The sequence below is a fragment of the Henckelia pumila genome, chromosome 2, assembly GCF_033568475.1.
Source record: "Henckelia pumila isolate YLH828 chromosome 2, ASM3356847v2, whole genome shotgun sequence".
NCBI lineage: Eukaryota > Viridiplantae > Streptophyta > Magnoliopsida > Lamiales > Gesneriaceae > Henckelia > Henckelia pumila.
This window is the reverse complement of record NC_133121.1, coordinates 31,896,160-31,962,869: the sequence shown is the minus strand read 5'-3', so window position 1 is coordinate 31,962,869 and position 66,710 is coordinate 31,896,160. Positions and strand designations below refer to the sequence as shown.

The 66,710-nt window shown below is 38.6% G+C and overlaps 2 protein-coding genes and 1 pseudogene across 2 annotated transcripts; all 3 read right to left on the bottom strand.

Annotated features, from left to right (window-relative positions):
• Positions 1 to 19,409: 19,409 nt before the first annotated feature.
• Positions 19,410 to 22,816, bottom strand: LOC140883624 (pectinesterase 3-like). Its single transcript, XM_073290170.1, has 2 exons — positions 21,649 to 22,816; positions 19,410 to 20,102 (listed from the first exon to the last, which is right to left on the bottom strand). The coding sequence occupies exons 1-2, from the start codon at positions 22,682 to 22,684 to the stop codon at positions 19,426 to 19,428; spliced, it is 1,713 nt and encodes a 570-aa protein (XP_073146271.1). The 5' UTR covers positions 22,685 to 22,816; the 3' UTR covers positions 19,410 to 19,425.
• Positions 22,817 to 26,894: 4,078 nt separating this feature from the next.
• LOC140877468 (uncharacterized) lies at positions 26,895 to 45,223 on the bottom strand (annotated as a pseudogene).
• Positions 45,224 to 56,893: 11,670 nt separating this feature from the next.
• On the bottom strand, positions 56,894 to 59,414 carry LOC140881216 (pectinesterase 3). The gene is made up of 2 exons (XM_073286351.1): positions 58,208 to 59,414; positions 56,894 to 57,809 (listed from the first exon to the last, which is right to left on the bottom strand). The coding sequence occupies exons 1-2, from the start codon at positions 59,244 to 59,246 to the stop codon at positions 57,133 to 57,135; spliced, it is 1,716 nt and encodes a 571-aa protein (XP_073142452.1). The 5' UTR covers positions 59,247 to 59,414; the 3' UTR covers positions 56,894 to 57,132.
• Between the last annotated feature and the right edge of the window lie 7,296 nt (positions 59,415 to 66,710).

Genomic DNA, 66,710 nt, shown 5'->3' with positions numbered 1-66,710 from the left:
TTCTTCATTTTCAGATTGGATTGGATGTCTTGGAATTGGATTGAACTTGGAAGTTGAGTCGTGTCGAGAATTGAAGACGGTATATTGATTGAATTTCCTTGTTATGAAGTTTTTTGATTCGATTGATTATTTATTTGAGTTCGTTATTATTTTCAGATTTGAATCTTCGACGGACTCAAAAGGTAAAAGATGACTTTGAATTGAATGGGGTTGAATACTCGAGTTCGATTGATTCTCGAGCCCCGGAAACATACTACACGTTCATTTGCTTGTGTGAACTTGTTTGAGTATCTTGTAACACTTGCATTCATATTGAGCCGATTATTCAATTCGTTTGAATTTAGACGATTTAGAGAGCTATATTGAAGTGGGCTTAGATTTCGAGTTTTTCTAAGTACCAGAATACTTCTTATAGTTGCTCTGAAGTCTAGGGGTTGAGTTGAGCGACATCCACCCCAAATGGGTGTGTCGGTGAGTTGTTGTGAATACTTAGCTCCGGGTTCCCAACCGAGTATCGATTGACATTTTGATTATCTGATTTGATAGTCCCGAGTTTTAAAGTCATGCATACATCCCTTTTCTTTGAAGTTGTTGATGTTTGTGGATTTTGATACGAAGTGTTTATTTGATATTGCATGCCTGTCTCTTTTACTTAGAAATTATATTTCTAACTGGATTATTCCGGCTGTTGTCTTTGTTTTGTATGTGTAACTTGGCAACAGGAGGATCAGGAGCTGGACCGAGTCGTCTTGGTTAGCTTGGGGTGAGATGGATAGAAGTGAGACTCCGCGTCGTAGGGTCGAGTCTTTTGAACTTGTATTAGTTTTGTTGAGTCGTTGGAACTCTGATTTTAGAACTCGACTTGTTTTGTATTGCGGGAAGGATTTAGAATTTGTGGTATGTTCTGTTTTCGTGTTGTATTGTTGGTTGGAGCTTGGATTTGATTTGATTCGTGTTTGGCTTGATTTTCTCCAGGTTCCCCTGTTTTCTGTCCGTTTGGCCTTCGCGCGGGCGAGGCCTGTCCTCGCGCGCGCGCGAGCTGCCTGGAGTGGCTCGGGTATTTTTGCCCGCGCGCGCGCGAGCCCCTTCCTCGCGCGCGCGAGTGCCACTGGCCCTTTTTCCTGCGCACGCGCGAGACGATAGCTCGCGCGGGCGCGAGGCTTGTCTTTTAAAAAAAAAAAAAATATTTCTGATTTGTTCTCGCGACTTACCGTGTTCGATTATGTTTAATTATTTCGAGTTTAGAATCGGGGTCTCACATTAAGTGGTATCAAAGCCGTAAGATTCTTGGAGTCGAACTAGAGTGAGCGGGGTAGATCGAGTCCGCATGAATTGAATTATTGCATGTGTTTGATTTATTTAAATGATTATTTTAAATACGTGCGAGCATGCTTTATCGATTCTTGAATTAATTAAAATTACATGAGTTGAGATTTAAGTTATAAAGCATGAATTTCGTGAGATATATTTGTCCTTGTGCTATTATCCGTTTCCGAATATTGTTGAGATTCTTGGGTACTCAGAGCAGAGTTTTGGACACCGAGGTTATGTGTTTGAGATTGTGTTTGAGATTTTGTGTCCTAACCCTTTGGTATCAGATGGCACCTCGACGATCTTTGAGAAGGAACCAACCACCTTTGACTCCTCCTTCGACTGAGAATCCGCCGCCAGTGATAACTCCTCCGAATGATCAGGACAGTACAGGAGTGGATGAGTTTGATGCTACTGCAACCCCGATGGAGACTCTTTTGAAAAGATTCCGATCGTTTCGACCGCCTACCTTGACTGGTACCGAGAACTCCATCGACTGTGAGAGTTGGCTAGATGACATGGATGAACTCTTCGATTCTCTTGACTACAACGATGACCGCAGAATCAGGATAGTCAGTCATCAGTTGCAGGGTGTTGCCAAGAAATGGTGGACTACGACCAAGAGGGCAAACGAGAAACGAGGCACCGTGATTACTTGGGGTGTATTCAAGACTGAGTTCTACAAGAGGTTCTTTCCTGTCTCGTATCGTAAGGAGAAAGGTGCCGAATTTTCGAATCTGAAGTAAGGAAATTTGAGCATCGAGGACTATGTGAGCAAGTTTGACAGCCTTTTGAGGTTCGCACCTCATGTCGCCAATAACGAGGAAGCCAAAGCCGACCATTTCATTAATGGCTTGAACCCGGAGATCTTTACATTAGTCAATACCGGGAGACCCAACAACTTTGCAGATGCCATGGATCAGGCGAAGGGAGCCGAAGCTGGGATTTTGATGCAACGAGGAAATCAGGCAGCTCCTCAGCAGCAGCAGAGATCTTTTCAGAATCCGCCTATTCAGTTTCAGCCTCAACAGTCTCAGTATCAGTACCAACCTCCTCCGCAACCGAATCAGTCTCAGAGGGTTGATGGAGGCAACAGTGGCAGAAACCGGCGAGATCAGTATCGACCGAAGGGGAAGACTTTTAAGGAAAAGTTCCTCGAGTTCCAGTGGTTCTAGACAGTTCAGTTCTGGGCAGAGTTCAAGGTTCTCTGGAGTATCATGCAGCAAGTGTGGAGGATGCCATACATCGGATCAGTGCCGTGGTGTGTTTGGTAGTTGCAACATCTGCCAGCAACCGGGTCATTTTGCTAGAGTCTGTCCTCAGCGGGGATCCGATAGAGCTCAGAGCGGTGGTTCTTCCCGACCGTCCGCTCAGCCCGAGAGGTCATCCTCTGCAGTTCATTCCTTTCAGCCCCAGCAGCAGACTCGTCAGGGAGGTAATCAGAATCAGAACCAACCTCCTCGACAACAGGCGAGAGTGTTTGCATTGACAGAGGATCAAGCCAATGCAGCCCCGAATGACGTGATAGCAGGTAACTGTTCGATTTTTGGTTATCCTGCGTTTGTGTTGATTGATACGGGAGCTTCTCAATGTTTCATTTCTGAAAGGTTTGTCTTGATGCATGATTTATTTGCTGAGCCTTTATGTGATGTTGTTTCTATTACTTCACCCTTGGGTGGAGGAATTGTTTCGGTGAGATTAGTCCGTAACTGCGTCTTAGAATCCGATGGGAATTCGATTGAGATTGACTGCATTGTACTTGGGTTATCTGATTTTGACTGTATCATTGGGATTGACGCATTGACCAAGTACAGGGCAACGGTAGATTGCTTTCAGAAAGTAGTCCGATTCAGACCTGTTATGGCAGACGAGTCGAAGTTTTTTGGTAAGGGTTCTCGATCCCGAATCCCTTTGATTTCTGCTTTGTCCATGACTCGTTTGTTACAGAAAGGAGCAGAGGGAAATTTGATCTATGCAGTGGATGTTATGAGGTCTAGCCCTGAGTTGACAGAGATACCAGTGGTTAGCGAGTTTCCTGATGTCTTTCCAGAAGAGATTCCTGGATTGCCGCCGATTCGAGAGATCGAATTCAGCATTAAGCTTGCATCAGGTACTCAGCCTATTTCCAAGGCGCCTTACCGAATGGCTCCTTTAGAATTGAAAGAGTTGAAGGAACAGTTGGAGGATCTGATTTCCAAGGGATACATCCGACCTAGCGTATCGCCTTGGGGTGCCCCAGTCCTTTTTGTGAGAAAGAAAGACGGTTCTATGCGACTTTGTATCGATTATCGCCAGTTGAATCAGGCTACCGTTAAGAACAGATATCCTCTCCCTCGAATTGATGACCTTTTTGACCAGTTACAGGGTTCTGCAGTGTACTCGAAGATAGATCTGAGAACAGGGTATCATCAGCTGAGAGTTCGCGACGAGGATGTGCCTAAGACAGCTTTCAGAACCAGATATGGGCATTTTGAGTTCTTAGTCATGCCTTTCGGTTTGACGAACGCTCCAGCGGTTTTTATGGATTTGATGAACCGTGTCTTCCAGCGGTATCTAGATGAGTTCTTCATTGTCTTTATCGACGATATTCTGGTCTATTCGAAGAACCGTTCAGATCATGCCGAGCATTTGAGGACTGTGTTGCAGATTTTGAGATCCGAGCAGTTGTATGCGAAGTTATCAAAGTGCGAGTTTTGGTTGGAACGAGTCGTCTTTCTAGGCCACATTGTATCAGGAGATGGAATATCTGTTGACCCCAGCAAGATCGAGACAGCTATGAATTGGCCGAGACCGACATCAGTGCCAGAGATTCGCAGTTTCATGGGTTTAGCAGGGTATTACCGTCGATTTATCGAGGGCTTCTCTTCCATTGCAAAGCCGATTACCCAGTTGACCCAGAAGAATGCACCGTTTGTTTGGTCCGAGCAGTGTGAGGCCAGTTTCATTGAGCTGAAGAAGAGATTGACCAGCGCTCCGATCTTGTCTATTCCATTAGGTACTGGAGGTTTCTCCATGTATTGAGATGCTTCTCACCGTGGTCTTGGATGCATTCTGATGCAGAGGAAGCACGTCATAGCTTATGCATCAAGGCAGCTGAAGCCTCACGAGACTCGTTATCCAATCCACGATCTTGAGCTAGCTGCAATCGTGTTTGCTTTGAAGACTTGGCGCCATTATCTGTATGGCGAGTCGTTTGAGATATTTTCTGACCATAAGAGCCTCAAGTACTTGTTTTCCCAGTCCGAGCTGAACATGAGACAAAGGCGATGGATGGATCTGCTGAAGGATTTTGACTGTGAGATCAAGTATTATCCTGGAAAATCGAATGCAGCTGCAGACGCTCTTAGTAGGAAGCTTTGTTCTTTATCTCTTTCTACGATTGGTGTCTCTCGTTTGATTGAAGATTGTTGTACTTCTGGGTTGGAGTTTGAGACCGATAGGAGATCCATCAGAGTTTTTGCGATTCAGGCCGAGCCAGAGTTGTTTCAGTTGATCAGAGAGGCACAGAGGTAAGATCCGAGTATTCAGAGTTCGATAGAGAGAGTCTGATCAGGCCACCAGTCCGAGTTTCAGGTCAGGGATGATGTTCTGTTTGTGAATAGCCGTATTGTTGTGCCCGATGTTTCTGAGTTGAGACAACGTATTCTTCGAGAGGCGCATTGCAGTCGGTTCAGTGTTCATCCTGGAGGCCGAAAGATGTATAACGACTTGAAGACTCAGTTTTGGTGGAAGCAGTTGAAGGAAGCCATCACGAGGTTTGTGTCCCGTTGTCTGAATTGTCAACAGGTGAAAGCCGAGAGGAAGAAGCCCGGAAGTTTATTGCACAGTTTGCCTGTTCCGGAATGGAAGTGGGATCACATCACTATGGACTTCGTCACGAAGCTACCACGTTCATTCAGAGGTTGTGATGCAGTTTGGGTAGTGGTTGACTGGTTGACTAAGTCTGCTTGTTTCATTCCGTATCGCATGACGTACCGCCACGACCAGATGGCCGAGTTGTATGTTAGAGAGGTGGTGAGATTGCACGGTGTGCCGAAGTCGATCGTATCAGACAGAGATCCGAGGTTCACTTCTCACTTTTGGCACAGTCTTCAGGCGGCTTTGGGTACTCGTTTGCACTTGAGCACAGCGTATCACCCTCAAACTGACGGTCAGTCCGAGCATACGATCCAGACTTTGGAGGATATGCTTCGAGCCGTGGTACTTGATTTTGGCTCAGGATGGCAGGATTCTTTGCCTTTAGTAGAGTTTTCGTACAATAACAGTTTTCAGACGAGTATTGGGATGGAACCGTTTGAAGCTTTGTACGGGAAGAAGTGCAGATCTCCGTTGTTCTGGGATGATATTTCAGAGTCACCTGAGTTTGGTCCCGATATGATTCGTGACATGGCCGATCAAGTGAAGATTATTCAGATGAGGATGAAGACAGCCTAGGATCGGCAGGCCAAGTATGCGAATGTTCGACGCCGACCTCTGAGTTTTGAAATAGGAGACCGAGTTTTCTTGAAGATTTCTCCTTTTTGAGGTACTGTCAGATTCGGGAAGCGAGGAAAGTTGTCGCCTCATTTTATTGGTCCTTATGAGATTCTGGAGAAGTTAGGCGATCTTGCCTACAGATTGGCTCTTCCCCCTTCTTTGTCCGGAATCCACGACGTGTTTCATGTTTCCATGCTTCGTAAATATCATCCGGATCCGTCCCACGTTCTTCAGCCATATGAGGCCGAGTTGGATGAGACTCTGAGTTACTTCGAGAGGCCGATTCAGATCCTTGACAGAAAAGAAAAGCAGCTCAGAAACAAGTCAATTCCATTGGTGAAAATTCAGTGGAGTCGTCACGGAGTTGAAGAAGCAACCTGGGAGACCGAATCCGATATGAGGCAACGTTTTCCCGAGTTGTTCGATTGAGGTGAGTCCGTCTTTAGTTTGTTCTTACTTGTCTCAGTTTTGATCTGTCAGATTTCGAGGACGAAATCGAATCTTAGAGGGGGAGAATTGTAATGCCCCGATTTTATTATAATTGAGTTTAATCGAGATAATCAGGGTTTTCAGTGATTGAGGATTGTTTTGTTATTTAGCAGGGGGTTACTTTGCAAGATTGGAGAAATAAAGGACTGAAATGCAAAAGTTGGATTTATATATTATTAATAGATGCAAGTTGACATACCCATCACCTCAACCCATACCTCTCCTTCCTCCCCACTCTCTCCCTCTCGATTTCTCTCTCCCGGAAGCCATGAGAGGCGACTTCCAAGCTTTTCTTTCCGTTCGATTCGCTCGATCCGACCGTTAGATTTCATTTCCGAGTTGAGATTCACGATCACCACAACGAGGGCTTCGTTTAGACGTAAGTTTTACTTCGATCTCTTGAACTTCGATTTTGTTGAGTTGTCAGAATTTGATAATATTGGAGTATGTCATTCTTGAGCTAGTATAGATCGTGTATTCGAAGTCGGTTTGGAAAAAGAACGAAGTTTGGATTTTATATGATTTTTGGAGTTAAATTCGAAAATGGGGTTGTAAGATTTTGTTGGATTTTGATGGTTTTTGTTTTGTTTTGTTGATTGAGGAGTTGTTTTGGATGATTTGGGATTGTTGGTTGTTATCGGAGATTTTTGGTTTGACCGATTATAGCTGTTATGCCGTCGGAATCGAGTTTAAATTATTGGTTGTTTTGTTTCGTTTTGACTTCCGGGTTTGATTGAATTGGTAGATTGTTACCGAATCCGTATATTCTTCATTTTCAGATTGGATTGGATGTCTTGGAATTGGATTGAACTTGGAAGTTGAGTCGTGTCGAGAATTGAAGACGGTATATTGATTGAATTTCCTTGTTATGAAGTTTTGTGATTCGATTGATTATTTATTTGAGTTTGTTATTATTTTCAGATTTGAATCTTCGACGGACTCGAAAGGTAAAAGATGGCTTTGAATTTAATGGGGTTGAATACTCGAGTTCGATTGATTCTCGAGCCCCGAAAATCACATACTACACGTTCATTTGCTTGTGTGAACTTGTTTGAGTATCTTGTTACACTTGCATTCATATTGAGCCGATTATTCAATTCGTTTGAATTTAGACGATTTAGAGAGCTATATTGAAGTGGGCTTAGATTTCGAGTTTTTCTAAGTACCAGAATACTTCTTATAGTTGCTCTGAAGTCTAGGGGTTGAGTTGAGCGACATCCACCCCGAATGGGTGTGTCGGTGAGTTGTTGTGAATACTTAGCCCCGGGATCCCAACCGAGTATCGATTGAAATTTCGATTATCTGATTTGATAGTCCCGAGTTTTAAAGTCATGCATACATCCCTTTTCTTTGAAGTTGTTGATGTTTGTGGATTTTGATACGAGGTGTTTATTTGATATTGCATGCCTGTCTCTTTTACTTAGAAATTATATTTCTAACCGGATTATTCCGGCTGTTGTCTTTGTTTTGTATGTGTAACTTGGCAACAGGAGGATCAGGAGCTGGACCGAGTCGTCTTGGTTAGCTTGGGGTGAGATGGATAGAAGTGAGACTCCGTGTCGTAGGGTCGAGTCTTTTGAACTTGTATTAGTTTTGTTGAGTCGTTGGAACTCTAATTTTAGAACTCGACTTGTTTTGTATTGCGGGAAGGATTTAGAATTTGTGGTATGTTCTGTTTTCGTGTTGTATTGTTGGTTGGAGCTTGGATTTGATTTGATTTGTGTTTGGCTTGATTTTCTCCAGGTTCCCCTGTTTTCTGTCCGTTTGGCCTGCGCGCGGGCGAGGCCTGTCCTCGCGCGCGCGCGAGCTGCCTGGAGTGGCTCGGGTATTTTTGCCCGCGCGCGCGCGAGCCCCTTCCTCGCGCGGGCGCGAGTTTCCCTCGAGGCCACTGGCCCTTTTTCCTGCGCACGCGCGAGACGATAGCTCGCGCGGGCGCGAGGCTTGTCTTTTTTAAAAAAAAAAAAAAAATTCTGATTTGTTCCCGCGACTTACCGTGTTTGATTATGTTTAATTATTTCGAGTTTAGAATTGGGGTCTCACACCATTCAACCCTGAGAAGCGTCTGATGTTGAAAACGGGATCTTCTCTTCCAGCTACATCCAGCTGGGATCCACATAATACGGACCTCTGTTGTCAACCTTGGCAATGACGATCTTGGAAAAACCTAAATATCCTGCTATTCCAATTCCTGATACTGCTATTGTCATTGAATCCAACTTGTAATCCTACAAAGGATAACCCAAAAATTAATACTATGTCCCAAAGAATCTTATTGCATGCTCTGATACCATAAATGTAGTGACCCGCACCGTGATCACCTTCTAATAAAAAGCTTAAGCATTCAATTAAACAATAAAATAAACTAAATCAGAGATACTTCGGAATTAAAAGGAACTATATACCAGAAAGTAAAACCTGGTGGTCAACCTTGCCATCCAGCCTTGGTCACCACATAAACTCCATGACTTCAGGAATAACAACATGCATCTGTCCCATTGAATGGGGTAACCAGATAACAGAAAAAATAACCGAAAATGAGCCTAACACGCTCAGTACGAGAGTATGAGTATACACTATTATATGCGCATTAATGCAAATGGACTGGGTACCAAGACACTCAGGTCAAGAAACAAGCTCATAGACTGGGCCCATGGTATATAGCACGCTGCGTCGTCGCATCAGGAGGTGGCTCCTATACCCGGTGGATAATGGTGACCTGATACTAGTACAAGTGTCCAACCATAACGGTGACCTAACACAGGACTTACGTATCTAACCATATACAAACTCGTAGGGTGAGCGCTCTACTACAGGATACCTCTAAGGCAAAGACTCGATATGCTCATGTATGCAACATACAGTTGTGACATGATGTATATATATAAAGGCATATAAAACATGCAATCACATAATCCATGCAAATACACAATACATGCATACGCAATTTGGATATCTCGAATAATACTTCCATACCTTACTAAGGCAGATACTAGAAGCTCCCCTCTAGGTCCAAGCCTACCGTGCAGCACTACAATGCATAAATACCATGTATTACTTAACATGCCAAACATCACCTAAAATGCTCTAAGGTCCTTAATTAAACTATATTCTACTCCCTATTTACTATAGAGAACCAAAGTCATACCTTCGTTCGTCGTCAGCCCGCTGATGTCGCATGCCCCAAAGCGTGGGCATAGCCTAGCTACGACCCCTGGATGCCTCGCCAGAGCTCCACCGCCTGGCTACTATTGCGGACACTGTCCGCTATAAAAATACTCATTCGTACTCCAACTCTTAAAGAAAGAGTCCCGAAGCCCTTAAAATAAATCCATTATCGGGAGAGGAGAGGATATTTTGAAATTCAAAATGAGGAATTCGGACCACTATTTATAGACGACGATCGGAAGCTTCGATCGCCTGATCGGAAGCTCCGATCTTTGCATGCATGCAACATGTCCATAGACTTAGATCGGAAGCTCTGATCTGCACTTCGGAGGTTCCGATATCCTGCATGCATCTACGTGTGTAAGTTATCATGCCACGTCGCGTAAAATGCAGATCGGAAGCTCGGATCTTAGGATCGGACTTTCCGATCTCTCACGTTGCTTCCAAAGTACCTGCATTGCTTCCGAGCTGATTGGAGGCTCCGATCTTGAGTTCGGAAGCTCCGAACTTTCCTTAGCCCAAAACTTCATATTTTATCCAATTAATTCCAAATTAAGCCCCTAATCCATGATTAACTATTTTTACTTAATTAATCTTGTAAAATGGAGCCGGGATACTACATCTCTCCTGGTCCAAAGAATCCCAAAGATAAACTTGATGTATTTTTGCAACCACTCGCCGCAGAACTTCAATCACTTTGGTAGTTTGGTACAACAGAGCTATTACGTACGATGTCCATTCTCGTACGAATTTCAATTTAAGAGCAGCTTTGATGTGTATGATCAATGATTTCTCAGCATACACAATTTTATCTGGTTGGAGCACAGCTGATAAACAAACATGCCCACATTGTATGTCGGACTCGGAGGCAATCACACTACCACATATAGGGGTGTTTATCGGTCGATTCAGTTTTAATTTGTCTAATTTCGGTTCGATTTTTCGGTTTTTGGTTTATGAAAACTATAATCCGAAGTCAAATCATTTTTACTTCGGTTCGGTTTTTGTACTATAACGGATCGGTTTTTATACGGTTCGGTTTGGTCGGTTTTATCATTAATAATATATAACACAATAAAAGAAGCATAAATTTCATCCAACATGTAATTTAAATACCCCAAAAGACAACTTAAAGTTATAGTCATATAGTGAAGAAATAAAAAAATAGCAAGCAATACAAGGACAAATATCCAACCACAGTCTTATAATATTTTCAAAAAAAATAAAACAAATTTTTGATACGGTTATTCCGATTTTGATACAATAATTAAAATTAATAATATAAATACATTGATCCGTAAAAAAATAATAATATAAATACATTGTAAAATATAATATGTTTTTTTACATGATTTCTTAGTAAAAACTTTAAAAATAAAGTTTAAATGACTTACATAAACAACAATCAACTAAAAATTACATAAACAACAACAATGAATTAAATAAAAAACAATCAACTAAAAATTATTCAAAATAATTATTCATTCACTAAATATCATCTCATAACATATAGAATATAAATTAAAAAATATAAATAAAATTATTAATTTAATTCAATTTAGATTTTTTCGGTCGGTTCGATTTTGACATATATAATCCAAAATCCAACCAAGTAAACTTCGGTTTTAATATTTATATCCAAATTACAAAATATGGTTTTCGGTTCGGTTCGATCTTTGATTTTTTTTGTTTGGATTTTTGATTTTTTTGGTTTTATCCGAAATATGAACACCCCTAACCACATAGTGGGAAAACATCTTGGTTTGACAACCACAGAAAGTTCCTTCCCCACGATCATCCATTGTGCCGTAGCAGAAACTTGTTCATCTGTGGTCGATCCGTGTTGCATACTGTCCGTCCAACAAGAAACCAAATTTAGTTGTCAATCATAAAAAAGTTGAAGGGCGTGGGTCTTGCTCATACGCAAGGGAGTGAAAGAGGTGAATTGCCAAAGGAGTGCAGGAAGGGACAGTTGCCCCACCTTGGGATTGTTGTTTGAGGTTCGACCACTCTTTGGGCTAGGCCGCTCTCTCTTTGCAATTGTTCGCGAAGCTTGTATCTCCTCCATATTGACATATTTTTCAGCTCGGGAAAGTAATTGCTCATAAGTCTCAGGAGGCCTCTTAATTAAAGATTTGAGAAAATCTTCCGTGTTGAGCCCTTGCATGAAGGCACTAATGACTAGACCGGTTGTAGCCATCGGTACTTCGAGGGCTAAATCACTAAACCTCCGAATATATGCCCGCAAATTTTCTTGATCACGTTGCTTGATTGCAAAAAGGCTGAAAGTGGTGGTAGAGTTATTTTTGCTGCTAGAGAAGTGATGTAGGAAGGACTTTCTAAACTCCTTGAATTCATTTATCTCCCCCGGGCATAATAAATTAAACCACTGCTAAGCTGGTCATATGAGATTAGTGAGGAAGACCCTACACTTGATTGGGTCTGAGTATTTATGTAGCAGCGCAGCATTTTCAAAGCGGGCCAAATGTTCTTCCGGATCTCCTTTACCATTGTATTCCCCAATATGAGGTTGTTTGAAATGGTTCGGGAGTTCTGCCTTCAATATCTCTAAGGTGAAAGGAACTTTCCTAGTTGTGGTATCTAGGTACCCAACCTGCTTTTTTTTTAAGTAGCTCCATCTCTTCTTTCAATCTTTTGATTTCGTCTAATTGAGCATGTTGATCGGGAGGTGGGGGATTGGCCACATCCCTTTCAGCCAAATCTCTCTGGATAGCAACATCGACTAATTGATTGAGAGGTGGGTTTCCTCCATTATTTTCAGCCATCTAAACTCTTTTTCTTCAAATTCCCACAGACGGCGCCAATTGATAATGTCGGAAATTTTCTTTGGGTTCGGTCTGGTAGAGAGGATCTTCAAATCGTTCAAAAATCAGGTCGGGCTCCAAGCAGTTCTGCACAAACAAAAACAAGGTTAAGGGCGCCGAAAGTATTTTCGACGTGACCCCTCCGATGCCTAAGTCAGTGCTCAGAAGATGAATAGCATAACAAAAGTAAAAGAACAAGAGAATATATGTGAGTGATGAGTGAGCAAAAGTGAATGTGTAAAATCATGAATAATACTTGTATTTATAGGGGCGGAAGGGGTAGGTTACCTTATTGAAATAGAACTTGCATTGAAGTAGGACTCCGTATTCATTGGACAAATCCCGAATGTGATATAACTTATCCTTATTTACTATATATTTGCGAATGTACAAATCCATATCATTTATATCAAATTAAACCCATACTAGGAATGAACGAGCTTGGCCCACTGGGTCCAGATCGGGTCGGCCCACTGGGTCCAGCTCGGGTCGGCCCAATGGACCCAGACTAGGTCAGAGCAGTGGGTTCTTTCTTTTTCTTCAAATGAGCCCTTTTATATAGGGCTATCACATGAACCAATATACGTTTAATTGGGCTGGACCTTAATTAAATAATAGTGATTGTTATAAGTGGAATATCCCTTATGGCCCGGGTTTGGGTCGGGTCAAACCCTTAATATTTTCTAGGAGTATCATAATTATTTACGCAGTTTAAATTTTAAATCTTGTTATTTCATATTTTCTTGGATTCAATCTTTTTGGTCTAGCTTAAGTTAAAATTATTGTTATTAAATATTATTATATGTGAATCGATTTAGAACACTCTCATCCCTAATATTTTTGTTTAATCCAAAATTATCATTTATATTTATTAACCGTTCACAATACACAATCAACTCTATCTTTTGCAAGCAATTCAATATTGAGTATTTTTAAAAGTCGTTAGAATAACTTATTTATAAAAAAATCAACCTAAAAATTTTTTGTTTTTAATTTTTATTTTCAGACACTTTTTTAAGTCGATGTAACATGACTACGTACTTTTATAAAATTTATTAAAAAAACATAATATTTTGCTAACATTCTTTTAAAGTCAATTATGTAACATGTATTGGAAATATATCTATATATATTTCTTGATATTGTGTATATCTTTTTGTATCTTTTTATTTATTTTGTTTCCTTTATCTCTATCTCATGAGATTGTATATAAACATACTTTGTATCCTTATTTTGTAATATATGAAATTATATTCTCCCAATCGTTTTTATATGGTATCAGAGCTCACGGCCTACGCCACTAACCCTAGCCCTTCGTTGCTGCCGCCGCCCCCCCTCTTTAGTCAGATTTTTTTTCGGTGATCTCCATGGCTGCTGCAACCAATTCGGCTAGCACCCCGATCTCCTTCAATGTTGCAGCTCATGCGTCTTTGAAGCTGACATCCTAAAATTATCTCTCCTGGCGTCTCCAGTTCATGACCCTCCTCACAAGTCATGATCTCATTGGGTTTATTGATGATTCACACCCTTCTCCGACTCAGACCATCCACCTCGCCGCCACTCCTGCCACGGCCACCACCGCCGCTGTCACTGCCACTAATCCTGCGTACACCGCCTGGATACTTCAGGACCAGTTGATTCTTAATATCCTGATTGATTCTCTATCTCCTTCCATGTTTCCGTTTATTGCCACATCCACCACTTTCGTTGATGCCTGGACCACTCTTGCCAATACCTATGGCACGCCCTCTTGTGATCGCATCACTCAACTCAAAACGGAACTTCGGAATCCGGTCAAGGGATCTCAATCTATCATTGAATTCATGTAGTTCATTATATCAAAGGCTGATGAACTGGCCCTCATGAATGCTCCGCTTGACATCGAAGATCTTACAATCAAAGTTCTTAATGGTCTTGATGATGATTACAAGGAGCTTGCTCATGCCATCCAAGCCCGTGATAGTGCCATATCGTTTGAGGATCTCCATGAAAAGCTTCTCAATCATGAGGATCATTCCTGCCTAGCATTCAGCGCCTCATGGTGGCCAACCACGCGCTGCACCGGGCCCGCTCTCATCCTCGACAGTCATCTATACTGCCACCTTTCCTGGGCCATCTGACTGGCTCTTAGACTCTGAAGCCACTCATCATGTGACAACTGATCTCTCCAATCTCTCTCTACACACTCCATATGTTGGCTTTGATGGTGTTATTGTTGGTGATGGCAATGGTCTCCCCATTACTCATACAAGTTGTCTCCTACCACCCTCCAGTTCCCCTACACTTTTGTTTCCCCATGCCCTATGTGTTCCTTCAATTAACAAAAAATTTTTTTCTCTTCCTCTGATATACAGGTGAAGGATACTCGCACGGGGGCTATTCTCCATCAGGGTCCACTTAAAGGCGGTGTCTACTCATGGTCTGCGTCTCCGTCCTCTCTGCCACTGGCCCTTTCTGCTTCTGTCGTGTCTTTCCCTACCTGGCATAGTCGTTTAGGTCATCCGTCTGCTCGAGTTTTACATTATTTAGTCGTGTCTAAGTCTTTGTCATGTTCGTATTCAATTCGTAATTTTCATTGTAATTCGTGTTTATGCAATAAAAGTCACGAAATTCTGTTTCATGACTCCTCTCTTACTTCGCAATTTCATCTTGATCTAATATTTTCTGATGTTTGGACCTCTCCGGTTATCTCAAACGATGGGTATAAATACTATGTTATATTGTTGATCACTATAGCAAATATATCTGGTTGTATCCCCTAAAACACAAATCAGATGTCTTATCTGTCTTTAAATGTTTCAAATCTCTGGTTGAGAAATGCTTTAATCATCCCATACTCACTCTGTACTGACAATGGTGGGGAATTTCTTGCCCTCAAATATTTTCTTAATCAACATGGAATTTCTCATCTCACCACTCCCCCTCATACTCTTGAACATAATGGTTACTTTGAACGTCGTCATCGCCATATTGTGGAAACCGGGCTTCTCCAACATTCTCCGTCCATACTCATTTTTGGCCCTTTGCCTTTGCCACTACCACTTATCTCATAAATTGCCTACCAAAACACAACCTCTCGTATAAATCCTCCTTTGAGTGTCTCTTTTCCACAACACCTAACCTATCCAAGCTTAGAATTTTTTACTATCTCTCTTATCCTTGGCCGCGTCCCTACTCTTCTCATAAGCTTACACATTGGTCCTCTCCTTGTGTCTTACTTGGATATTCACTTATGCAGAGCGCCTATATCTGCTACGAGCCATCTTCTGGTAGAGTCTTTGTTTATCGTCATGTTGTCTTTGTTGAGTCTACGTTTCCTTTTGCCAGTGGTGGTTCAGACAATGGACGTTGCTCTGGTACGCCGCTTGGATCGCCTGTGGAGGACCCCTGTGTCGCTTATTCTTCACCTGTTGAACCCTTCGACCCACGCTCGGCTCCACCACTCCATCGACCTACGTCCCCAGCTATCCAGCCCGATCCCACACCCACCATGGCTGTAGGCCACACCTTGAGCCACCAACCACCCATACCAATCCACCTTCCAAACCATCATCTCCCCCTCCTGATTCCAACACTCATCCCATGGTCACCCATTCCAAAAACAATATTTTTCGGCCAAATCCCCGCTTCGGTCTCACTGCTATCACTGACAATGCCCCGTTTGAGACTACATCACATAATCTTGCTCTCAAGGTTCCTCACTGGCGTGCTGCCATGTCTGAGGAGTTTGATGCGTGATAAGTGCATTTTGTGTGCATTAGTTCGTGATATTTTTGTGTTTATTTTGTGTTCATCCATATTGTTTTATGTTGCTTTTATGTGTTTTATTGCATGTGTGTGCATTTCACTCTCCGGGTTTTATTTGTAGGAAAAATGGAGATTAAAAGAGTTTGAAGCGCTAAAGAGAAAAGAAAAAAAAGTAGAGCTGCTAACGAACAGCTCTAACGAAGAGCTCTATCCAACAACTCTAATCTAGTTCTATCGCTCTAACGAAGAGCTCTATCCAACAACTCTAATCTAGCGCTATTGCGCTAAAGAAAATCCCAAGAAGAAGAGCTATCGCGCTAAGGAATAAAGCTACTTTAGCGCTATTGCGCAGCTGCGCATTGGCTATGCGAAAAAGAATTAACGAGGCAGAGAAGTTCTCGCTCGAGCGCAACTTTTTGCCGCTCGAGCGAGAAATACGGGCGGAAAAAGGAATCAAGACAGAAGTGTGCTCGCTCGAGCGCACTTTTATGCCGCTCGAGCGAGAGATCGCGAATCCGGAAAAATTTATAATTTTGGAAATTAAAACTTTTATTTTGCGGGCTTTATTTCATGGGCTTTTTAAACCCATATAAAAGGAAATCATCAGACGAGAGAGAGGGGGTAACGCACACATCAGACAGAGAGGCGGCTACAGGCTGTGAGCAGAGAAGATTTCTACACTTTTTCTTCTTCTATTTTTCTTTTTTTATTTTATTTTTGAATTATAGTTTCAATTATTGAGTAATTTGTTTTCAACCAAGACGGCGAGATTGGCCCGAACAATTTTATGTCGAACATGTGGATTTTGATTTGGGATTTTTTATTTCTATCTAGATTATTGATTGTTGTATTTATGTTTTGTCTTGTGAATAACCTGATCAATTATTTGCTTGCTTGTTAATTGATTCTGAGTCGACAGAGGAGGAATTGATTTAGATCGCTCCAATAATTGACATATGGTAAAACCGACTAGAAATAATATTCGATTTCAGTATGCGGTTTTAGGTGAAAACTGAATTATCACAAATATTGAATGCGTTCATATTTGATTAGAATTATGAAAATTAATCCGTCATAACTTGAATAGGTTTAACATGTTCTAGAAATAAACTGTTAAACAAGATAGGATAATTCACCGTGATTTAGATTAAAATTGGATCTTAGATTTTGCCACTTGTTTGCATAAATTGTTCGGTACCTGCGTGTGTCTTGGTTGTCTAATTTTAATTAAATTCACCTTTTAGCTATTTTAATTATTATTTCTTTTTAGTAATTTTATTTTTATTTAAATCATCTAAACTTTTTTATTATTTTGTCTAGATTAAGTAAAATAATTAAATCTTGAAAATTGACTGCAGTCCCTGTGGGATCGATACTTGGACTCATTTTTCACTTACTATTACTTGACCTAGTGCACTTGCTAGTAGACACCGATTTTAGCGGTCAATGAGCTTCTTCGTAATGGTACTTGGGATCTTGTTCCATCCGATATGGCCCAGAATGTTGTTGGTTGCAAATGGGTCTTTCGGCTTAAGCGAAAGTCTGATGGTTCTATTGATCGCTACAAGGCCCGTCTGGTTGCCAAGGGGTTTCACCAACGTCCGGGTCTTGACTTCACTGACACTTTTAGTCCTGTAGCGAAACACTCCACTGTTCGCATTCTCTTGTACCTGGTTGTCTCCAATGGTTGGTATCTTCGTCAAATGGATGTGAATAATGCATTTCTCCAAGGTCAGCTGGACGAATGTGTTTATATGTCTCAGCCACCTGATTTTATTGACTTTGATTTTCCGGCGCATGTCTACAAGTTAAACAAAGCAATTTATGGTCTTAAACAGCTGGTACACGACACTCCATCGATTTCTGATCAGTCTTGGCTTTGTTGCCTCTCTGGCTGATACCTCTTTATTTATTTTTCATTTTGGCAGTGTCATCATGTATCTTCTTGTCTATGTCGATGATTTAATTCTTACAGGAAATGATGTTGCTGCTCTTCAAACTTTCATTGATCAGTTGGATGTTCAGTTCTCCATCAAGGATCTGGGTTCTCTCTCTTATGTTTTGGGTATTGAAGTTGTTTCCACTTCAGGGAGCCTTTTCCTATACCAGCGAAAATATCTCCTTGATATTCTCACCAAGACAAACATGGCTAATTCAAAACCTGTCTCCACGCCTCTTGCCATGAATGCTCCTCTGCATCTCTTGGATGGCTCGCTCCCTGCTGATGCTACACTATATCACCAGGTCATTGGTAGTTTGCAGTACCTCTTCTTTACTCGCACGGATATTTCCTTTGCCGTTAATAAGCTGTCTCAATTCATGCATGCTCCTTCTTCTCTACATTGGGGGCGACCAAGCGACTCCTCCGTTACCTTAATGACACCCATTCATATTGTCTAATGCTTCGCTGCCACAACTCACCATCTCTTCACGCTTTTTGTGATACTGACTGGGGTGGTGATGTTGATGATCACACCTCTACTGATGCGTATATTGTTTTCCTGGGTCCTAATCCCATTTCATGGTGCTCCCGTAAGCAAGGTTCTGTTGCTCGTTCTTCTACTGAGGCTAAATATCACGCCATTGCATCCACTACTGTAGAGCTACAATGGATTCGGTCGCTGCTTGATGAACTCGGCCTCACTACTGTCAACTCTCCAGCTTATATCTACTGTGACAATGTTTGGGGTCACCTATCTCTGTGTCAATCTAGTTTTTCACTCTCGCATGAAGCATATTGCTCTGGATTATCACTTTGTTCGTGAGCTGATTCAAAGTCGTAAAGTTAGTGTCTCTCATGTCTCCTCCTTTGACCAGCTTGCTGATGCGCTGACTAAGCCTATTGCTGGTACGCAGCTACGCCTCCTGCGTTCCAAGATTGGTGTCTCTCCACATCCACAATCTGGAGAGGGCCTATTGAAAATATATCTGTAAATCTTTCTTGATATTGTGTATATCTTTTTATATCTTTTTATTTATTTTGTTTACTTTATCTCTATATCGTAAGATTGTATATAAAATTATTTTGTATCCTTATTTTATAATATATGAAATTATATTCTCTCAATCGTTTATACAACATGTCTAGTTAAGTTCGATCACATTTAATGATTTTATATGTATTGGAATGACGGTATAATTTTAGTTTTTCTAAAATCAATATATTATATTGTATATTTATAAAATTTTGGGTGAATATATATATATATTAGATTTTAAAGAAAAACAGGTTCAAATATTTAATTAATGTGGAAATAATATAAACCAGTGTCAATAGAAAGAAAACACAAATCAAATCTCAATTTTTTTTTTATCAAACAACCATCAACAATTGTGTAAACAATTTAATCAATTTTTTTTAACAAAAAAACCAAAAAAAAAATTAAAAAGGGGAAATGTAAACCCATTTGCTTTAGGTTGAGTCAAAAGTTACAGTGGTAGCAGGCAACCATGAACCACCTTTGATAAAGGACTGCACATTATATTTAGCTGCCTGGGCTGCAGTAAGACTGGGGTTATACCCAGCCCATTTAACCCGGCCTTTTGTGCTCGATCCCGGCCCAGTATTTTGAAACTCAGCATAAAAGATAGTACTCGGTGGAACAACATTTTGGACCCACGGGGACCAGCCCAATGGGCTCAAGAACCCACCTATGTTGGTCTGCATAACAATCGTGGTCGAGTAATCTTTCCAAGGCCTGCCTAAGTAGGCCGAGGCCGTAAGTTTGTCGAATGGGCTCATTGTACAGCGTTGGATGGAAATGCCAGTGTTTTGATTGGGGTCTGTTTTGCCTTGTGCTGTGAGTGTGACGAATTGGTTTGGCATGGGTTGTCTGGGGAAGATGTTGCAGTTCTGGAAAACCACAGCCGAGTTTCCGAAGATGAAGTCTATGGTGCCGATTATGTTGCATTCGCGGTAGAATTGTCGGTTCGAGAGCGTGTAGAGGGTGTCTTGGAATGCGTTGAAGGAACATCGGTAGTACACGGATTGGTCCGAGGCCGACCGGAAGGCCACGGCTTGGTGTTTCGCCGCTCCAGCCGTGTTCATGAAACCGATGTCTCGTGCAATGAATCCACTTCCGGCCACACCTGGAGAAAGATGCATATAATTGATTGAATGAACCAAAGTATGAATTATTAATATATTATATTTGGTATCAAACTCCGCTTGCCAATAGGTCCTTTTTTTTTTTAAGGGAACAAAAAGGTTGGTGACAAATAATAGCTGCTCTTTATTTGTCGTTATTTAATATTTAAATCACATCACAGCAGGCAACGGGAACTTGGGGCTACCCTGTTTTTTAAATAATACAAATACATTGTATGAAAACACGATGCCATGTCTATTTATATGCCTACAATTATATTCCATCTTTATTTACATAATCCTTAATTCCTTATATTAACAAGGGAAAATTGCATGTTAAAAAATCAAACAGTTGATTGTTGAAATCTAGGCTCAAATATCAGAAATATAATTTTAAATAGGAAAAAAAGTCATTTTGATCTTCTAACTTTGCTTGCAAATTAGAGAGGTCAAAATGCATTTAATTACCTTGCAAAAACGCATTTAATTACCTTGCAAATTACTTCAGTCTTATTATCACAAAGAAAGGTAGACATATATATAATTTAAAATAAATGCAAATAAAAAGAAGAAGGTAAGGTAATATGATTGTACGTACTTGCATTCACAAGCTAGAATTAAGTCAATTTGTTATCAGATTTCATGAAAATTGATTAATTCATGCATTGGCAAAATTAAAATCCTTTTATCCAAGAAATTTTGAAAAGATCTTGGTAAAAATATTATAGCCACATGCAATTAAACAAAAATATTATTCCATTGACTTGTTGAAATTATTTGACAACATCTTAATAGGATTTACAAGACTAAAACTGATCATGATTAGAAAAGATTGATGAAATGAAAACAAATTTGGGATTTTCTCATGTTGGAGGAAAATCTTCTTATTTGGAATGTCACATGCATATATATATATTTCACTACATCAAACCAAAATTATAAATAAATAAAATATTTTAAAAAATGTCAGTTCAAAGAATTAAAGAAATTAAAGGAAACACGTAATATAATTGCATCATCTCAGCTTTTAGAAGATTAAACATTATTATTCCCAAATCAATGAGTTTAATTTAATCTTCTAAATCAATAAGACACATGATAAAAAAAAAAAACACACACACACAAACACAAAAATTATGTTTTGTTCGTCATTTATTATATAATATCGAGAATTTCAAACAATCAAATAAATGAGTAATGCTACATGTACACGGAGTCTTACATATTGAGTTACACATGACACCTAAAATTACATGATTATCCCTCCACTTGATTTGGATAAAAATATTTCAAAAATGCATGTAGGATAATCATGTAATTTTAGGTGACATGTGTAACCCAACGTGTAAGACTCTGTGTACATGTAGCATTACCCCAAATAATATATATGCTAATCTTACATTTTCGTTATAGTATTTTTTTTAAAAATAAAAAAAAAATTAATTTGCAATGCCTACATTATAATAACTTGTTATTATGATTTTTAATTAATGAATGACAGTCTAAAATTAATGGAAAGTAAAAAAGTAGTTGAAAGTTGAAACTCACCAACAGTAGCCGTGGAGAAGGTGGGAGTTCCGTCTACGAAATTCATGCTTCCGGAGATAATGGAAAGATTCATGCCGTCGCCATATATCATCACATTGGTGTAAGTATTTGCCAACTCCACCTTCTCCACATAAATCCCAGCCTTCACATATATCACGAATCTCGTTTTGCTCTTCTTCGGTATTTTAGCCACCGCAGCTTTCAGGCTTGTCACATCGCCGCTCCCATCCTTGGCCACCGTCACATCCGGCTTCGGATTGGTCTGTTGCAACAGCCGCCTGTCTCCGGCGGAAACCCACTCCGGGAAGCCCAGCAGCCTCCTCCTGTGGATTGGGAACTTGAAATCCCCCAGCAATGACACCAGTTTGGAGACAATGGCTAAACTGTTGCTGGCATACTCGGTGGAATTCTTCATCAGAAACTTGACGTCTTCCACGAAAGTCGCGTTCGTCTCGTACAGAGCGTCGAAGCACGTTTCTTGGTATGTTATCACAGTGCTCAGCCACGTTTTCAAGTCCTCGATGATGGAATTTTCGGGGATTAGCTTCCCCTCGACGTTCTGCATGGAGGATATGGAGTCGTTGAGCGATGCAACGGCGTCGTCTAGCACCGTCGCGCATACGTTCAACGCCTCTTTCACCACCGGATCATCCGTCTTGTTCACGTACTCATCAGTAAAATTGGACACCCTCTGCAGAGATTCCTGGACCACTGTCAAAGAAAACAAGAAAATCCTTTCCGGGTCGGTGGAGTTGGAAGAATCCAAGCTGGAGTAACAAGAATCTGGGTACTGAGTGACACTGCAGACGGATTTAATCGCCGCGGCCGGAGAATTTGATGTCGCTGGAACATCGTCGGAACCACTTTTGTTTTTTCTATGAATCACAGTTCCGGCAACAACTCCGACGATCAGAGCGATTAATAGAACAGCTGAAATAGATATAATTATCAAACGCTTGCGGGTCTTTTTCTTGAATGCTTGTTGTTCAAGCTCATCCACTTTTCCATAGCCCTTGAATGAATTGATTGTGTCCATTGGTGATGGATGGATCAAGGAACACAATAAATTCTTACTACTTGTGGGCCTTTACCCTTTACCTTTACCTTTGTTTTGTGTGGATCGAATGTGAATCTTTTGGGTGCGGAATGTAGAATATAGAGAGTGTGCCTTTTGAGCCGTGTTTTTTGTAGTATGTTTTGGTGACATTTACAGGGTATATAAATATAGAGAGATCACGCGCTTTCTTTGATTTACTTGGTGTGCATATACAACACATACACACATATACATATACAATATATATATATTCATTCGTTGAATAATATATGATACAATAATAGATGGACTTGAACTTAACCAAGTCCAATTAAATAACGGTGATTTCTGTTCTTCACCAAATCTTGTTCCCAGTAGTCTTTAAGCTGATGGCCCGCGGGCAAATGGCACATGCATGCCTACTTGCATACCTTATTTGTATATATGAAAAAACACTCCTGTCAAGTTATTCACTGGTTTGTTTTTTTTTAGTTATGTTCGGGGGTGTTTTTTCGATATATCATATTAGAAATATTGGTATAAAAAAAATTCAGATCGATACCAATACAAAAATTCTGAAATTTTGGTACTTGATATCGTATAGATACTGAAAAAAAATGTGGTATACCGAAAAAATGTTTGTATATCGAAAAAATTTCGGTACAGTATACCGAAAACTCGGTGATCTGGTATGCCAGCCCTAGTTATGTTATAAAAAAAATATTATAGTATATATGTTGATTTAAATTAAAATTAATATTTTTTATGTTCAAAATATTATTTATCATTGCAAAAATATTATGTTTGTTAGCTATGTATAGGGGTGCAATAATTAATGGATATATAGAGCAAACGAAATGTGGCGTTTGAGTTGATGTATATATGGTTCAAAATATTTGAGTTGCACTGTTATCACCAGCTATAATTTTTGGTAAACGACAAGCGTTTGGTTTACAATTGATATCGAATCCAAGGTCACGCGTTCGATTCTCATTTATTGCAAATAGTGTGATTATTGGGAGGAAGATTGTTGGGGTACAATAATTATTCCTGCTAAATAGAACAATTAAATATTACGTTTGAATTGCACTATTATCACCACTTTTAGTTTTTTTTGTAAACTGGCAAACGATTGATCTTTCATTATGTTATGGAAAAATCTTGCGATATATATATGTGTTGATTTGAGTGAAAATTATTATTTATGTCAAATGTATTATTTTTCATTATGAATATCATTTTTTTAAAATTATATAATGAAGAATATAATGTGTATTATGTACTAATTTGAGTGGAAAAAATTATTTTTATGTCAAAATAATGAAATATTACCGTGTACTATATGATAGATTTGAGTGAAAAATATTACTTTTTTATGTCAATTATTATTTCAATGCAGATATGAATTGAATTGATATTTCTCATGGAGATAAATCCATTAATGAGTTCGACCTACACTAATTGTATTTACCTTCTAATTTATTTGGGAAAAAATATTTATCAGATCATTTCAATGATTTCATGCCAACACGTAAGAAGCAATTCAACGATCTGACTTTCTACTGCGGCAACATCTAAGCCGACCGTAACTAGTCCGTTATAATGTGAAGATATCTCATTTCTTTCATTTTTATAGTACAATATTATTTTTGTAGTTGACAAATTCCACTATATATCATCCTGGACAAAACTAAATATATACATGTTTGAGGTCATATCCACAAATTCTGCCGAGTTCAATGTGAAGTCTCATGGGTGAAATGCTCAATTTGGCTCGAATTCTTACTTTATTTATTTTGTACCCACATCACCTTAGTGGGACACATACAATGGTCATTACATAAAAAAAATACTGAAGAAATGCCCAAGTCAATTTGGTTAACGAAACCATACTTTCAGAAAATGTGGGAGTCTTCTTCCATCTCCAAATCGAAAAAACAAAAAATATATTATTAAAATTAGTTGGTGTAATTAATGTTTCTACAAAAAATAAAAAAAAAATAGGCATGTGCACTTAAATTCTACTACTAATATGTCTAGTTGCCTATAGTAGACTGTTTAATTATACATACGTACGTCCTCCAAATTTTTATTTTCCAGGTGTTATGTCTCACTTTCCAAATAATAAAAGTATTTAAGGCCTTGCAGGTTATTTAAATATTTACATTGATTTTAATATCTCTCAAAAATTCTTTATATATATATATATATATATGAGTTTTTTTATGATGCCCAACACTATATGCCCACTTCATGCCCACCATGTACAAGTCAACTCATCTATTGTACCGGTCAACTCATCTATTGTACATGATGGGCATGAAGTGGGCATATAGTGTTGAGCACCATAAAAGAACTATATATATATATATATATATATATATCAAAAATATGATCGGCATAATGGCAAGAATTTCATATATATGACGATAAATATAATTATTCACAAATTGTGGATTGAATATTATCTTTTCCATACCACCACGCAAGTTAATTAAATATTTACATTAATTTGAATATTTTTTGTTTTAATTTTTAAAATAAGTTTATTTTTTCTTATTCTGTTTCAAGAAGTAATAGATTTTTGGTTTGGGGTGGGAGAGCTTTGGAAAAAATTGAGAAACCCTTAATCTATGTGATGGGTTAGAAGCCCAATTTTATTAATTATTAACTTGAACCTAAGATACAAGGGCTCAAGTCCGTTATGCACTCCTAAATTCTATAAATAGAGCATCTCCATAACTAGGTACATTCTCATTTTTCTCTCTAACTTGAGCTATCTTATCTTGAGAGATTTATATTATGCTCTTTACTGACTTGAGCGTCAGAGTGCCTACGCCAGATAACCTCCCGACGCCTCTGAGGAGTGTTTGTGACGCAGGTGACGACCACAAAGTTATAGCTTACGAGTCCACGCTTACAATTTTGACTTACAAAGCTTCAGCTTACGGACCCTATGCTTAAGAGATTTCTTTTATAATTTACAAATCAGTTGGAATTCATACTCCGATTTACGCAGTTCAAGTACTTGTATTTTTTGGCTACATCAGTTTGGCGTCGTCTATGGAAAATCAGTTTACCTCGTCACTGAGAATGGATAATCAACCTCACACCTCTCAAGATAATGAAGGCGACGGCCGTGACCCAACCAACTGTGCAGATTACCCAAGAAGAATTGAGGGCCATATTAGAGGAGACTGTAGACAATTAAATTTATTGACCCTAAAATTATGGGAAGTACAAAATAATATTAAATATAAATAAAAAAATAATTGGCTATTTATTGGAAAATTAAATTTCTACAATAAATAGTTAATTAATTTATATTTTAATATATTTTGTGAGCAAATCAAGATTTTAAATCAAGATTGCATATTGCACTAAATGGAAGAAACTACTAATATTTTAAGTATTTAAAATCAAATCTTGAGCTAAATGGAAGAAAATACTAATATATTTAGTATTTAAAATAAAATATTGTATCACGAGAATCCAATCAAATTGTGACACCTCATCAAATGAAAATGGTAGGAATATGCATTCTCCACATAAAAATAGATGGCAGGTGACCAAGAAGAAAAACACAACACAGAAGACTTAAAGGTATAGAAGAATTCAAGATTTTTCTCTCAAGTCACATTCAAGAAGCTCAAGGAGATCAACGAAGATCGAGGTTCAATTCAAGACGTCACTACAAGAAAAACGGCAAACGACAACATTTTTCCGCGTTGTTATTGTCACAAAAAAGCGTTGTCGTAGCTAGTGTTGTGAATGACCGCGGTCAAAGACAACGCGAAAAAAGCATTTTCCTTTTGAGTAAAGACAACGCATAAAAAGCGTTGTGATATTTGAAAAAGACAACACTTTTTCCGTGTTGTCTTTTTTAACAACGACAACGCTTTTTATGCGTTGTCTTTGAGCGGACTTTTTACAACACGGTCATTTACAACGCTTTTTCACAATGTTTTTAAAAGCGTTGTGTTTTGCAAAGACAACGCTTAAACCACCTACGACAACGTTTAAAAAGAGTTGTCTTTTCTCAAATAAAAAAACAAAAAAAATAAAATTTAATTCACAAATTTTCAATATTATAAATCGCTCAATATTCAAAATTTTTGAAAATTAAATCTAATATACAATATATCAATATTATAAATCATTCAAATATAACAAATAATCGAATTCTTCGTGTACATCTCGGCCATGTGCGCTATGCTTTCTGCCTCAAACCGGTGTTGGCGATCAGACCAACTCTCAGAATGCTAAATCCATTTGGAGGACTCGGAATGTGCTGAACAATAGCAGCAAACAAGAATAAAATTTCAAATCCATGGTTATGAATGGCACAATATATCAAACATCAAAGAAGAAAAGTAAAATGGAAACAAATACATAATCCGCATACTAAAAATGTGCTCCTCATCATCCAAAAGCTCCAGCCCCGCATCATTTCAAGCAACCTTCTCTTTCTTCCTCCTAATACAGAAAAATATATAGCTAAAACATTAATGCAATACATTAACCTTCAAAATTAATGTTACTTTAATAAAAAACTACAACCGATCGAATCTCATGTTACCCAACTCTACCAACTATTGAAAAACATGTGCTTTTATTGGAGATCTATGACCAATTTGTCGGTCCACCAACAGGTGGTTATGCCTTTAAAACTCTAAGCTCTAAAACCCTGCAATCAAGAGTAGATGTATTTCTTGAAGTCACGTGTAGCGTATTATATATGTTGGAAAAAATTGGTGCTGAAAAAACAAGAAGGATAAGGAACAACATGTGCAACATGTGCAGAATTTTATTGCTCATGTGCTGTGACTTTTACTACTGGACCACCACCTCAATTCATGTTTCTTGATGGCATTTATGCATTTCCTCCAGATTTTGTGGTGTGATTAATTTCAAGACATCACATCATCAACACAATCAATGACCAAGGAACACATTTGAATTGAAAAATATCAATCAAAAAGTCAAAACCAACTCAAATAATTCTGATCCATAATGCAAATTTATCAACATGAACTAGATGATATTCAGTGTTAAATCACCAAACTCATCAGCAAGACAACTACTTCCAAAATGGTAAATCGTTGCATCAACAAATAAATTATCATCTGAGAAGTAAACTGGAAAAGGAAGAGAGAACTTTACATGATCCAAACACAAAATACATCAAGATATCATGAGCATGGTCTGTAATCCCAACAATAGCCATAGATCCAATTACCTTCTTCAGTGACTGAAACAACTAGGGCATGACATTAATATTTGTTTTAAAGATATCCACCACAAGTATCGATGAAGGGGATGGAGCACCATAGAGGGTACCAGGTCCAGTTGTCTTAGAAACTGGTTCAGTAGGAGTGCTACTGCCTAGAGTTCTTCCGACACCTTAAAATGGAACACGGGCCGGGGTGCCTCGATTTCCTACAAGTACCAAAAGAAATAATGTTATATAACTTTTCTACAATGAGTTTTACATGCACATCATCACATGCAATCAAAAATATTTGAACTTAAGATGCTTCTGCTTCAGGAAAGTCGTCAAAGTTTGAAGTGAAACACAAAGGTGTAAGAGAGGTGAAGGTGAAGGTGAAGGTGAAGAGAAAACAGACATGTTTTTGCTTGAATAATGTTATATATTTTCACTTCACATGCTATTACTTCCTCAACTTGATAAATCCACTTTCTTTAACTGTCACGACTCTACCTCAATTAATTAGCTTTCTCAGGAACGGATGCATTTGCATTTTAGGGGCGAGAACATCAAACAAATGCAACTTAAAGTGTATGACAATAAACAGAGAAGCAAAATCATTCATGTTTAGTTAGACCACAAAGAGTTCCAATGTTTGTATGAATTTAGAGCCTGCTCAATCACAAGATTTGGTAGACAAGAACAAAAGAGCAGGGTGTAAAAAAAGGATGAATTGAAAAACAAGAGACTTACACTAATGATGATGCTTTGATATGACAAGCTCTAATTCGGACACAATAGAAATACTGCACACAATGACAAATAAATAATTAGTTCAAATTTCTAAGCACATGCATTTCCCTAAACTCGAAATAAAAAAAAAAAGATAGTTTGCCATCAAAAATAACTGGTGTAATAATTAGTGGAATAAAATAAAATGCCTCGAAGTTTCAGAAAACCATTATAATAAAATTTTATTCATAGTCCATACATTCTTACAATCACATACCTTTGCAGCCAGCACAAATGGAACAATATTCTGAATTTTTCCTGCGCCCTTTTATGTAACAACTCACGTCCTTCCACCGCATCCCTCCCTAGCCTATAGCATGGGCTCGGACCGCATGGTTCGACGGACATCGCACTCATGACCTCCCCACTCCTGGCAGTGATTTTTTGCCCTCCCCAGGATTCAAACCTTGTACCTCCAGGCTTAAGTACAAAGTTTTATGATTCCTGGTAACTAAAACGACCCTAACTTCTAACTTTTAAATAAATAAATAAAATGCGGAAAAAATTTAAAAATTTTGGCATGACCTATTTGTTTGAATGATAAAGCCACCTATCTCAAACATCAATTTAAAATAAACCTCAACCCGAGGTAAACATCCCACAAGGCATACATAGACAGTATCCAATTCGACGTCAGACGAAAGGAAGTAAAATATTTAAAGTTTACATGCCAACATAATTGCAGGGAATAACACATCCTGCTACTGGAAAGGAATCAACATACGACAAAGTATAATTATTACAAAGACATAAATGCGGAAAAAAATAGCGTCAACGGTCTGGGCGTGCCTCCGAACACCTATGGGCCCTGGAAATCCTGCCCCGCAGCCGCATCCAAATGCTCACCTGCACCAAGCATAGTAGTGAGCCTAAAAGCCCAGCAAGATTTAAATAATACAACAAGGGTCCAAAATAATGCATAATACTAAAAATAGTACTCAGTAAACTAATGAATCTCACACGAAAGGGAAAAAGTCATAACATGCCCGAAGTAAGAACTATAGCAATATGCGATGGAAATACACATTCATGAGTCAATTATCCTTTACTATACTTTGAATTTGGATCATCGATTGTGACTATGATTTTTGATCGATCAATGGCTATAGTATACAATGCCGGCAAGGAAGCCAAGATTTCTCCGGACCCCACATTGCCCTTTAATTGGTAGGAAAATCGAGATTGCTCCCGATCTCGTACTACATGTCCATTTGGTAGGGAATCGAGATTGCTCCCGACCTCGTACTACACATCCATTTAATAGGGAAATCGAGATGTCTCTCGACCTCGTACTACACGTAATTTGGCAAGTGAAACAGGGCATCCACCGACCCATCATTGCACGTCCAAGTCACAACCAACTCACTTCATTCTTTAACTTTCCTTTCATTCAACATTTTCTCATTTTTAACATTTAACCTTACAAGCTCTCTTTAATACAAGACTTCGGGACTAGACTTTTAATTAACTTTGAAGTCATACACACGAATAAATGGGCGTTGAATAATGTAAACGACATAAACTCAAAAGATAGCATGACATAAATTTTATGGATGATTGGAGGGTAGGGGAGCACCCTTGGCTTAAAAGCTTTTCTCCTATTGATATGAATCTTAAGTATGAAAGGCAACACGATTTCAACGAATCGCACCTTAATTTGATAACAAAAGAATTCAATAATGTTGTCCCGACTTTGAAACAAGTAACAGATTTTGGAATTTCCACCTCTAGTTGAACCTGTAACTAGCAACAGAGAATTCACGATAGAAAAACAATCAAAGATTCAATTAGACCTTCAAAGGAACCTGTCTTTGACAACCCAATTGAAAATCGATTGACAAACGCCACAAAACTATGAAACTTTGATAAGTTTGATTTTGGGTAAAGCAAAGCTTTGATAAAATTCTAAAGAGAATTTTTGTATTGAATAATCAATAATCTGAAAAATATCATTCCCTTCAAATAATGAATTTTTTAGTATTTATAATACAACCCAAAATATTGAAAGATAACGCAAAATAAATCAAAAAGATATCGAAGATATCTCCTAAAGTTTCCTAGTAGGAATAAAAAACCTAAAATAAACAAAACAATACCAAAATATTAAAAATCCCGAACACACACATAAACACCTTCGATGTGTGTAAAGGCTTCGGGGCGGGCGCGCTAGAGCTAGGCGCGGGCGCGCCTTTGTTGCGGAGGACACGGCGCGGGCGCGCGCTCAGGCAGCGCGGGCGCGCCTATGGTTCGCAAGAACATCGTCAATTTGGTTTCCGTAAGCGCGGGCGCGCTTCTTCTCCGAAAAATAATGGCGCGGGCGCGCGAGTCTGAGGCGCGGGCGCGCCTTGGCTTCGAGCAGGGTCTTCCATTTCTTCACTTTCTTGACCTCTTTTGACCTCAATAAGATTATAACTTCCTCCAAATTGAATATCAAGACTTCCAACGCCCTCTTGTGTCTTCAACAACAAAGATTGAAGTGCTTCCTTAAACTTCTGAGCTCGGCCTCTCGTAACCGGTCCTCATGGTATCTCCAACGGATCCTTAGGCACTTGATCAGCATGCGAGCCATCCATGATCGCATCATCCTTCCCTTCTTGAAAAGGATTTGTCCTCAAATCTTGATCATCACCTACATCAAACGGAGATAAATCAGAAACATTAAAAGTAGCACTGACATTATACTCACCTAGAAAATCCAATTTTTAAGCATTGTCGTTGATGCGCTCCAACACTTGAAACGGTCCATCGCCTCTAGGTAGAAGCTTTGAGCGCCATTTTTCAAGAAACCGCTCTTTCCTCAAATGTAACCACACCCAATCTCCTGGTTCAAACACAACTCTCTTATTTCCCTTATTTGCTTGCTTTGTATACTGCAAATTCTTTTTCTCAATGTTCTCCTTCACTTTTTCATGCAAATTTCTCACAAATTCTGCCTTTTTCTTACCATCCATGTTAACCCTTTCACTCATAGGCAAAGACATCAAATCCAACGGGGTTAAAGGATTAAAGCCATACACAATTTCAAATGGTGAAAAATTTGTAGTAGAATGCACACTATGATTATATGCAAACTCAACAAATGCCAAACATTCTTCCCAACTTTTCAAATTCTTTTTAATTATAGCACGCAACAAAGTTCCTAGCGTTCTATTAACAACTTCAGTTTGACCATACGTTTGAGGATGACATGTAGTCGAAAACAGTAGTTTAGTACCAAGTTTGCACCATAATGTTTTCCAAAAGTAGCTCAAGAAACGAGTATCTCGATCAGACACAATACTCCTAGGCATGCCATGCAATCTAACAACTTCATTAAAGAACAATTCAGCAACATGAGAAGCATCATCAGATTTATGACAAGCAATAAAATGAGCCATCTTAGAAAATCTATGAACCACAACAAAAATTGAATCCCTCCCCTTCTTAGACCTCGGTAGTCCTAAAACAAAATCCATAGAAATATCTACCCACGGTTCACTAGGAACGGGAAGTGGAGTATACAAACCATGTGGTTGTTGTCTAGACTTTGCTTTCCTACAAGTCACACATCTTTCGCAAATTTTCTCAACATCATGCTCCATATGTGGCCAATAAAAATGTTCATGCAAAGTTTCATAAGTTTTAGCCACTCCAAAATGCCCCATTAAACCACCCCCATGTGATTCCTTAACAAGTAATTCACGAATAGATGACTTAGGAATACATAACTTATCCTCCTTAAACAAATACCCATCATGCATGAAGAATTTATCTTTTGGACCATGCAAACATGACGCATATATCTCATCAAAATCAAGATCACTAGTATATAACTCTTTCACATACTCAAATCCTAAGAATTTAAAATTTAGAGTAGATAAGAGTACATACCTTCATGATAGAGCATCCGCTACCACATTTTCCTTCCCTTTCTTGTATTTGATAACGTAGGGAAAAGTTTCCACAAACGCCACCCACTTAGCATGCCTCTTGTTTAGCTTGTATTGTCCTTTGAGATGCTTCAATGATTCATGATCCGTATGAATCACAAATTCCTTTGGCCTCAAATAGTGTTGCCATGTCTCAAGTACCCTTACCAACGCATAAAACTCCTTGTCGTAGGTAGGATAATTCAAGGACGCCCCACTAAGCTTCTCACTGAAGTAAGCAATCGTTCGCCCACCTTGCATCAAGACACCTCCAATTCCTACACCTGATGCATCACATTCAATTTCAAAAGTGTTAGTAAAATCAGGTAAAACAAGTAAAGGAGCATTAATTAATTTATGCTTGATAATATTAAAAAACTTCTCTTGCTCCTCGCCCCAATGGAATGGAACGTTCTTCTTGATCACTGCAGTCATAGGTGCCACCAAAGTACTGAAATCTTTCACAAATCTCCGATAGAAACTTGCAAAACCATGAAAACTTCGAACTTGACCAATAGAAGTAGGCGTTGGCCAATCTCGAATGGCACTTACCTTATCCTCATCAACTCTGACACTTTGGGAACTCACAACAAAACCAAGAAACACAAGTTCTTTTGTACAAAACACACACTTCTTCAAGTTAGCATACAATTGTTCAGCTTTTAGTGTGATTAGCACAATTCTCAAATGTTCGACATGCTCATCCAAATTTTTGCTATATACCAAGATATCATCAAAATATACCACAACAAATTTTTCAATATAAGCACGCAACACATGATTCATCAATCTCATAAAAGTGCTAGGTGCATTAGTTAGTCCAAAGGGCATAACCAACCACTCATACAAGCCGTATTTGGTTTTAAAAGCAGTTTTCTACTCATCACCTTCTCTCATCCTAATTTGATGGTAACCACTTTTTAAATCAATTTTACTAAAGACGCTAGAACCATGCAACTCATCCAACATATCATCTAGTCTAGGAATAGGATGTCTATACTTGATGGTAATGTTATTAATGGCCCTACAATCCACACACATTCTCCATGAACCGTCTTTTTTAGGAACTAACAAAATAGGCACAGCACATGGTGACATGGACTCACGCACAAAACCTTTATCTAAAAGTTCACTTACCTATCTTTGCATCTCTTTTGTTTCCTCCGAGTTGCTCCTATACGCTGGACGGTTTGGCAACGCACTTCCGGGCACAAAATCAATTTGATGTTCAATCCCCCTCAAAGGTGGTAATCCTTGAGGCAAATCCTCCGGAAATAAATCTTCAAATTCCTGCAAAAGATAAAGAACATTGCTCGGAAGATTTTTGGCTATATCACTTGTGTTAAGGAGAAACTCCTTATAGAAAATCAACATAAGTGGAGTATGCTCATGTAAAATCTCTCGCAACTCACTCTTTTGGGCCATAAATATTTTTTTATCGGCCTCTTTCCTCTAAATTTTTTTTTCATCTTTTTTTCTCTCAATATTTTTTCCTAAGGCCATCTCACTTTTTTGTTCACTCTTTTTTTCGGCCTCTTCTTTCTTTTTCTTTTTCAAATGGTCCTCCAACACTTGCTTTGGAGTCATCGGTAACAATACAATAGGCTCTTTTTTCAAGGTAAAAGAATAACGATTTTTAAAACCGTCATGTATCACCTTTCTATCAAATTGCCACGGCCTACCCAACAAAATATGACAAGCTTGCATAGGCACCACATCACACAACACTTCATCTACATATATACCAATGGAAAACGGTACTACCACCTGCTTATGCACTCTCACCTCCGAGCTATCATTAAACCACTGCAATTTATAAGGTTGAGGATGCTTTATAACAGGTAAACTCAACTTTTCCACCAGCTCATAACTCGCTACATTAGTGCAACTCCCACTATCAATAATAACACTACATACTTTGTTATTCACAAAGCATCTAGTATGGAATAAATTCTTCCTTTGAGTTTCTTCCTCCTCCTTTTGTTGTACATTCAACACTCTCCTGGTCACTAGCAATTCTCCAACCACCGCATCATATCCCTCTTCATCAGGATCCTCCAACGCAGGCATACTATCATATTTCTCATCCTCACTATCCGACTCAATCTCACCACCAACATTCATAATCATAATTTTTTTATTAGGACACTGACTGCAATATGACCAAGTCCTTGACATCTAAAACATTTAATATCCCTAGAACGAGTATTAGTAGTTTCAGGTGTACCTTTATCCACTTGTTTTGGTGCTTCCAATTTGGTTTCAAATTTTGGCTTGGACACCGATTTGTTGTCCTCCTGTTTTGCAACGCTTGGACGCCAAGGAATTGACGATCCTCCATCGGTAGGAAGTCGACCAGCTCCTATCCTCTTGAGCTGCTGCTCCACCTTCATGGTTGTCTGCACCATCTCATCCAAATCAAAATAGTGGCGAAGCTCCACTTGATCTTGGATTTCTCTATTCAAACCGCACAAAAATCTGGCCATTGTAGCTTCATTATCCTCCTCAATGTTGGCCCGGATCATCGTGGTTTCCAACTCCTTGTAGTAATCCTCCACGCTTTTTGGACCTTGCTTCAGAGTTTGTAATCGCCTGTACATGTCACGATAATAATAGTTAGGCACAAACCGCTTCTTCATGACACGCTTCATCTCCTCCCACGTCTCAATAGGCGGCTCTCCACACCTTCTTCTAGTGGTCACTAATTGATCCCACCAGATTAACGCATAGTCTACAAACTCAACTACTGCCAACCTCACTTTCTTAAGGTCAGAATAGTGATGGCAATCAAACACAAACTCCACACGCTTCTCCCATTCCAAATATGCCTCCGGGTTAGACTTCCCATGAAAACCTGGAATTTTCATCTTAATACTACTAATATTTCCATCCTCCTTACTGTACTCCGTATGTTTTCCTCGTACCGCTTCTCGCCTATGTCTAACCTCATGTACTCTTCTCCCTCCATCCCAATTCTCATCAAAACTCTCCTCATCTCCTTCAAAATTATTTCCCTTCCTATCTTTATTTTTTTTTTCCACTACCACTACTCTCCTCCAATCTACTCATCCGCTCATGAAGAGGTCCCAACTCCGACCTCATCACCCTAGTAAATTGACCCATCAACGCATCCATTTGAACCTTGGAAATTCCTTGGTTCATACTTTCACTAGCATCTTTATTAGGATTCATGGTACCTGCAAGAAAAAGGTTAGTAGTAAAATTCCTCACACAAGTTCTCACAGATCACTCCAAACGAATCACTCCAACACTCTTTTTCTTTCCACTCAATTTATGTAGGCTTTTGCTTTGTGTAAAAGTGAATCAAACTCTCAAGTTCACAACTTTTAGACGCTTGAAGATCGACTCTCGAAGATTGACAAAAACAAGAAGAAGAAATTTAGGGATGCTCGAATTTTGACTTGCATCCAAGGATGAACAAGAACGAAAATTGTCCACAAGTTATCTTGCTTTTTCTATTTTTTTTTTTTTTTTTTTTGAAGCTTGTTCGGTCTCTATTTTTTTTTTATATATTTTTTTTGAGATAACTTGAAGAAGGACGAAGAACGCGAAGAACACGAAGAACAGATAGTCACAAAGATGTGAAAACTTACTTGTTTCAAACCTTTGCTCTGATACCAAATGATATGAATCTTAAGTATGAAAGGCAACACGATTTCAATGAATCGCACCTCAATTCGATAACAAAAGAATTCAATAATGTTGTCCCGACTTTGAAACAAGTAACAGATTTTGGAATCTCCACCTCTAGTTGAACCTGTAACTAGCAACAGAGAATTCACGATAGAAAAACAATCAAAGATTCAATTAGACCTTCAAAGGAACCTGTCTTTGACAACCCAATTGAAAATAGATTGACAAACGCCACAAAGCTATGAAACTTTGATAAGTTTGATTTTGGGTAAAGCAAAAGCTTTGATAAAATTCTAAAGAGAATTTTTGTATTGAATAATCAATAATCTGAAAAATATCATTCCCTTCAAATAATGAATGTTGTAGTATTTATATTACAACCCAAAATATTGAAAGATAACGCAAAATAAATCAAAAAGATATCGAAGATATCTCCTAAAGTTTCCTAGTAGGAATAAAAAACCTAAAATAAACAAAACAATACCAAAATATTAAAAATCCCGAACACACACATAAACACCTTCGGTGTGTGTAAAGGCTTCGGGGCGGGTGCGCTAGAGCTAGGCACGGGCGCGCCTTTGTTGCGGAGGACACGGCGCGGGCGCGCCTATGGTTCGCAAGAACATCGTCAATTTGGTTTCCGTAAGCGCGGGCGCGCTTCTTCTCCGAAAAATAATGGCGCGGGCGCGCCTTTGCTTCGAGCAGGGTCTTCCATTTCTTCACTTTCTTGACCTCTTTTGACCTCAATAAGATTATAACTTCCTCCAAATTGAATATCAAGACTTCCAACGCCCTCTTATGTCTTCAACAACAAAGATTGAAGTGCTTCCTTAAACTTCTGAGATCGGTCTCTCGTAACCGGTCCTCGTGGTATCTCCAATGGATCCTTAGGCACTTGATCAGCATGTGAGCCATCCATGATCGCATCACCTATTGCAGCCCCTCCACTCCTATCATCCATATCCTCCAAAACTTCAATTCAAACGCCACAAACTCAATACATTCACAACATTTCAAAACATAAACGCAATGGGACTTGCATAACACCAAAAGAGGTTTAAAACACTACAAACACATATAAAAATGGGCAGCATTACCTAATAAACAATCTGACTTTTAAATTTATAGACCCAAACTTCCATTTATATGCAAGAAATCATTCATATATACATGGTCAATATGCAAGCTAGCAATTAAAGTATACAAAGATCAACTCCTCAAACCACCTTCCTATTAGAAACCGAACACACACACACCCATTTACACTTGAAAATCTGCAAAATTTCGAAATAATAAGGGAAGGGACAAAAGCTTATAACTATGCTTGGGTTTTAAAGGAAGAACCAAAGAATGCTTGCCTTAAATCTTGAAAGGGAACAAGGGAAGGGGTGGCTAAGCCTCCCCCCCCCCCCCCCACACACACACGGCTGGCAGCTGGAACAGCTCCTAGGTGACCTTCACGGCGGCTAGTCGGCAAGGAGGCGGTGGCCGGCGGTGAGGGGAGGAAGAAATGGAGGGGCCGATGTTTTCTTGAGGGGGAGAGGGGAGTTGGCGTGAGAAATGGTGGAGTAGGAAGAGGGAGGCAGCTAGAATAGGATTAAAGTGTTATGGTTTAAGTTTGTGTGATATAATATGTATATTTATGTATAGGTATGAGTGTGTGAGAGTAGGACAAGTCAAAAGGTGATTTTTGACCCAAAAAGTGCTAGTTTTGATTTTTAAAATTTTATCTTGTAGAATTTCCTCTAATTTAAAGTTCTAAGTTTAGAATCTTAAATTTTAAATGCCAAGAATGAAATTTCACTTGTCCGGGTCCAAAAAGGCTAATTTGAGAAATTTAAAGAATTACGCGCGAAAATGCGCTTACGCGATTTTTCTTGATTGAAAAAATCTAAAATAAAGATTTTATTTTATTTTTCCTCACCTCTCAAGAAATTTAGGTCACCTAAATTTAAAATGAAGGATTTTTCCGTTGTGTTCGCCTTTGTCGCGCGCCGAAGCCGGAATTCACCAATTCAAGCAATTTAAGCAATTAAAATTTTAATATCATACAAATAAATTTTAAGGAGATTTAAATCATTTAAATTACCACGAATTTTATAATTTTAATCATTAAAACTAATTTAGGCATGAAATTTAATTTATGGATTTTAGGCGTCACACTACAACAATAAATTCCTTAAATTCCCATATTTTGAATTTTACCAAGACCCTGCAACAATAAATTCCTTAAATTCTTATATTTGGATACTATAGCATCTCCAGTGAGTATATGAAAGTTAACGAATATATATTAGCCACAGTCAACGATGACCATGCAAACACCACAATTAAAATCATGTGTGTCCACGCATATTGGCCAAATTGATACTTGTATATCTTTTTCATCAATGTAAGTATGAACCACATAAAACCTGAATAACAAAACAAGAAGAAATATCATCTATACAGTTAACCATACCATAAAACCTCATGAATTATAATTATGTCAAATGTCTTCCTGCTGAAACAACAGAACAAACTCAAAATAGAGCTTACAGCACAACAACTCCTCCACAAAACATATGTGAATTATTGAAGACAAAAGTACAATGATGATAATAGCACTTAGATAATTTTAAAATATAAAGAGGATAAGAAGTTGTTCCAGTTACCAGTTCAAGAGTCTGAAGCACGGGAGGCTTTTATCTTCATGTGCTCTCCTAAGCAAATTGAACAGCTCCTTTGCCATAAAAATTTGGATAACAACAATCATGGCCCATATGTATAGATGACCCATATAGATTATTAAAGCAAACCCTCTTATCATACAGACAGATGAATATATCCATATTAACATAGACTTATACTTGTTACGATCATTAAAGATCAAATGGTTTCCATTTGCTACGTCAAATCCAGGAGGGTTTTAAAGGTTCGAAAGTGAAACAGAAATTAATTAGAACTCTGAAAACCATGAATACAATAAAGAAGTAAAAATCTAAAATAATTTCAATCTTATCAGATCAAATAAATAATGGAAAAGAAACAACACCAAACAAAGAGTTCTCCAAATTTTCTTAAACGAGGCTAAGGCTGTACTATTAGTATAGTGACCCGCACCGTGATCACCTACTAATCAAAAGCTTAAGCATGCATTTAACTTAATCAAATAAAATATCAAAAATAACAGCGGAAACTTAAACAATAATAAAAATATTGTTTACAACCATATCGAATAAAACCAGTGTATTAACCCAAATACAACTGAAACAAAAGCTTAGACAATAACCCTGCTGGTCCTCCATCGCCTAAGCTCTCCTGGAACCACCCGCATCGTCCAGCCGCAGACCTGCCCCATGGAATAGGGTGTCCAGATACAACAAAGTACGGGACGTGAGCATGATAAGCTCAGTACGAGAGTATGAGTATACGGTGTTATGTGTGCATATATGCAAGTGAACTTGGTATCAAGACTCTCAGGTCAAGAAACAAGCTCATAGACCGGGCCCAGGGTATATAGAACGTTGCGCCGTCGCATCAGGAGGTGGCTCATATACCCAGTGGATAATGGTGACCTGATACTAGTACATGTGTCCAACCATAAGGTGACCTGACACAAGACTTACGTATCCAACCATCCACAAACTCGTAGGGTGAACGCCCTACTACAGGATACCTCTAAGGTAAAAGCTCAATATGCTCATGTATGCAACATACAGTCATGACATGTTGTATATATAAAGGCATATAAACATGCAATCACATAATCCATGCAAACACATAATACATGCATACTCAATCTGGATATCTCGAATAATACTTCCGTACCTCATACACTAGGCAAGCTAGACCAGCACTATGTCCAAGCCTACAGTCCGCACTACAATGCAAAGTACTCATGCATTACCACTTTATTCTAAAAGCCTTAACTATGCTATAGCATACTCCCTATTTACTATAAGGATCCAGAGCTATACCTGCGTCCGTCGTCAGCCCACTGATGACGATTGCCCCAGAACTTGGGCACCACTCCACCGTAACCCTGGAGCGCCTCGCCAACATCCGGACCAAGCCTAGGAAGGCTAGAATCACCCCTAAAACACCTAGAATACTCTAAAACCGAGAGAGAATATGTGAGATTGGTGTGAAATTGTGGCCCTCGGAACCCCTATTTATAGGCCACGATCGGAAGCTCCGATCACCTGATCGGAAGCTCCGATCGGTGCATGTTTGCCACGTTTTGGACGGCCGAGATCGGAAGCTCCGATCGCAGGCATCTGGCCACGTGTTTAAATCTCCTTGACACCTGTTTCTGGTTGAGATCGGAAGCTCCGATCTCAGGATCGGAAGCTCCGATTTGCCCGGAAGCTCTGAACTGTTTCTCATGTTTTCGAACTGGTTTTGGGCCCCCAAGACCCCCGGGACCTACCCCACCATTTTCGGACGTTCCGGATCTGATTTTCCACTTATTTTTACCAAATAAGGACTCCTTAAACATGTTTTGACACTTTTAAAATTATATGTCATTTTCTAACATGTTTAAAATCACTTAATCTTGTAAAATGGAACCGGGCTACTACATTCTCCCCCTACTTAAGATATTTCATCCTCGAACAATCTTAAGTACTGAATGCAGTAAAACACTGAATAAACATCTTTTATTCAAATTGATTCATTTTACAAGTTACAATATGAAAATACAACAATTCAAAATAACTTTGGATAATCTGTATGCATATGACTCTCAAGTTCCCAAGTGGCCTCCTCAGTGCCTCGATGCTGCCACTGAACTAGAACAAGAGGAATGGTCTTGTTGCGTAACACCTTATCCTCATGACCTATGATACGCAAAGGTCTCTCCACGTATGTCAAATCCGAGTCCAACTGTACCTCAGACGGCTGTAAGATATGAGAATCATCCGCCACATACCGTCGTAACAGTGAAACATGGAACACGTCATGGATTTTTGACAAATACAGTGGTAACGCCAACCTGTAAGCCAGATCTCCAACACTTTCCAGAATTTCAAATGGACCAATGAACTTAGGAGATAGCTTACCTTTGTGACCAAATTTAAAAATCCTGCGAAATGGTGAGACTTTCAGGAATACTTTCTCACCCACCTCAAACTGTAAAGGTCTGCGCTTGACATTCGCATAACTAGCTTGTCGATCCTGCGCAACCTTAATTCTCTTCTTGATCTGTCCAACAATATCAACAACCTTCTGGACTAACTCTGGTCCCTCAACCTGTCGCTCCCCTACTTCCTCCCAGAACAGTGGAGTACGACATCGTTGCCCGTACAACGCCTCAAACGGAGCCATCCCAATACTGCGATGGTAACTGTTGTTGTACGCGAACTCAATCAATGGCAACTGATGTTGTCATGCTGGACCAAAATCCATAGAACATGCTCGCAACATGTCTTCAAGAGTACGAATCGTGCGCTCTGACTGCCCGTCAGTCTCTGGGTGATATGTACTCAAACTAAGAGTAGTACCCATAGCGCGCTGAAGACTCCCCCAGAACCTGGAAGTAAACCTGGGATCTCGATCGCTGACGATGCTCACAGGCACTCCGTGCAATCGAACAATATCCTGGATGTACAATCGTGTCATCCTATCAAAACTAAAGTCTCGGTTATAAGGAATGAAATGTGCTGACTTGGTGAGTCGGTCCACCACAACCCAGATAGCATCACAATTCCTCGAGCTTACCGGTAAATGGGTCACGAAGTCTATCGTGATCAACTCCCATTTCCACTCAGGAATAGGTAAACTGTGAAGCAACCCTCCAGGTCGTCGGTGCTCTTCCTTGACCTGCTGACACACCAAACATCTAGAAACATATAGATACACTTCCCTTTTCATTCCTTTCCACCAGAACCTGGTACACAAATCCTTGTACATCTTGTTGCTCCCAGGATGAATACTCAATTTAGAACGATGAGCCTGGGATAAAATCTCCTCCCTCAGAGTATCATCCTTTGGAACAACAATACGGCCAGATAAACAAAGAAAACCATATGACTGATAATGGAATCCAGACGAACTATCATCCCTGGCTAAACGAGCCAAACGCTGGGTCTTCGGATCAGCCATCTGAGCATCTCGAATCCAAGAATACAAAGCAGGCTCAGATAAGATCGCAAACATCTGGATACTCTGCATACCTTTCTTATGCTTGAAGGTATACCCTGAAGAACAACAATCTTCAATTGCACTTGCCACAGAACAAGTCTGTATTGCGGACAGTCGCACCTTGCGGCTCAAGGCATCAGCAGTGAGATTAGCAGCTCCTGGATGATACTTGATTTCACAGTCATAATCCTTAAGCAAATCCATCCAACGTCTCTGTCTCATGTTCAATTCTGCCTGAGTAAACAAATACTTGAGACTTTTGTGGTATGTGAATATCTCAAATCTTTCTCCATAAAGATAATGACGTCAGATCTTCAATGCAAATACAATAGCTGCTAACTCAAGATCATGCACTGGGTAGTTATTTTCGTGAACTTTTAACTGTCTAGAGGCGTATGCAATCACAGGCCCATTCTGAGTCAGGACACATCCCAGTCCCTGAAGAGAAGCATCCGTGTACACTACATACCCTCCAGATCCAGACGGCAAAGCCAACACAGGCGCAGAAGTTAACCGTCTACAAAGTTCACAGAAATTCTCCTCATATTCTGAGGACCACTCAAAATTCATGCCCTTCCGAGTAAGTTGTGTCAAAGGTCGAGCGAGCTGCGAGAAATTTGCGATAAAGCGACGATAATATCCTGCTAGACCCAGAAAACTATGGATCTCAGCTACCGTCGTCGGACGCGACCAGTTCATTACAGCCTCAATCTTGCTCGGATCCACAGAAACTCCATCTTTGGATATAATGTGGCCAAGAAACACCACTCGATCCAGCCAGAACTCACACTTACTCAATTTGGCGTACAACTGTCTATCCCTCAGAGTTTGCAATACCAGCCTCAAATGGTAAGCGTGTTCATTTACATCATGTGAATACACCAAGATATCATCAATAAATACAACGACAAACTTGTCCAAAAATTCTCTGAATACACGATTCATTAGATCCATAAATACAGCCGGTGCATTAGTCAACCCAAATGGCATTACTAGGAACTCATAATGCCCATACCTGGTCCTGAATGTTGTCTTGGCTATATCTTGATCTCGAACTCGCATCTGATGATATCCAGATCTCAAATCAATCTTTGAATAGACCGAAGTACCCTGCAATTGATCAAACAGATCATCTATACGAGGCAAAGGATACTTATTCTTGACCGTTACCCTGTTCAACTGGCGATAATCAATGCACAAACGCATAGACCCATCCTTTTTCTTCACGAATAGAACAGGTGCTCCCCAAGGAGAAACACTTGGACGAATATAACCCTTGTCCAACAGATCCTGAATCTGCTGCTTCAACTCACGCATCTCTGATGGAGCCAGACGATACGGTGCTCGAGAAATAGGCGAAGTCCCTGGCATCAGATCTATACCGAACTCAACTTCGCGTACTGGAGAAAATCCTGGAATTTCTTCTGGAAATACATCTGGGAATTCGTTCACAACAGGAATAGCTTCTATACCAATACTTCCAGCGAATGTATCAACTGCATAGATGAGGTAGCCTTCCGTGCCAGATTACAAAGCTCGACAAGCTTTCAAAGCTGATACCAATGGCATCTGAGGTCGCGCTCCCTCACCGTAAAAGAACCAGCTATCATTGCCAACCGGATGAAATTTTACCAATCTCTGGTAACAATCCACTGAAGCTCGGTATGTAGTTAACACATCAATTCCCAAAATGCAATCGAAATCCCCCATTGCTAATATCATGATATTCACCATCAAGACATTCCCTTCGAACTCTAAAGGGAAACCCATCACTAGACGCTTAGCCGACGCAGACTGACCCGTCGGGGTAGAAACAACAACCACTGTGTCTAGTGAAATGTATGGCAACTTATATTTCTTAACAAAACGTGCAGATATGAAAGAATGAGATGCACCAGTGTCAATGAGTGCAAAAGCAGGTATATCAAATAACAAAAACGTACCCGCTATAACTTTCTCATTCTCATCCATCGCCTGATCATGTCTCAAGGCGAATACTTGACTGGAAGCACGAGGTTTCAAATTAGAACCCCCTGTCGACTGTCCCTGTGGCCTCTGCTGCACTGAAGCCTGAGAACCAGAACCTGAGCCAGAACCAGAACCAGCTCCCCCGGCCTGTGGACAATCCTTCTTCAGGTGGCCAATTTCTCCACATCGAAAGCACGCCCCTGAAACCTTCCAGCACTTGTTGGCAGGATGATTCCCACCACAATGCTTGCAAGGACCTTGATTCTTTCTGCCGAAATGCATCACCTCCCCGGATCCTGAGAAAGAAGAAGTAGAACTAGACTTCTTGAATGACTGAGCACGGGGACCCAAGGAACTCGCGGGTCTAGATGAGTAAAAGGATCTGTTACGGCGGATGCTGTCCTCTGCCTGGTGACATCGGCTCACTAATCCCTCGTAATTCATGTCATCTCCCACAGCAACTCGGTCATGAATCTCCGGATTAAGACCTTGCAGGAACAGATTATACTTCGCCTCCGTGCTATCAGAAATTTGGGGGCAATAGGGCAGTAACTCAAAGAACTTCAACTGGTATTCCTCGATCGACATCAATCCTTGCCGCAAACCCAGCAACTCACTTGTCTTCGTATGTCGGAGAGCAGGAGAAAAATACAGCTTATGAAAAGTCGTGCGGAACTCATCCCAGGTAGCAACTCCTCGGGCTGCAATAAAAGGCGCAGAAGTAGAATCCCACCACTTTCGAGCTCGTCCTTCGACCAGGAAATCAAGAGTATCCATCCGCTGCTCCTCAGTGCATCGGAACTCCCGGAAACAAACTTCCATATGTCGTAGCCAGTTTCCCGCATCCTCTGGTGACTCTCCTCCGACTAAAGGCTTCGGACCCATCTGCATAAACCTATGCATGCTGAAACGCCTGTGATCATCATGGCGATGGTGATGACGGCCCCGACGATGCTCTCGATCGTCCTGATCACCCCAGCGTCCACCTATGCTGCCGTGACTACTCTCGTCACCATGAACCGCCATCTACACGATGATTAAAAGTTAATCCCAATTTCAACAATCTAGATCCCAAGATTACTATGCATGATCTGATACCATTAATGTAGTGACCCGCGCCGTGATCACCTACTAATCAGAAGCTTAAGCATGCATTTAACTTAATCAAATAAAATATCAAAAATAACAGCGGAAACTTAAACAATAATAAAAATATTGTTTACAACCATATCGAATAAAACCAGTGTATTAACCCAAATACAACTGAAACAAAAGCTTAGACAATAACCCTGCTGGTCCTCCATCGCCTAAGCTCTCCTGGAACCACCCGCATCGTCCAGCCACAGACCTGTCCCATGGAATAGGGTGTCCAGATACAACAAAGTACGGGACGTGAGCATGATAAGCTCAGTACGAGAGTATGAGTATACGGTATTATATGTGCATGTATGCAAGTGAACTGGGTACCAAGACTCTCAGGTCAAGAAACAAGCTCATAGACCGGGCCCAAGGTATATAGCACGCTGCGCCGTCGTATCAGGAGGTGGATCATATACCCAGTGGATAATGGTGACTTGATACTAGTAAATGTGTCCAACCATAAGGTGACCTCACACAAGACTTACGTATCCAACCATCCACAAACTCGTAGGGTGAGCGCCCTACTACAGGATACCTCTAAGGTAATAGCTCAATATGCTCATGTATGCAACATACAGTCATGACATACTGTATATATAAAGGCATATAAAACATGCAATCACATAATCCATGCAAACACATAATACATGCATACTCAATCCGGATATCTCGAATAATACTTCCGTACCTCATACACTAGGCAAGCTAGACCAGCACTATGTCCAAGCCTACAGTCCGCACTACAATGCAAAGTACTCATGCATTACCACTTTATTCTAAAAGCCTTAACTACGCTATAGCATACTCCCTATTTACTATAATGAGCCAGAGCTATACCTGCGTCCGTCGTCAGCCCACTGATGACGATTGCCCTAGAACTTGGGCAATACTCCACTGTAACCCTGGAGCGCCTCGCCAACCTCCGGACCAAGCCTAGGAAGGCTAGAATCACCCCTAAAACACCTAGAATACTCTAAAACCAAGAGAGAAGATGTGAGATTGGTGTGAAATTGTGGCCCTCGGAACCCCTATTTATAGGCCACGATCGGAAGCTCTGATCACCTGATCGGAAGCTCCGATCGGTGCATGTTTGCCACGTTTTGGACGGCCGAGATCGAAAGCTCTGATCGCAGGATCGGAAGCTCCGATCTCCTGCATCTGGCCACGTGTTTAAATCTCCTTGAAACCTGTTTCTGGTTGAGATCGTAAGCTCCGATCTCGGATCGGAAGCTCCGATCTGCCCGAAAAGTTCGAACTATTTCTCATGTTTCCGAACTGGTTTTGGGCCCCCAAGACCCCCGGGACCTACCCCACCATTTTCGGAAGTTCCGGGTCTGATTTTCCACTTATTTTTACCAAATAAGGACTCCTTAAACATGTTTTGACACTTTTAAAATTATATTTCATTTTCTAACATGTTTAAAATCACTTAATCTTGTAAAATGGAACCGGACTACTACAATTAGAGTCAAGCATGCATGCCTAAAGAGGGTTGGCAGGGGGGGACTGAAGGTCACATATTTACTAAAATATTTTTATGTATCATAAAGAGACAAAAAATTATGCCACATTAAGTTTTAACAATGGAGCTTAACATGGCGTTCAGAAATTGTGATGACCATATTTTTCTTATCCTTTTAGTATGGTGTATTAGATTTTAACAGCATATTAGATTTTATAGAATGGTGGAATTTACTTAAATTATGAGAAGTGCTATCTGAACAAATAAATGAGCGTCACCGGACAACATAGCTATATTTTTGTTGAAATGATAATCTAAAATTTTGATTACTGGGAATAATTGAATGAGGACAAGACGAACATTCAAGGACAACAAACACCTTGAGAAATATCATCAAAAGGAGAGTACTTAAGAATATATTCAAAACAAAACTTCGTTTGAGGATTTCCAAATTCTTAGTAATCCATTATACATTCGAGAAAGGAGCTGAAAACATCCTAAAGAATGACATCGTGTTTCCTAAAAATAAATGTAGCAAATACTCCCAAACAAACTGCTAAACAATCAACGGATCTCTATCCCCTAACACTAATGTAAGAATTTACCTTGAAAACAAAATAAGTCTATTTTTCATCATTATTTTCCGCATAAGATTCCTTTCGACAAGTTCAAGTAAAACCGAACAAAAATTCCAGCACACGAAACTTACCAGAGTACTTGTATGAATGGATGTTGCACAGATTGTTAGGTTCCTTGCTGAACTTCACTCCCGCGGTTCCATTTCAAAATTCCTTTACCAAGAAACAGTTTTAACATCACATTCTCTTGGTAATGCTCTCATCACTTTTAGAGCAACTTCTCGGTTATTGTAGCTCTTACCTAATGCATTCAGTTCAATAATGATTTTGCCGAAACTTTCATCAAACTCATTCATTGTTTCTCCAAAATTCATTTTGATACTTTGAATCAGCACGTGAGTTTGTTTTCCTTTGTTTGATCGTTGTCTACATAGAGTTGAGTGAGATTTTATCATATTTCCTTGGCAGTAGTGCATGTCTTGATCTTGCTAAATATGTTTTTATCCAGAGTCTTGTATAATATGTCCTTTGTAACATGATCTAGATTAGCCTTATTTTTATCTTCGACAATCCACTCTGGTCTAGGTTGTTCTAAGGAGCACCTTCAGATATATGTTACGATTGATTTGGAGAGATTCTTTGTAACGCCTAGAACTTTCTCGTGCGTTGACCGTATGCATAATTAGGATAATTAATATTTTAAATAGAATAAAATAATAATAAAATTAAATTAAAAGTTTAAATGACTTTTATTTATCATGATTAGGTGTTTTAAATTTATTTAGGATTCTAATACGGGTATTTTATTGTTATGAATTCTTTTAAAGAAAAATATTATTTTGAGCGCGTAGACTGGACAGTGGTTGACCGTGATAAAAATTTTATTTAAATTTTTGTTTATGAGCCTAAAATAATTATTTTAAGATTTATTTTATTGAAAAATTTAAGTTTTATATATATAAATATTTTAAAATTTATTTTTCACCTAATCGGGCTATTTTAAGGATTTATAGAGCACTTTTAAATTTGGGCTTTTAATTAATTCGAAAATTTATTATTATTATTATTATTATTATTATTATTATTATTATTATTATTATTATTATTATTATTATTATTATTATTATTATTTTATGGTCCAAAAATCTGATTATTTATTTTTGGGCTGAAGACCATTAACCCTTTTTTTAGAAGCCCAAATAGGCGGCCCATGAATTTGGATTTTAAAACCCATCGAGCCCTAATCTTCTTCTTTTTTCGTGCGATTCTGAGAGAAGCAGGGGAGTTCCGCCGTTCCATTCATGTGCACACACCACACGAAAATATTGTTTAAATTTCAAGATCGTTTTGGATTATTGATCGTCACAGCGCAAGCTTCGTTTCCATACTCTTATTATTGTGAATGAGGCATGCTTGATTTCTTCACCACCACATTTAGATCGTTATATGTACTGTATTTGAGGTCAAAGACGTGTTAATGCATTTGTTTGTGTTTGGGTGTTTATGGTTTTCAAGATTATGCATCAAATTCCCGCTGTTTCTTTTTTTTTTTTTTTTTTCTGTTTGCATTTCTTTTTCTGGAGCTGGTTCGGTCGTTACTTGGGGTGTGATTGGCTGGGTAGTGGTGCTGGTTGGAGGCTGGTTTGAAGGAGGAAGTGGGCTCGGTCATGGCTAGCCAGGCTTGGTCGATGGAGATGTTGGGATTGCTAGAGGATGTTAGTGCGTAGGTTGCAGATTCGGGAATGGGAGTTTAGGCCCTTGACCGAGCCATGTGAATCATGGCTCGAGCCAAGGCTGGGTCAAGATTAGCTCGACAGGACCATGGCGCGGTCTTGCCAGTGCGACTACGGCCATGGGTGACCGGAGCTGGGTGGCCGACGACTGAGGAAGGGGCGGCTCAAGGTTGAAGGCGTGAGGGAGTAGTGAGCTGGGTTGTGACTTGGGTTCAGCCCAGGTGGGCTGGTCCGAGTCGGGCCGATCGGAGTTAGTGGATCGGGTCATAGGGTAAGTGGGTCTGGGTCTGGGTCTGGGTCAAGTAATTTATGGGCCATGAGTTGGGTTTAGGTTAATTTATTTGGGAAAGGTTAATTTATTTAGGGCCCAATGGTTATTGGGTATATCTTTGTTGGGATTTATTAGATTTAATTGGACTTGATTCATATTATTTTATGGGCTTAAATTATTGAGCTGGGTTTAATTATTATTTGGGCCTATGGTGTCGTAGTAGACTTAAATAAATACTTGGGCTTAGGATAATATTAGAAGTTAAGTTAATTTTAATTGGGCTAGAGTAAATTAATTGGTTATTGGGCCATAATTAGTTTCAGGGCTTTCTTTTAGGGTCAGCAACTCGAACCAGCCGTGACAAAATAATAGTCCATAAATATGTATTTAATAAACGTATACGTAATATTTTGATATGAATATTATTTTTATAAAAAGAATTAAATATATATTTACGGAAAAAGTTTTCAAGAAAAAATAATATTTTTAATTCATTATTCATGCATATGTTTTATGTTAAATTGATGTCATGTGAAGAAAAATAATTTTGGGATAATTGAAATGATTTGTGATAAAAACGGGACTGGAGGTCGGGATACCAGGCCCGATGACCTTTTCACTTATGATTATGAGCCTATGGATCCTTAAAGGTTGGGTGAAGTGGCATAGGGCGTTAAGGGTCACACCCACAAGCCGTCACCACGTACGATGGATTTAGATTGATCAATCGAATTAGATATGACCCACAACAAAGATTTTATGACTATGACATTCCATATTTATGTTATGTAATTATGATATGATTATGTTACGATTAAGTATTGTGCATACGGTTTTACGTTCATGCATGCATTAAAATCCTCAGGTTATTTTATATAAGTTATGTGCTTGCATGTGGTTTTATTTAGTAGTATTCGCTATGTATATTATAGAACATGCTGGGCCTTTAGGCTCACTAGATCTAAATGATGCAGGTGAGTTTGATTCAGTAGCTGATGATGTGGTCCTGATTGGTGGTGAGGACCCCTGAGCATCCACGGCTAGCTGGCTTGCCCGTGACCATTGCAGTATTTATTTCCGCATTTTTCTGATATTTGACTGAGCATTGTATTAAACTGTTACTATATAATATATTTCGTGGAATGAAACTATTTTTAGTAATGACGCATATATGTATGGGCATATATGTGGTATAAATTTATATTTAAAAAAAATTCTTCTAGTTTTCTGTCGTTTCATTCTTTGAGCTGCAATAGCTCGTTCTTGAAATATTGAACACCGATGAATTAAATAGACCGGATTATTTGGACTATATTCTATGATAGTTTATATATTTTTTATTTGCAAACATATTAGGTACAATAATTTCATGATGAAATTAAATAAATTAAAATAAAAAATAATATGAAAAAATAGTAAACAATATGTGAAGACTAGGGTTGACTTCAATTAGTTGGTGTTGGATGGCCAGGATTTGATCTTGTGGATAAATCCCAATCCAACGGCCAAGATCTAATGAGGAGTTAGTTTATTAATCTGTTAAGTTTGTTAGCAGATTTAATACGCTGAGAAAATCGATTCACGCAGAGATTTGGAGATCGACTGAAAAGCGGAAGAGAATCGTATCCTTCTGAGAGAACTCAAGACCTAAATTTTGGGAATCAAGCTCATTTCTTCCTCAAAGCTCTGATTTGAAACAAGAGTAGAAGATCGAAGAGCTGCTTCTGGATTCCAGAGATCATTGGCTAAGTTTTCACTTTTATTGATTTAGTCAAGATTGTAGTGATTCTCGTTCAAAGGGTTGTAACGATTGAAACTCTTGATTCATAGTGAATTCACTTGGGAAAGATCCCAGAACCTTGGATGTAGGATTGAAATCAATCCGAACCAAGTAAATCGTGTTGTTCTTCTGTTTTGTGCTTTATTCTTGTTTGTTTTGATCGCATATATTGTGTGTGATATATTCTGAGAATATAATTCTTGGAGATTAAAATACAACAAGTGGTATCAGAGCCTCAAGATTAAGATCTTGGGGCTAAAATAGTTAGATTCAGTAGTGCATTATCTTCTTTGTTATTGATTCAATTCGTATTCTCACGTTTTCTTTATTTTTGGTTTTCTTGTATGTGTTTCTCTTCGGCAAAATGTCTTCTGCGCAAGGACACTCCTTAGCAATGCCCACATCAAGATTTGAGGTGGAGAAATTCGACGGGAAGAACGATTTCAATCTATGGAGGGAGAAGATGATTGCTCATCTTGGAAACTTAGGTTTAGATGAGGCACTACTGGGAGAATCTAAGATTCCGGATACAAATTAGAGAATAAGGCAGAGATATTGAAGAAGGCCAGAAATACAATCGTTCTTAGTTTAAGTGATCAAATTCTAAGAAAGGTTGTAAGAGAAAAATCGGCTGCTGACATGTGGTTGAAGCTTGAACAGCTTTATATGACAAAGACCCTGCCAAATCGGATATATCTAAAACAAAAATTCTACAGCTACAAAATGGATGAACACAAGACAATAGATGAAAATATAGATGAATTCACTAAGCTACTGGCAGATCTGGAGAACATGGAAGTACAGATTGATGAGGAGGATCAGGCCATTTTCTTGCTCAATTCCCTACCAAAATCATATGACCAACTTAGGGATACTCTTAAGTATGGTAGAGAAACACTTACTCTGGAAGAGGTTACAGGAGCAGCTTACTCCAAGGAGCTGGATTTGAAAGCTAATGGCAAACTTATTAAACCAACTGGTGAAGGACTAAGTGTGAGAGGCAGATCCTTGGAGAGAAAAGATCACAATGGCAAGTGGAGACCTCGATCAAGATCAAAGTCAAGACCAAAAAGGATTTGCTGGGCATGCAAGAAGGAAGGACATATCAGAAGGTTTTGTCCTTCCAGAAAGCAATATCGGGGACAAGAAACTACCTCTATTACTGATTCAGCAAACATTCTGGAAGAATATGAGATTGCTGAAGTTTTAACTATATCATCAGAAGACACTCTAGAGGATTGGATTCTTGATTCAGGTTGCTCTTACCACATGACTCCAAGAAAAGAATGGTTTATAGATCTAAGACAAGTTGAAGATGGTCATGTACTGCTGAAAAACAATGAATCTTGTAAGATTCATGGCATAGGATCTATAAGACTTAAAATGTGGGATGGAACTGTAAAGTTAATAACTGAAGTAAGATACATTCCTGACCTCAAAAGGAATCTGATCTCCTTAGGTACCTTGGATCTAAAAGGCCTTAGTTATAAAGCTCAGAATGGTGTACTCAAGGTAATAAAAGGGTCATTGGTTGTAATGAAAGGAATTCTAAAACATGGTCTTTATGTACTTCAAGGTTCCACCTTATCAGCAGAGGTGAATGTATCTACCTCTGTCAAAGACAACACTCACCTTTGGCATCAAAGACTCGGGCATATGAGTCTTAAGGGACTTCAAGAGTTGAGCAAACAAGGATTTCTGGATTCAGAAAAAATCAGTAATCTTGAATTCTGTTAAAACTGTGTATTAGACAAATCTCACAGGCTCAAGTTCAACACAGCAACTCATAACACTCAAAAGCCCTTAGATTACATTCATGCAGACTTATGGGGTTCTCCTCAGGTACCTTTATCACTTTCTAAATCTCAATATTTCCTTTCCTTGATTGATGATCACTCTAGAAAAGTGTGGATTCATTTTCTAAGAACAAAAAATGAGGCTTTCAGTAAGTTTGTTGATTGGAAAGTGCTAGTTGAAAATCAATCAGGAAATAGAATAAAAACATTGAGAACCGATAATGGCCTTGAGTTTTGTAATCATGAGTTTGATGATTTCTGTGCAAATAATGGTATTTCTAGGCATAGAACTTGCACATACACACCACAAAAAAACGGTGTTGCAGAATGCATGAATAGAACCATTATGGATAAAGTGAGATGCATGTTAAATGAGAGTGGTTTACCTTTAAAATACTGGGCAGAAGCTGCTTCAACAGCTTGTTATTTGATAAATAGGTCACCATCCTCTGCTATTGATTTCATGATTCCTGAATATAAATGGTCCAAGCAAAAACCAACTTACAAACATCTTAGAATATTTGGATGTACTGTATTTGTTCACACTAACCAAGGGAAACTAAATCCTAGAGCAAAGAAAGGTGTTTTTCTTGGTTATCCACAGGGTGTAAAAGGCTATAAGGTCTGGTTGCTTGATGATCTAAAATGTGTGATCAGCAGGGATGTAACTTTTAATGAACTTGAATTTTATAAAGCTAACCAACCAGTTGAAAAACTAGTCAGCTCTAACCAAGCTGAGCAGAATCCTTTTATGAGAAATGTTTTGCAGACTTTCAAAACTGATAATGACAACAATGAAGGTGGAGTTATCAGCCACACTTCTGATGGCTTCTATGACATTGATCAGAATGAAAGTCAAACGTCTAATCAAGGTGATGATAAGATGGATGTAAGGCAAAGAGAACCCGATGATCCAACTCAGGATAAGCCTCTTAATGAATATCTCCTTGCAAGAGATAGAGTAAGGAGAGAAGTCAGGTTGCTATTGAGATTTGCCTCTTCTGAGTTTACTGCCTTTGCACTAAACGTGGCTGATCTAATGGACTTAAAGGAACCAACTACTTACTTAGAAGCCTGGAAGTGCAAAGATTGGAATCGGTGGGAGACAGCAATGAAGGATGAATACTCATCGCTTATGAAGAATAAAACATGGGTGCTTGTTGATAGACCAAAGGATAAAAAGATCATAGGTTGTAAATGGATATTTAAGGGAAAGCCGGGAGTTACAGGAGTTGAAAAGCCAAGATACAAAGCGAGATTAGTAGCAAAAGGATTCTCACAGATTGAAGGGGTGGACTACCATGAAATATTTTCTCCAGTTGTCAAACACACATCAATCAGAATTCTGCTAGCCATAACAGCTATTCAAGACTTAGAACTTGAACAACTTGATGTTAAGACAGCTTTCTTGCATGGAAAACTAGAAGAGAAAATTTTTATGAGTCTGAAACAATCTCCTGCAAAGATCTATCTATGGTCTGAAACAATCTCCCAGACAATGGTATAGGTGTTTTGATGATTTTATGCTGCTGCAAAAGTTCACTAGATCAAAATTTGATAGTTGTGTTTACTTCAAGATGTTACCAAATCAGTCATACATCTATTTTTGATCTATGTTGATGACATGCTTATAGCATGCAAGGACTCATCAGAGATTCAAAATTTGAAACATCTTCTCAACACTCAATTTGAGATGAAAGATCTCGGACCAGCTAGACAAATTTTGGGTATTGAAATCATCAGAAACAGAAAGCAAAGTGAATTGACACTATCTCAAGAGAAGTACACCAACAGTGTCTTAAGTCTTTTTAATATGGCAGAGTCTAAGGCTGTAAATAACTCAGTAGGTGCTCATTTTAAACTAAGAGCTTTGACAGAAGATCAAGAAGAGCAGGAAGCACTTCACATGAGAAATGTACCATATTCAAATGCAGTTGGTAGCATTATGTATATGATGGTGTCTACAAGGCCTGATATTTCATATGGACTAGGACTTGTTAGTAGATTTATGAGCAAACCAAGAGAGAACATTGGCAAGCTGTCAACTGGTTGTTTAGATACTTAAAAGGATCTTCACAACTAAAGCTCAAGTATTCGAAGCAACCAACAGTTATGTGTGAAGTTGTAGGGTATTGTGATTCAAATTATGCATCTGATCTTGATAAAATAAGGTCGATATCAGGCTATGTTTTCACAGTCGGTGGAAATGTTATTAGCTGGAAATCTAATCTTCAGAATGTGGTGGCTTTATCCACAACCGAGGCAGAGTATATATCTCTTACAAAAGCTGTTAAGGAAGGCCTATGGGTTAAAGGTTTTGTTACTGAGTTGGGGTTTGAACAAAAGGTTGTTACAATTTTTTGTGAATCTCAAAGTTCTATACATTTGTCCAAGAACTCGGTGTTTCACGAAAGAACAAAACACATTGATGTAAGGCTACATTTTGTAAGAGATATAATCTCTCAAGGCACTGTCAACATTCGGAAGATTGATACTTTAGTGAATCCAGCAGACATGTTAACAAAAGTGATTCCAGTTAGTAAACTTAAAGGAGCATTAGAGATGCTCAACATGGTGGAGTAATTTGGAGTCTGTGGAATGAGGTCTAAGTTGAATTTGCTATGAACATCTAATTCAGTCAAAGGTGGAGATTTGTGAAGACTAGGGTTGACTTCAATTAGTTGGTGTTGGATGACCAGGATTTGATCTTGTGGATAAATCCCAATCCAACGGCCAAGATCTAATGAGGAGTTAGTTTATTAATCTGTTAAGTTTGTTAGCAGATTTAATACGCTGATAAAATCGATTCACGCAGAGATTTGGAGATCGACTAAAAAGCGGAAGAGAATCGTATCCTTCTGAGAGAACTCAAGACCTACATTTTGGGAATCAAGCTCATTTCTTCCTCAAAGCTCTGATTTGAAACAAGAGTAGAAGATCGAAGAGCTGCTTCTGGATTCCAGAGATCATTGGCTAAGTTTTCACTTTTATCGATTTAGTCAAGATTGTAGTGATTCTCGTTCATAGGGTTGTAACGATTGAAACTCTTGATTCATAGTGAATTCACTTGGGAAAGATCCCATAACCTTAGATGTAGGATTGAAATCAATCCGAACCAAGTAAATCGTGTTGTTCTTCTGTTTTGTGATTTATTCTTGTTTGTTTCGATTGCACATATTGTGTGTGATATATTCTGAGAATATAATTCTTGGAGATTAAAATACAACACAATATAAAAAATTTAGATAAAATTTACCTAGAATACAAATTTATAAATTTTTATTTAAAAGAATTCAATTTTTAGAGTAATACGCAATATCTAAACCAGATATATTTTATCTCAAAAAATTAATATTATATATCCTTACCTTGCGCTTTTTTTTTTTTTTATCAATCTAATTATTTATCATATCATGTGCACCAAACATAGCATAGTATATTTCTTTTAATTGATTATTTTCTAATAAAAAAGTGAAATTTATATATGAATTTATAAATATATCCTAAATTAATTCTCAATATAACCAAAATTATTAGGTAAATTATTTATTTTATAAATGACACACATCTTTGTACAATGTTATATATGTATAGCCCTTTGATGACTATTTTTTTACTGTACATTTTTTCTTTTTATAATTTTATCATTTAGTTTTTGTTTTCGTTTAAAAAAAAAAAATTATACAAACACACAACGCATATAAAGAGGACTCGTATTTTTATTAAACGTGAAAACATTTTCTCTGTCATATTCTGAATTGTTTATTAGAGCTAAAGTAATGCCACGAGCAAACAAGGTTTAATGGTATATATGCTTTTCACTTCAAATATTTCATTTCAATTGAAACAAAAGTAAAGTAAACCAAATGTCAGAAGAAAATACAAGTTGTGTAAACAAATATATTTATATTCACCAATTTTGGTGAACAAAAACAAAAAACAGAAAAAAGAAAGGAAAAAGAAAAAGAAAGAAAAAAAAAACGGGGAAAAGGAAAATAAAGAATGAAAAGAAGATAAAATAAAACCAATTTACTTTAGGTTGACTCAAAAACTACATTTGTAGCAGGCAACCAGGAACCGCCTTGGATGAATGACTGCACGTTATATTTATTGGCCTCGACTGGAGTAAGACTGGGCTTATACCCGGCCCACTTCACCCTCCCGCTAGTGCTTGCTCCTGGCCCAGTATTCTGATACTCTGCGTAGAAGATAGTTTTTGGTGGGTCGACATTTTGGACCCATCTGGCCCAGCCCAATGGATTCAGGAACCCACCAATATTAGTCTGCATAACAACCGTAGTGGCGAAAGCTTTCCAGGGCCTGCCTAAGTAGGTCTGGGCCGTAAGGTTGTCGTACGGGCTCATTTTACAACGTTGGATGGAAATGCCGGTGTTCTGATTCTGGTCTACCTTGCCTTGGGCCGTAATGGTGACAAATTGATTGGACATGGGTTGTCTAGGGAAGATGTTACAGTTCTGGAACACGACCGCCGAGTTTCCGAATATGAAGTCCACCGTACCGATTATGTCGCAATCGCGGTAGAATTGTCGGTTCGAGTGCGAGTAGAGGGTGTCTTGGAACGCGTTGAACGAGCATCTGTAGAAGACGGATTGGTCGGATCCCGAACGGAAGGCGACGGCTTGGTGTTTTGCTGGTCCGGCTGTGTTCCTGAAACCGATGTCTCGTGCGATGAATCCTTTTCCCGCCACACCTGGTGAAAGATATATAAAAATAGATTCAATGAGTCACATACTTGTAATTATTATTATGTGAAAGTATTATTATAACATAATGTATCACATGTTCAACTCTGGCCTTTATTTGTCATGACTTAATATTCAAATAGACATACAGCAGGCCACATGAACCACTTGGCTTGATATGTTCACGGACTTTCTATTAAAACATGCCTCTCATCCGCACGTCGAAAGATTATTTGCTTTTAAAAAAAAATTGTCATATATTATTATATGGAGTATTAATTTTGGAATTATAAAACTATTGCGACAAAGAGACTTTTCCAATTGAAGTGGATTTTAAGATAGTTTTTTTTTTTATCACAAAAAAAAAAAAAGAAAAGAAAAAACATTAGAAGATAGAACTACTTACCAACAGTAGCCGTGGAGAAAGTGGGAGTTCCGTCTACGAAATTCTTGCTGCCCGAAATAATGGAAAGACTCTTGCCGTCGCCGTAGATCATCAGATTGGTGTAAGATTTATCCAACACCAAATTCTCCACATAAATCCCAGCCTTCACATATATCACGAATCTCGTTGTGCTCTTCTTGGGTATTTTAGCAACCGCAGCTTTCAGGCTTGTCACATCGCCGCTGCCGTCCTTGGCCACCGTCAAATCTGGCTTGGGATTGCTCTGCTGAAGCAGCCTCCTGTCTCCGGCGGAAACCCATGCGGGGAAGTCCGATTCCCCCAGCAAACGCCTCCTGTGGAATGGGATCTTGAAAATCCCGAGCAACGAGTTCAGTTTCGAGATTATGGCCAAACTGTTGCTGGAATATTCCGTCGAATTCTTCATCAGAAGCTTGATTTCTTCCACGAAAGTGGCGTTCGAATCATACAGAGCATCGAAACAAGTTTCTTGGTCTGTTATCACAGTGCTCAGCCAGGTTTTCAAGTCGTCGATGCTGGAATCGTCGGCGATCAGCTTACTTCCGCCGCTCTGCATGGAGGATATGCAGTCGTCGAGCGAAGCAGCGGCGTCGTCTAACACGGTGGAGCATATATTCAACGCCTCTTTCACTGCCGGGGAATCCGTCTTGTTCATGTACTCCTCCGTGAAATTGGACACCGCCTCCAGAGATCTCTTCACCACTGTTAAAGAAAACAAGAAAATCCTCTCCGGGTCGGTGGAGTTGGAAGAATCCAAGCTGGAATAACAAGAAGTTGGGTACTGAGTGATACTGCAGACAGCTTTGATCGCCGCAGCCGGAGAACCCGACGTCGCCGGAACATCGTCGGAACCATTCTTGCTATGAATCACAGTTCCGGCGACAACTCCGACGATCAGAGCAATTAATAAAACTGCTGAAATGGAGATGATGATCAAACGCTTGCGGGTTTTTTTCTTGAAAGCTTGTTGTTCAAGCTCATCCACTTTTCCATATCCCTTGAAAGAATTGATTGTGTCCATCGAACAAAATCAACTCTTAATTAATTTCTACTTGTGGGCTTTGATTTCAAATGCCTTTATTTATTCTTTTTCGTTTTCTGGGAATCTTTTTGGGTGTGAGAATGTGGAATATACAAAGTGTCTTTGGCCGTGTTTTTTGTGGTATGTTTTGGTGACATTCATCATCATATGGCGTGTGTATATATATATATGTTTATATATAAATGTTCACATTGAAGAACGGTGGGTTTACTTCTTCCACACTGCTTCTGTATTTCATAATTTAATCAAATAATAGTTGTAAGATGAATCTGACTGATCCTTAGTTTATAAATTTTATATACCATTTTTATATAGATTTACGCGGTTCCTTTTATTTATTTATAAACATATAATAACAAGTTGATTTAATCTTTACATCAAGTAATATATAATATTTATTCAAAGCTAGCTACAATTAAATTAAACTTCTATTTCACATAACTAGGTCAAATATATTATATATTAGCAGTGATGTCTACTTGCAAATAATTTACCTTCTCTTAATTCATATATATTTGTATATTTGTTTGATAAACTTTGCATATAAAGAGCAGGTAAGAACAAAATTAATTATAATAACAACATGTAAGGATTAATTCAAGATTGACTTCCTAATTCTACCACGTCAAACTTATATATGCCTAGCCTAGCTAGTCCATTGATCATAAAAGATATTTCAATGGTTTATAATATATAATATAATATAATATTATTTTTGTAGTTGATAATTTACATTTCTTTGAAAAAATAAGAATATGTTTGAGGTAATGCCACAAATCATGCCGAGTTCAGTGTGAAGTCTCATGTGTCACAAAAGACAATTTGGCTTCAATTAAACAATTCTTTGACCAATTCATTCCAGAACATATTTATTATTCTTATTATTTTATTACAACTATGTTAGCACGTAGAGTATGTATGGTCCAAATCAAAACCTGTGGTACGTGATGCATCGTAATTTGTACGCACATCCCTAAACTTAGTGGGTGGTGGCGCACACATCATTTAGACTGACGCAGCGTTGAAACTTGAAAGGATCCAGTAATCTAATACGACACCAAATCCACGCGTTTCGATCCCCAGCCATTTGTCAACTTCATTCTCGATCCCCTCCTCTTTTTTGCCCTTTTTTTTTTTTTTTTTTTGTAATATAAAATATACTATTAATAAAGGGAGAGAGCCTAATAATAACTATTTTTGGTGAGGTTTTTTTTAATATTTCAAATATATCCTTAATTTGTTGTGGCTTTTGTTTTATTAATTCAAATTTGATTTAATTTTGTAATTTATTTATTTAAATTTTATTTTCTTTTTCTTTAGTTAAATAATGTTTGAATTTGTTCCGCCATAATATAATCATATTTGTTTATTAAAAAAATCGTTTATCTTTTATATATTGTGTACACGCATCGCGTGTGCCAAAGTTGCTAGTATAATATAATATAGAATATAATAATAAGTACTAAAAAGCATTACCAATTCAATGTGTTCATAAATTATGTACAAAGTAGTTGTTATGTCTAATGTTCCAAAATTATAGTACCAAACGTATGCATATTTACATAAATTTGTACTGAGGCACCGTTTGGTTTGAGTAATAGGATAAATAATTCATAGATAAGTAATATAATATAAATTAAAAATAAATAAGAAAAAATAGTTAATACATTATTTGATTTGATAGATAGATTATAATTTATTTGATTTAATTGATGTAAAATTATTAATTAATAAATAGATAAATAATATGACAAAAATAAGGCGAAATTGATTGGAATAAATTATACATAGATTAATAATACATCAAACTAAACAATGCCTTAATTAGACCAAGTTGTCCAAAAAAGAGGAAAACTATTTTATTTTTTTATTTTTTTTTTATCATCCATAGTTTGAGATAAAGGGCAAAAAAAAAAAAAAACAAAAACAAAAACAAAAAAAGCATATTCAAACCCTACAAATCCAACGTCCCATGTTGAGCAAACCTATGTGTCAAACACGAGCCGTGGATTTTGTAATTCTTTCAGGTGTTCGAGGAGCATGATAGAATTTTCTGTTGTGAATCATCATTCAGCAAATGTGGGTTAATTTTAAGTATCGTAAATACAAAAATAATCAAGTAGTAAAATGACCAATAATATCATATATTCAACCTCCATCTTTAATAAGATACTAGCGTATTTGCACACACTTTGTGTGTGACGAAAAATTTAATATTTTTAATTAAAATTAATTTTGAAAAAAAAATCTAATAAATTTATGGGAACAAAAAATGAATGTTTCTTAGGTTAAATATTAGTCATAAGTTTATGAGTAGTAGCTGAAAGATCATGAATTATATATTTATATTAGTTATTTCCCACCATTTTTTTTTCAAATAATTTGAAATTCAAATTAAGACCATATGAAGAGACCAAGTTGATTTTTCTAAGATCCTTTCACTTAATAAATAGGAATAAATAATATATATGTACGGATCGGAAGATAATTAGGTTAAAGTATATTAGATTCAAAATTCAGTATTAATTATTTATGTTAGAAGAACGATTCTTTAATTTCTACTCGGCACAAACCGAATCCATGGCCAACCATTGGATGCCTGTCACTTTTGCAGTTTTGTTTGTCTTTATGTTCATATTTTACCCTTTATTTATATTTATTCAAGTTATTTTGATCATTGGGTCGTTCCGATGAATGGGTGTGCTACTTACTTCTCGGACATGGGACCACAACTATTTAGAAATGACCATAGTTATTAATTAGGGTCAATGATTATTTGTTAATATAAAGTAATTAGGTAGTATTTGGGAAAGTTTTTAAAAAGTAATTTTTAGTTTTTTTTAATAAAATTTTAAAATTTTGTGAAATTTTATTAAGAAAAAACTAAAGAGTGCTTTCTAAAAGCTCTTCCAAACACTACCTTAATGTAATTGTTTTGATCTTTCGGTTTTAATCTTTTTTTTTACTTCATAAACAACAATATTTATATCATAATTATATTTATAATCACACTAAAGATATTACTCTGTTTTTTATTTTTGTAAAATTCAAAATCTTAAATTAATTTATTAAAACAGCACATGCATCAAAGATTAGGGAGTAAAAAATATTTTGGTAATGAACGATTGATAAATTGAGAATTCGATATATATCTAAATTATTATAAATGATTTAATTGATACATAATCTAGCTAAAAATTATTATTTTATATTATAATAATATGGTGAAATATATGTAAGGAAGACTGGGTTAAGTATATTAGATTTATGACTCAACACTAATTATTTTATACAAGGAGGACAATTCTTTAATATCTACTCGGCATAAAATGATCAATCCATGGCTAGCTATTGGATACCTCTCACTTTTGCTTATCTTAATGTTCATGTTTTTACCTTTATATTTATTCAAGTTATTTTTTATTCCGTCGTTGCGACGAATGGGTCTGCTAATTTTTGGACATGGCACCTTAAATTTTTAAAAATTGCCATATTTATTAGGGTCTGACAGAAATCGTATTGTTAATTGTAGGTTATAATAAAAATTCAGTGTTGTCCGTGGTGTCACAACATCAACGACAACACAGGGCAGCGGAAAATAAACAAAAATAAATAACACAAGAAATTAATTTTGCACGAGTATAAAAACTCGTCCGGGTGCCTTAAGGCTAAATATCACCAGTAAACGTAAGATCAATCTTACAAAGATAATCCTAGTGATTTTACGAAAAATCATTAAATCCTAAATTTCTTAACAAGTTAAGAAATCAAATTTGCATCCTAAAATACAATCAGAGTATAAAAGAAATCAGATGCAACTCCCGTAGCCTAAATTTGAAAAGACAGTAAAGATCTTCAACAACACAGTTTCTGTAGTAACCCGGACTTCATTTTAAGATAATAATATGTTAAACATGATTAAGGGTTGGTAATTAATCAATTTCGGAGTGTTATTGGACTTCGAAAGAGAATTTGGGCTTTTGACTTTGGGCCGGATCGGAAGCTCCGAACTCAGATCTAAAGCTCCGATCCCAGCCACTTCGGAAGCTCAGCGGAAGCTCCGATCCTGGAACGGACGTTCCGATCTCCGATTGCCAGGTTTACCCGATGACTCAGCCACAAGTTTTGACAAGTGTTGATCGGAGGCGAGATCGGAAGCTCCGATCGTCGGATCGGACGTTCCGATCCCGGCGTGTCATACATGCAAGGCGTGAGCTGGATCGGAAGCTCCGATCCCGAGATCGGTGGTTCCGATCCTAGCCGGGAATTTTGCCTATAAATAGGGCTTCCCAGATTCATTTCTAAATACGAATTCCCGAGGTTCCTTCTTCGGTTATATAGTATGAGATATACACTTGAGGGCCCTATCGGTTATAATAGAGGTTCTGGAATAACCAAGTTGTGGTTATAGTCATCCAGGACTAGCGTCTCCAAAGGGCTATCTACGGACGAAGGTATGGTCCGGGAATCTATTTAAGTTTTGGGAGTACTTATTAGCTTAGTTAAGGCTTATAGAATTTATGTAGTGATACGGTGAACTTTTGAATATATGCTTGGAACCTAGGATCCTACTATACTTTAACTAGCCTAGAGGTACGTACACATTGACTGAGATTACCAGCGTGTATACATGTTTATATGTTGCATTTATTTGGCATTATTATATGGCATGATATATGATTTACCGCTTTCTATATTCATATGTCATGTGCATATACACATTGAGTCTATATCTTGTTATACCTGACTATAGAGCTGCTCAGCTCTATACTCGATAGTCTGTCACTGAGAGTACCGCGACGGCGGGGGCATTTTTGTCTTTCTACTCTGGTGTACTAGACGAGTGTGGTTGCACCCAGAGGTTGATTCGTGCGGTGGCAGCACTCATGTGGCGCCGGTACTGAGCATGACTTTTCAGATGACCCTTTACCAGTCATCATGTTGCATGCATTATATACATATGTTTACTCATGTTTATGTACTGGGCGTTAGCACTCACGTCCTAGTTGTTATCTTGGACACCCTATTCTATGGGGCAGGTCGCAGGATGGACGGAGCCGGTAGTTCGAGGCAGGACTAGGGAGCCGGATCTTTTCAGAGGAATTTATACAGCAGGATTTATTTTAGCTGTATAATATTTACTTTTAAGTATTTCGATTTGGTTGTATCACTACAGATTTAAGCCTGGATTATGTTACTAAGCTGATATGTAAATTTAAGTTTTCGCACGTTTTACTCTGTTAAGTTATTTTGCTGTATTAAGTTTAATGCATGCTATTAGTTTCCAGTTAGTAGGTGATACCATGCAGGGTCACTAAATTTTTGGTATCAGAGCATGCTTAGATTTTGGGATTAGTACTTGGGATTTAGAATTAGTTTTGAGTAATTCTTGCGCATTTGGGATTTTAATGTGCAATTCTTTTCAGGATATGGCTGACGAGAGTCACGGTAGTGTTGGCCAGGAAGGTGGTCATCATCATTGTCATCACCGCCATCATGATGATCAACATCATCATCATGAGGGTAGACGTCGCTACTCTATCAATAAATTTATGCAAGTAGGACCGAAACCTTTGGTGGGAGGCGAGAATCCTGAACAAGCAAGAAGTTGGATGTCTAAACTCGAGAGTACTTTTCGTGCTTTCGATTGCACTGAGGATCAGAAATTGGAAGTTCTAGAATTTTTTCTAGAGGATCGAGCACGTTTTTGGTGGGATGCCAAAGCTGCTCAGGCACGTACTGAGAGAGGACAAGTGACTTGGGGAGATTTCTATCAGCAGTTCCAGAAACTGTATTTTCCTCCAGCTGTTCACCAAGCACGATCGATGGAGTTTCTTACTCTGAGGCAAGGATCAATGACTATTGATTAATATCAGCAACGATTCCTTGATCTGCTACCTTTCAGTCCTCATATTAATGAGAGTGATGTATCGAAGTATGATCTCTTTCTACAAGGTCTGAACCAAGATATCTACTCACAGGTTGTTGTCTATGATGACCCAGTATCTTATGAGACTTTGGTGAACCGTTTCCGTCTTGTGGAGACCAGCAACAGGCGGGCACAGTTGATGATGCCAGCACAGCCTAGTGGATCTTTTGAGCCTAGAGCTCAATCTGTTGTGCAATCTGGACCTACGTCTTCTTCTACTCCTACTACTTTATCTGGATCTCGTGGTTCACGAGGTATGTTCCATTTTGGGAAGAAGAAGAAGAAGGAGGAGTTTTGTAGTCACTGTGGAGGGAAGCATCCTGCAGCTTCATGTCGGAGAGCTACTGGTGCTTGTTATATTTGCGGTCAGCAGGGACATCTGCGGAGAGATTGTTCTCAGTGCATGGGTTCTGCTAGTGGATCGGGATCACAGATTGGATCTCAGGCTTCTACTTTTCCACGACAGCAGCCAGCACCACAGAGTTCTTCTGGTTATCGTCCCCAGACTCAAGGGCAGGTATTTGCTCTGTCTCAAGAACAGGATAATGGAAGAAGCGATCGCATGTTGGCAGGTACCTTTTTGTTATGTGGTATTCCTTCACTTGTTTTAATTGATATTGGAGCATCGCATTCCTTTATTTCTAGTCTCTTTGTTAAGAGACATAGATTACCTTATTTATCATTAGATATAGATTTAGTTGTATCTACTCCGCTGGAACAGGAGATAGTAACTAAGCGTCTAGTGATGGGTTGCCTTCTAGAGTTTGAGGATAATACGTTGTCGGCTAATTTGATGATATTAGCGATGGCAGATTTTGACTGTATTTTGGGAATAGATATGCTGACTTTGTATCACGCTACTGTGGATTGTTATCAGCGTCTGGTACAGTTTCATCCTGTTGAGGGTGATAGCTGGTACTTTTATGGTGAGGGTGCGCGGCCTCCGATGCCACTTGTTTCGGCTCTGAAGGCATGTCATGTCTTGGAGTCAGGTGGGGAGGGCTACCTTATCTATGCAGTTGATATGTCCATGAGTAGTACGGGTATTGATCAGTTACCGGTAGTCAGTGAATTTCCTGATGTATTCCCTGATGAGATTCCTGGTTTTCCTCCTGTGCGAGAGGTTGAATTTGGTATTGATTTAGTACCAGGAACTACGCCTATATCCCGAGCGCCTTATCGTCTAGCACCATCAGAGATGAGGGAATTGAAACAGCAGTTACAAGATCTGCTTGATAAGGGATATATTCGTCCGAGTATTTCTCCGTGGGGAGCACCTGTTTTGTTCGTCAAAAAGAAAGATGGATCGATGCGATTGTGTATTGATTACAGGCAGTTGAATCGTGTCACCATCAAGAATAAGTATCCTTTGCCGGGGATTGATGATTTGTTCGATCAACTACAAGGTACTTCTGTTTACTCCAAGATAGATCTGAGATCTGGATACCATCAGATGCGGGTACGAGACTCAGATATTTCTACGACTGCTTTTAGGACCAGATACAGGCATTATG

Excerpts from the sequence above, each read along its gene's own strand:
- LOC140883624 (XM_073290170.1), bottom strand. The coding sequence starts at position 22,684 with ATGGACACAATCAATTCATTCAAGGGCTATGGAAAAGTGGATGAGCTT. Across the intron at positions 20,103-21,648 it reads CTTCTCCACGGCTACTGTTG|GTGTGGCCGGAAGTGGATTC; the intron begins GTGAGTTTCAAC and ends ATCTTTCTCCAG.
- LOC140881216 (XM_073286351.1), bottom strand. The coding sequence starts at position 59,246 with ATGGACACAATCAATTCTTTCAAGGGATATGGAAAAGTGGATGAGCTT. Across the intron at positions 57,810-58,207 it reads TTTCTCCACGGCTACTGTTG|GTGTGGCGGGAAAAGGATTC; the intron begins GTAAGTAGTTCT and ends ATCTTTCACCAG.